General features: G+C 36.9%; 1 protein-coding gene and 1 long non-coding RNA gene across 7 annotated transcripts in view; both read right to left on the reverse strand.

Annotated features, from left to right (window-relative positions):
- The window catches only part of LOC110878288, a 2,897-nt gene extending 1,803 nt beyond the window's left edge, over window positions 1-1,094 (reverse strand). For 3 of the 4 annotated variants that reach the window (XR_002557801.2, XR_004867006.1, XR_004867004.1), the window contains exons 1-4: window positions 906-1,094; window positions 773-813; window positions 293-355; window positions 117-211 (exon numbers count right to left, since the gene is read on the reverse strand). This is a non-coding gene — a long non-coding RNA (uncharacterized LOC110878288). The remainder of the gene's footprint in view (window positions 1-116; window positions 212-292; window positions 356-772; window positions 814-905) is intronic. The other variant, XR_004867005.1, reaches the window with a different exon arrangement.
- Window positions 1,095-30,507: 29,413 nt separating this feature from the next.
- LOC110878289 (phospholipid-transporting ATPase 1) lies at window positions 30,508-47,040 on the reverse strand. 3 transcript variants are annotated; one of them, XM_035977517.1, is made up of 8 exons: window positions 46,653-47,039; window positions 45,060-46,482; window positions 44,659-44,965; window positions 43,557-44,244; window positions 42,469-42,592; window positions 42,072-42,291; window positions 40,552-41,010; window positions 39,754-40,149 (listed from the first exon to the last, which is right to left on the reverse strand). In XM_035977517.1, exons 2-8 carry the CDS (start codon window positions 46,381-46,383, stop codon window positions 39,948-39,950), a joined length of 3,324 nt encoding a protein of 1,107 aa, XP_035833410.1. In that variant the 5' UTR covers window positions 46,384-46,482; window positions 46,653-47,039; the 3' UTR covers window positions 39,754-39,947. The 3 variants fall into 3 exon arrangements, with proteins under 3 accessions (XP_021982259.1, XP_035833410.1, XP_021982258.1); XM_022126567.2 differs by lacking the exon at window positions 39,754-40,149 and adding an exon at window positions 30,508-30,903 and having other exon boundaries at window positions 45,060-46,882; XM_022126566.2 differs by having other exon boundaries at window positions 45,060-47,040.
- Window positions 47,041-72,089: the final 25,049 nt, after the last annotated feature.

Genomic DNA, 72,089 nt, shown 5'->3' on the forward strand with positions numbered 1-72,089 from the left:
CAAAACATGAGATGACATTAATATTCATTTAAAAACATATGACTTGACTTCCTAAAGGTACAAAAATACATGACAAACCTGCTTCACGATTAAAGGTACAAAAATATATGACAAACCTGCTTCACGACCTCATTTTGGAGATGTATGTTTGTGATATTTAGGTGACCTGCATAGCTATTCAAAAAGCAACAGAGAATCCAGAAGCCAAAACCTACATTCATTGTTCACAAATCCATTTCAAAATTTTATAAAGCAAAAAACCACCAACAACAAAACAAATGTCTTCGGATACCTTAAGTGCCTCCAAATCAGATCCGATTGTGGATACTTCACCTTGAAGCAAAGCAATCCGCCCCTGAAAACATCCAATCACTATAACTCAAACGTTTTCAGTCAAATACTGAAACTAAAGCCTGTATCAACGAATCAACGATTAATTCATGGCCAATTCTATTACACTGATTCAAAGTTGCTAGCTACATATAAACATCATCAACATCGATACACTTAATCAATGAGGTAATACCGTCTAGTGATTTATAATAACTTACATACACATAGCGATAGCATAGAAACTAAACTCATATAAAAATCATACGATTCATACGTGAAAAACAAACCTCTAGAGTTTGAATTGAGGATTCATTCATAGTCTAATCAACTATATATATTTGATTATCTATGTATCATCATCTACATGATGTATACCTAGATTTGTCAACGATATCGTATCGTCTAGTGACCTAGAAATTGGATAAAGAAGAAGACGAACCTCAGTAGCGCCCAAATTCTCTATCTCTGGAATCTTATTGCCTGCAAATTGAACAAAATTAAAAGAAGAAATTCAGATATACGAACATGAATATATGTATATTTGAATGCGAATCATAAACTATTAGGTATACAGTGAAAGAGGATTTAAGGATGAAAACCAGAAGATCGAGTTCACGTTCGCGAAGAGCATTGAAGAAGTGAGGGAATTTGGGAAAATTTGGGTTTGTGGGAACCTATGGCGGAGATCTGAGATAGTTAGGGCAAATTTTGAGAGGGAGTTCAGACTTTTGGGAGGGAACTAATAGTTGGGGGAAAATTTGAGAGGGATTTGAATAGGGATGGCAATGGGTTGGGTTCGAGTCGGGTATTAGTAATCTCAAATTCATACATGCTGGTAAAATTGTGTCTCATACCTGACCCAATATCCGTCGGATAATTACCCTCAGGTATCGGTTATGCCCGTAGGTATCGGGTATCCCCATTAACTTGTTAAAAGATATATGTTAGGGTTTCCAAATACATTTCTTTTACTATTACAATTATTATGTATTTTATTTATACAACAACAATTATAAATTAAAAAAGTACATTACATAATATAACTTTTATCATAAATTAATAATAACTTTATAGTACTTATACACTTATATGTATATACTTTACAACATACAAAATAAAAATAATATTATCAAATACATATGCTAAAAGAAAATTTATTTTTTTCACGTTATGAATATACAAAAATAAAAATACTAATAGACAACGGTTAATGGAAAATAAAAATATAAATTAAAAAATCCGGGTATATGATCGGGTATATAGTTCGGTTAAACGGGTATGTGGTTTCGGGTAATCGTGTCGGGTATCACCTAATCCCATACCCGACCCATACCCACGAAAAAATTTAAATCTAATCCCATACCCGGCCCAATACACGTCGGGTATCAGGTATACTCGTCCTATTTGTGTCGGGTTTCGGGTACATCCGTGGGGCTCGGGTATTTTTGTCATCCCTATATTTTAAACTGTTAGCTGGAAAATTTGGTAGTTTAGTGGAGAAAAAACAATGGGTTCCGGGCGGGACACCTAATACGCCCAGAAAGATGTCTTTTTGGGCCCTCATCTAAACCGCCTAGAAATATACGCTTTTTTGGGTGTTATTCTTATAAAATTGGGAGGTTCTTGATTTCCTATAATTACACAAGTATATTTTGGGCGCTTTGCGGTCGTAGATGCCCAAATAAGTTTTCCAAATTGTTCACAAGAAGCTACACAAATTGTTTATATAGAGTAATATAAATATAAATTTTGGTGAAACGTGATTGAAAAATTAATATTGGAGGGAGATGTAAAGAGGAAAAACTAATATTTGGAGGGAAAATATTTCAAGACACATTTTACTAAAGTGTTTTAAGAAGGGTTAAGAGAAGATTTTAGAATTTAGAAGCACTTAGGAAATAATGGCATAGGTAAAGTACCATTAAAAGTTATCAAATATTTTAGTGGCATATGGAAAGTATCATTAAAAATCTAAATTAGTGGCATAAGGACTAAATGCCACTAAAAACGTATGCTAAGCAAATGTGGCACACGTAAAGTGCCACTAAAACCTAAATAAGTGGCATAAAAGCTAAATGCCACTATAAGTGTGTGCCACTAAATGGACTTTTTTTTGTAGTGATTTGTCTTTATAAAAAGAACACTCTCAAATTTTACTATAATAGCAGTCTATGTTGATGATATCAACATCATCGAATCTCATGAAGAGATAGAGAAAGTTGCTCAGTTGTTAAAGAAGGAATTTGAAATGAAAGATCTTCGTATGACAAAATTATGCATCGGACTACAATTTGAGTATCTGTGCAATGACACATTTTTCCATCAATCAAACTACGTCCAGAAGATGTTAGTACATTTCAACATGGATAAAGCACATCCGTTTAGCGTACCTATGGTTGTTCGACCGCTAGATCCACACAAGGATCCTTATCGCCCTCAAGAAGAAGGCGAAGAAGTACTTGGTCCGGAAGTACCTGGTCCGGAAGTACCGTACTTAAGCGCGATTGGTGCCCTTATGTATCTCGCAAATAACACAAGACCTGACATTGCATTTGCAGTTCATGTACTAGCGAGATACAGTTCGAATCCAACACGTAGACACAGGAATGGTGTAAAACATATATTCTGGTATATTTGCGGGACACAAGACTTAGGTCTTTTCTATCAGAAAGATCAAAAGTCCCAGCTTGTTGGGTATGTTGATGTCGGATATCTATCAGACCCTCACAAAGCAAAATCTCAGACAGGTTATGTATTCACATACGGTGGCACAACAATTTCTTGGAAGTCAACTAAGAAAACACTTGCAACAACATCATTAAATTATGTCGAATTAATAGCACTATATGATGCTGGTCGAGAATGTGTGTGGTTGAGATCAATGATTAAATACATACAAGAAGCATGCGGATTAGAATAGATCAAGAAGGAGCCGGCAATTATTTATGAAGACAATGCTGCTTGCATAACTCATATCAGAGAAGGTTACATCAAGGGTGATCGAACAAAGCACATCTCACCAAAGTTCTTCTCAACATATGACTTGCAGAAAGAAGGGGAAATTGATGTTCGCCAGATCAAGTCAAGTGAAATTTAGCTGACCTGTTCACAAAATCTTTACCTAGGAGCAGTTTCGAGCAGTTATCACATAAGATCGGGCTTCGTAGGTTAAAAGACATTAGTTAAATCCAGGGGGAGCATTATACACGCTGTACTCTTTTCCTTGACTAAGTTTTGTCCCATTGGATTTTCTTAGTAAGGTTTTTAACTAGGCAACATAACTGGTCCTGCAGTATCAGTTTATCATATAGGTCCTGAAGTATCGATTTAACATCATCCTGAAGAATGTTGTTAATAGTGTATAATGAACAGTATGTATATCTGAGGGGAGTGTTATGAAACTAGATATACAACCTCCCCCCCCCCCCAATAATTGTTTGGTAGTTCCCCAATAACCGCTTAGAAGTTATTATCCATATGTATTGTTTACATTTGTATACGTGTGAATATATGTGAAGAGGATTGAAGATTCAATACAAAATTTCCATTGTTTTCTATAAAAAATTAATTAAAATACTCTTGATTTTAAACATAAAATTATCCTTAATACTAAGGGCAGTGGGGGTGGTCCGTGATGGCCACCCATCACGCGTGAAACTTCACCTTGCACACCGCCGCCGCCCCTTGTATAACGCGTGATAGGATTAACGCGTTGAATTGATCACGCGTTGAAGTTTGGAAAATTTGAACGTTGGTTGATTCCTTTTTGACCGTTAATTCAACGGTAACTATATTAGAAAAAAAAACCTTTAAACCTTTTATCTATATATATATCTCCATTTTTAACCATTTCACACACACCAAAACATAAACACATTTCACACATTTCACACAATCTACATCTTTCTCAAATGGAGTTCCCTACGGATTCGACGTTTTCGATGTCTAGCGATAACGATACCGAGTTATCTTCCAACAATGAGACGCTAAAATATTTTGTGTCGGTGTATAACGAACTTGATACTAGTTCGTCCCGCCCAAAGAAGAAGATGGTAGATCGTGATCGTATACGTGCCAACGAAGTGAATGAACGATTATTTTGTGGAGAATCCGCTCTACAATGCCGAAACGTTTAGAGATCGGTTTCGTTTACCAAAAGAATTATTTTTAAAGATTGTTGGAGACATCGAAGCAAGCGAGGAATGGTTTCAAGAAGGTTACGATGCGAGGGGCAAACCAAGTTTCACGGCGATACAAAAATGCACGTCCGCCATTCGCCAACTAGCGACAGGTAACCCTCCCGATCAATATGATGAATACCTATCTATGGCATCCAGAACTTCCGGTGAATGTCTGCAATTTTTTTGCAACACGGTCATTAAGTTGTATGGTAAAGAGTTTTTACGTAAACCGACGAGCCACGACATCTCACGTATTTACGCCGCACATGAGGCTAGATGGCATTTTCCAGGGATGCTCGGTAGCATCGATTGTACACATATCGAGTGGAAAAATTGTCCAAGAGAGTTGCGAGGGGCGTATGTTAGGGGTGACATCAAAAGACCAACCATCATACTAGAAGCGGTGGCGTCGAATGATTTATGGATTTGGCATTCATATTTCGGTGTTCTAGGTTCAAACAACGACATCAATGTGTTGCACACGTCGCCGTTGTTTCAAACCGTATCGGATGGTACCACATTTTCCTCTCCTTTCTATGTTAACGGACGATATTATAGACGAGGCTTTTTTCTTGTGGATGGTATCTACCTGTCATGGTCTGTTTTTGTGAAAGCTCCCTCATTTCCTGTCGAGGCTAAAGAAATCGTGTTCAAAACATTGCAAGAATCGGCAAGAAAAGATGTTGAGAGGGATTTTGGTGTTTTAAAGGGTAGATGGGGTATACTACACCGGTCGGTTCGTGTGATGAACACGAAAGCAATACATAGCATAGTATATGCATGTATCATATTGCACAATATGCTAATCAAAGAAGACGGACGTGCAATATCTCCGGATTGGGTGCCGGATCCTCCTACACAAGTTCAAGTTCCACAAAATATCCAACAAGAATTGCGTAATGAAGAAACTCACTTTCGGTTGAGATACGATTTAATCGAACTAGTAGGTTCTTTAGGTTTAGAGTTTCATGAGTCGGACGAGGAGTAGAGTTTTTTAGTATTTTTTTAGTTTGTAGCCTAAAATATTTCTAGTATGTTAAATTAAACTAGTATGTTTTAATTTTAATGAAATTTATAATTTTAGTGTTTTATTATTAATTTCTAATTTTAAAATAAAAATTAAAAAATTTATGAGTGATGGAATTATATCACTAGTGACCACCGCCACTACAAACTGCTTGTGAGTGATAGAATAGTGGCTGATGACATGACAGGAGATGATTGGATGCTTGTGAGTGATAGAATTCTATCACTAGTGACCACCCCACTCCCCAAGCACGTACCTATTAATTAGTTTCCCCATTTTACATAGATCGAACACGTTTTCTCTTTTTTTTTCCTATTTAATAATAATATGATAAATTAGGGTGGGAGTTGGCTACAAACTCTATTTTTCCTACAAAGTGTACAAAGTCATAAAACACCATAATTTCAGCCAAAAAACACACTCAAAACCCATAAATAACAAATTGATTATTACTAAAATGTCATATTTATAGGTTTTGTGTTGTGTTTTGAATGATAAGGCTTTGATTATTGAATGACTAACATTGGTGTGTTTTATGTTGATTATCATGTTGTGTTTTATATTCATAATTCTACGATGGTGTGTTTGAAGTTTTTATGGATTCTTAAGGTTTGGATATTGTATTTAATGATCTTCACTTTGTTATTTTGTGGATTTTGAGTGTGTTTTGTGACTGAAATTGTGGTGTTTTATGACTTTTTATACTTTGTTGAAAAAATGGACTTTGTAGCCGAACCTCACATTGATAAATTAAACGCTTTACCAACAATTGCAGACATTCACTTTAACAAAAATTTGACTTAACCAATTATACAATGCTTCTAACAAAATAGAATTGGAACATTAAGACAAACCAAGAAGAAACAGGCTAAATATAAATAGGATGTTTAGATTAAAAGTTGCTAAAATGAATGGGGAATTGAATAAACATAAAAATGAGATTATTTTATCCAAATCATCTAATTTTTATGTTCTTAGAGCACATCTTTCATTCAGAATTAAAAAGGATGCGTTCCAAATAAGTAACTCAAAAATATATCCACACTCATCATCAATGGACAAATTGATGACAATTGCATTGAACAGAATCTCAAAAATACAAATATCAAAGACACCATAATCATAAGAACTTGACATTTAAAACATAACACCAATCTTACAGGCATACTAATAAAAAACGAACGGATTATATTGTTTCTGATAACATCAAAATTTGGATCAACAAAAGAAAAATGAGATCCAACTCACATAATAAAACAACACATAATATAATAATAATAATAATAATAATAATAATAATAATAATAATAATAATAATAATAATAATAATAATAATAATAAAAATGATAATAATAATAATAATAATCAATCCAAACATAGAATAATAATAATAATAATAATAATAATAATAATAATAATAATAATAATAATAATAATAATAATAATAATAATAATAATATCATATCCGAGATACATTCGAGAAGAACAAAACAAATCAACGATTCGGGTTGGAGGCAACGGAGAGAAAGATGATAACTGCAACCAAGAACACTGGAACAAGAACAATCACCGGAATCGACGGTGGTGCCACTGGTCCCATCCCTAGCGGCAGAAACAACATGCATCCGACCACCAAAAGCATCGCCACGACAGATCCAACGCCCCAGCCGTACTCCATTTTGTTTTCCATATCTTCTTCTCGAATTGGTTTGGACCGGACAGTTAAGTTGGTTTCTTCTGCCCTGAGAGTAATAATTATGTGTATCTCACTTGTTTGTCTGAAAGTGTGCATGTAAGTTGTTTATATACAAGTATGAAGGGGTACGTGCCTGTTCGGAGAGTGTACGACGGTTGCATGGCGGATAATAGTTTTCTCTTTTTTTTTTTTTGAATGGATGTGACGGTTATTAGTTTTTTCTGAATGGTTGTGACGGTTAATAGTTAATTGAGGTTATTTGGTGATGTACGATGTGAGAACAGCGGTTGTGTGTGATTGGCAAAGGACACCTAGGTTGAGGCATGCATGCATGCTACGTTCTCTGGAGAGTTTGATATTAAAATTTGATTTAAATGCTATTTTAGTACTTGCGGTTTGTGCAATTTTGACAGTTTAGTCCAAAAGTTTCATTTTTCGTCTGTAAGTTTAAAAAGGTTTCACCGTTGCCATTTTAGTCCACTGGAATAACTTAATCCATTATTTCTGTTAACGAAAAAGGCAATTCGGTCATTTTATATGGCCAATTGCCCTTCTACTTAACAGAATTACATATAAAATGACCGAATTGCCCTTATCATTAACAAAAAAATGGATGAACAGTCGACTAAAATGGCAAGGTGAAACCTTTTTGGACCCACAGACGAAAAATGAAACTTTTGGACTAAACTAGCAAAATGGCTCAAACCACAGGAACTAAAATGACATTTACTTCTTAAAATTTGGACGTGTAACTTTAATAATGTGTAATTTAAAATCAATAAAGAATGATACTAAAACACTACGCTCGGAAATAATTGTTGCAATAGTTTCATCGCTAGTTAGTTTTGAGATCTGACTGTTATGTGATGGAGATCGATGCGATGATTTGCGACAGTTTTATGACGAAATGATTGCGACAAATGTGTGATGGATTGATTTTGAGATGTTTTTGCGACATTATTGTTATTATGACGGATTTATTGATTACCGGTGGCCTTCTAATTTTTTTAATTTTTCTAAATGTGAGAGTTTATTTAATATTAATAATAAAAGTGGGCTAGCAAGAAGCTAGAGAACACCGGATACAACCAAAATATTTAAAGCATCGGGATGTTTACAATATGGACACCGACCACCAATCACAGCTGGGTCGAGCCCTCGTCGCTAGTTATTGATCGTTCGTTGCCTTTTGCCGTGCTTCAACCTTTAATCTATCTCCATTGCTCGTGTTTTGCTGTCAAACCGGCCACTATAGCACAACATGTGTTCAGTTGTCCCAACCAATGTGTGAGATATTGTATGTAGTGTTTCGTGTTAAACTTGTATGAGATATTGTAGTGTTTGTTAGGAATTGAATTTGAATACATTTGGATATTTAGTTAAATTGGTATGCATGTGTTATGTATAGGAGATATTATCTAAATATTGTGGTGTTTGAATATTTGTTCAAATTGATAAACGAGTTAAGTTATTCTACAAAGTCTTTTAATTGTAAGAAGTATAAGAAAACTTTATAAAGTGACAAGTTTCCAAAAACCTAACCCCACTAAACCACCACCCAAAACCTAAACACCCACCCCCACCCCACCACCACCCAAAAACCTAAACCCCCCATCCCCTCCTCCTGCAAAAAAAAAAAAAAACCTATACCTCACCGGAAAACCCTCCAAAAAACCTAACCCTCACCCCCAAAAACCTTAAAAAAACCTAATGTAGTGGGTTTAGTTTTAGGAGTTTTTATACACTTTTTATTTTTAGAAGTGTTTGTATACGATACTAATCCATGATAAACAGTGAACCATTAGGAATTGGATACAATGCCACAGTCGATGTAATGTGCCATGATTCATCATGTTTGACTAATGTGACCATGTTTTTTTATGTTTGACCTTATGTAACCATTTTTGGCCTAATGTTATATTATTGATCAAGTTTGACCCATTGTACGTCATATGATTTATCATATTTGAAGGGGTTCCATGAAGGGATTAGAGCCGCTCAAGTAAGCCGCGTACGAAAACATATTTGGGTCCATGTCATGAAAGTTAAAGTTTTGTTGCGGTTGGCTGTTATTTGGGTTCCCAGGTCTTGACCAAACACCAAACGGGGGTCGGAATGGATGTATGGTAAATAAGTTTATAAAATTTGAAAGCACTAAAGAGAAAGGTAGATAGAAAGTGAGATTTTTTTATAAAAAGTTAGGTGAAAAGTGAGGTATTTATAGGGTTAAATGGGAATTTAAAAAATATAAATATTTATTATTGTTACCGTTTGACAACGGTCAAAAAATCAAAAGTTGTGCAAATTTGGTGTGATTTAAAACAAGCGCAAGGGCTTTTTTTGCAAAAAAAGTCGAAACACGCCTAGGGTGTGGGGGGTTTGGCGTTTTCGGGCGTGTTTGGGGGGAAAAAACGCCGAAACACGACGACTACGGGTGGTCTAACAAAATAGAATTGGAACATTAAGACAAACCTAAAAAATAGGCTAAATATAAATAGGATGTTTAGACACTACTAGAAAATCCAAATTTTTCTACACCGTTTTTCGTAGGAAATGCGTCACAAATCGCGAGTTCTGACAAGTTTTTGACAAAATGTGTATGTAGGAAAACCCCTCGTAGGAAACTAGTTTGTTACGCATTTCCTACGCAACTTACGACGCATTTCCGACCAAAATATGGTGTCAAAAATTCCTACGCATTTTCTACACATTATTACGATTATTATTAATAATAATATAATTATTACTTTTAGTTTTGTTATGGAATTCCGACACAATTTTCTGGCGCATTTCTAACACTCTCCTTTTTGACGGATTTCCGACCCTCTTCTTTCTGACGCATTTCTAACACTCCTTTCCTACGCATTTCTGACGACAATAAATAAAATTTAATAAAAAATTATAGTTATTTGTTTTGTAACTTCCTACGCATTTGTGACGGAACATATAAAAAAGAAAAAAAATATTTTTTTTCTGTGTTTCCAGTTTTATATATTTAATAACAAATCAAACCTCTAAAATTTATAAAATTATTCAAACTAGTAATACACCCCGTGCTTCGCGGCAGATCTCACATATAAGCTTATCCAGTTAACCCATTCATATCCGATTTTATTTGCAGCATTAAGTTAGCTTCAGGAAAGGTAGATAGTGAACATTTTGTACTTCAAACAATACCACTATGGAAGGATAGGTCAGTCAAGCATTGATCAAGTGTATGTCCAAGTATTTGATGTTATAATTCATACATAGCAAACCATGAAAGCAAATGCATTACTGATATTACAACACAACTTTGAAAACTAATCAAACATGGAGTCAAATCGCTTAAAAAATGAATGTAGTCTTGAATATCAACCTTGAACTTACATCGAGTTGAGTAGAACTTGATTCTTCCTCTAAACCTTGGCGTTACAGTTAGTATTATATGAGCCTTAGTTACTTCCAAAGGTGTCCGTTGCCCTTGTGCCATCATCGTCTTCAACGAATGTCTTGAAGACAGTTAGGAACCAACTCTTTCTTGAACCTACACAAAAACAGTAAATATACCCAAGTTGGTTTAAAATGTTACAACTAATGATATATAATATTTTGTTTGCAACTGTATGTATACAAATATTAACTTACTGAGAATGTGTTGATAATGGAAGAGCTGCATATCCAATTTTGTTTCAAGAATACCTTCAATTCTCAATAATACCCAAAATTCCCCTGCAACAATTTTGCAACCTTTAATCGACTTTGACACATTAAAAAATGTGACCCATAATTGAAATTTGACCTATAAAGTCCCATAAAAATGACATGTCCTGACCTGTTATCCTTCCCAAACGGGTCAAACGGATTAGGTGTTGTCCGGTGTGGATTTTCTCTAAATTATTTTTATTCGGAGAATTAAGAAAATAATAAAGAAGATTTAACTTTATATGATTATAGAAAGGTGGAAACTGAACACAAAGAAAAGTCAATGGCGTTAGTTATTACCTTTCAACAGTCTATTTGTCGATCTTATCTACTGACGATTCTGACAATGATCTGGTCTGTAGCAACAAACGGTCCTAAACAACAAATCAAAATGTTAAAGATATAGTCTTCTTCAGCTGCTCAATCAACTTGATCAAAATCATAATACAAAAATTCTTCACACAACATTCAATCGACTAATAAAAAAAAGTTACATGGCAAGAAAAAAAGGAAATACCTATAACACCCCTTGGTATGGTAGCACAAAGTTGTAGTTTAGTGTATATCGCAGGTGGAGAACAGAGGTTACGACACGCTCTAAACGGCATTAGTTCTAACGGTTGAACAACCTACTAAAAAGTAACTTTATTTAACTTAATCACTTCCTCTTTTACCTAAGTAACAATATTCTATATACTAAAAATACACAATGATATAGCTTTTATGTGCATGAGTGCATCTTAACATAAGCACTAACCCTACAGCAGAGATATTCAACTTGCACTCAAACTCATCTTCTGAACTTACACATACTTATACTTGCACTTTCCGACGATTTTTCCGAGCTTCATATTCTCTAAATGTTAATTCCTAAAATCTCATAAAACTAATATACTAATATACCTGGTATAAGTAACAATGCATTTGTAATGATACAGAGACCTTTGATCTATTTGACGATGTGATACTACTATCCGAAGGTCAGATTGTGTATCAAGGACCAAGAAAAAATGCACTTGAATTCTATGAGAGTTGCGGTTTCATGTGTCCTGAGACAAAAGGCATTGCTGACTTCTTACAAGAGGTACTAGTTAATTACCATCAAAGTTATGGAGCTTACAAATGTCTAAATTTTATATCTTCATTGTAGGTTACATCTAGAAAAGATCAAGAGCAGTATTGGGCAGATAGATGCAAATCATACAGGTACATACCAGTAAGTGAATTTGTTCTGCGATTCAAGAGTTTCCATGTGGGCGAGAAGCTAAAGTATGAGATGAAAATCCCTTATGACAAGAACCAAAGTCACGACGCAGCAGTAGTCTTCAAGAAATAGTTAGTGACCAAAAGGGAGATGCTCAAGGCCACGTGGCCACATATCAAACTAAAATCACAAAAATCAAAATATCTAGATGAAACTGAACACAAAAATGCCTCCATTTGAAAAGAAATATATAAATAACCTTTGAATCAAGTCAAGGAGGAGTGAACCCGGCCGCCACTGTTAGGGTTCAGATCCACCGGTGTCTTGACCGGAGAACAAAGAGAGTCGCTCGAACCCTAAGTGCCGCCATGAACCACTTCGAGACACCTAATTGCTGTTACACAGGTTTCCATCACCGGTGGTTGACCGACTTCGATAGAAGAACACCACCGTCTCTTTGTCGACTGAACCGGCTACACCATTGAACTCTCAACACTACGATTGGGGAGTAATCGGAGGAGACAACCATCCGGAAAAGGGACGTGGATAGAAATCGAGTGGACAGAGAATACCAATTGGGGTGGGCGATGGAGGCAAGGGTTTTCCATTGTGAATTTTGAGAAGAGCGGGAGATATAAAATTTTGGGGGTGATGTTGAGATTTGGGGAGGGAACTAAAAATGAAAAAATAATTATTAAAAACATCAAACATATATAACAAAACTACCCATTAGGGTATACAGTATCATTGCGGTGAACCCTTCAGGGATTTGTTTTCACCGATCGGTTATCGGTTGCCGGCAATAGTTCGGTGAGCGGGGATGGGTTAAATCGGTGTATACTCACCGATGAAAGTTGATGAAACAGGGAAAATTGTTTTGACCGTTGCCCAAATTTTTTGACCGTTACACAAATTTTTGACCGTTGGAATTTTTTTTTATTTAACCCACATTTTTTAATCAGTTTTAACACACCACTCTTTCTAAACATCTCTCTTTCTACACCCACAAACACCATGGATAAACATCGCTCCATTAAGACATGTATTATCTACTATTGATCATTGTGGTTAACTAAGGCTCAATATGGTCTATTACAGGGCCGTTCCAATGTTTTTGGAGACCCTAAGCGAATTACAAAGTGAGGGCCCTAATTTCACCCATAAACTCTACTCCAATCCCGATGGACCCGTCACCATGGACGATTACGGTTACTTATTGTAATACCCCGAACCTTAATGTACTGGTTATAAACATATGAATTATGTAATTTATATTTCATATATTGTTAAACGAGTAAGATGATTGTGTGAAAGGTGAAATATCTTGACAAGCCTTGGCTAATATATGAGACCGTTTAATATTAATAATTAAATATATTATTTTTGACCTTACTCCGTTTTTAATGAAACTTAGGTTAAAATGTAGATAAAAATATGCTCGTTCTAATGACATATTCGTCGTTTTATAAAATATCATATTTTAAAAGTTATACGAGAAAAGCGAGTGAAGCAGCTGAATTAAAATATATAAGCAAGCAAGCTGGCAGGTCAAGCAGGCAGGTAGGCACGTCAATTGAATCCCACGGACCCGGAAGGGTTTTGAGGTGCTTGCTTGCTTGCTTTAAATAAGAGTCTCAGTAGTTTGTTTAGGTACCAGTTTCTTTAATGGAAACGCTCTAATATAGAGAATCCCGAGTATACAATACCCCGTTGGGTGTTGTTAATAGTCTCTTTTGAGCGCGAGTAGGAGCAGGAGTTGGGAAACTCTACATCAACGTGCCGTAGATAGTTTTAAGGTATGCTCTCGTTTACGTTTATGTTTAGTTATTTATTTATTATTCAGTTTTAGTAGTCAATAGGAGTATTATTATTAGTAGTAATATTATTAGTAGTAGTGGTAATGTTAGTATTATTTTTAGGTACTAGGGTTATTGTCAGGGGCGGGTATTGGGTAGCCTAGCCTTAGTTAAGCATAGACTGATCAACCATGCTTAAACAAGGCAACACTAACCAATATCCAACCATGATAATGACTAGCTAGGTGTACCATTACCTAACCTAGGATTATGTAATTGTGTCAGGACCTTGAGACATAACCCAGTCATGCTAGCGGCAGTTAAGCAATTGCTAATCAGGTGAGTAATCATACTTGTCTTTTAAACTGTGATAGTATACTCGTCCATAACTGGTAATAATGAGAATGCTGCAGTATGTATGTGTCAGTAGGGGTATATGGGATCCTATTATGCTTAATGAGGTGTGTCACTCTGGGAAGGGTAATCAGGTGTTGTACCCACAGGAACTTCGTGCTTATAAGGTCCAGCGACACACACTCATACCTATGTGACGGCCGTAGGGGGGCACAGCTAGATGACTAGTATGTCTCTTGTACGGTGGTTTGTGACAAGTCAAATGTGACCTATAAGGTTCAATGAGGCCCAACCTGACTATGATGTGGTCACATACCCATATTGTGTATGCATATAATGTAAACTGTGGTCTGTCTTTATAAAAATTGTATAGTATGAGCTCACCAGTATATATCTGACGTCGTTTTGAGTATACTTATCTCAGGTGAGTCATGAGGAAAGCTATAGGAACTACTTGACAGTTGTGGAGTTTTAGAAGATCAAGGAGTTCTTAGTTGCTAAAAGTTTGTAAATAAATAAAGTGTTGTACTCAGACTATTATAAGTTTTAATAAAAGTTTAGTTTGTTTCCGTTGTAAGTGTATCAATTGTGCACAATCACCCGGGTTACGGGGAGGGTGTTACAATTGGTATCAGAGCCCGAGGTTTTAGCGAATTAGGTATTGCAGGAATGTCTAAGCTTTAACCAGTAGTTCTCTAAAGATTAATAGCACACTCAGACTAGGCAAAATAACATGTTCTCAGGAAAAGTACTTGCATAGTCAATTGAGTGACGCTAGAAGAAGTAAACTATGTTATGCCTTTTTATGTGCTATATATATATATACGTATATATATATATATGTATGTGTATATATCTATGTGATGTATATAGTTGTTATATTATAATGATGTATCATACATACTAGTAACTCTTTATTCTTATATTCATATAGGAAGGAGACAATGTCTGAAGATAGAGATGAACAAGGGTCTAGAAATAATCAGAATAACAGAAGGAGAGAGGAAGGCTCTTATAGGACTCGAACTCCCTCTCACAGTGTCAGGTCCCGGTCTAGTACAAGCATGCGTCTAAATATTGAGGATATCCACAATATAGCTGTGGAAGTGGCTAAGGTAATGAAGAATGCACAAACCGATAATGTTAACCAATCTGGAGAACGACATGAAGAAAGCTCAGCAGCCTCCACGCCAGTACAAAGGGAAGGAATGGGTGAAAGGAAAAACACTATTGCAACCATGCGACTAGAAGGAAAAGGTGAATATTCCAAATTAAAGGAATGTACTTATAAGCACTTCATGTCCTGTAAACCTCAGTCCTTTGACGGAAGAAAGGGAGCACTAGAAGCTCAAGACTGGCTCAACAGAATGGAGTCAGTATTAGACATATGTGAGTGTGATGACCGCAACAAAGTACGGTTCGCCGTACATATGTTTGAAGCTGAAGCCCTTCACTGGTGGAACATTGTGGTCCGAACAGAGGGAAAAGAAAAGATTAAGGAGATTAAGTGGGAGGAGTTTATTCATAAGTTTCTTGCTAAGTATTGTCCTCCCAGTGAGACTGAGCAACTGGAAGTGGAATTCTTTCACTTAAAAATGGGAAATAAAACCTATCGAGAGTATGTTTCTCGTTTCAACGACATATCTTGACTGGTTTCTTATTTAGCATTGACTGAGGAACAACTGATCAATAGGTTTATTTGGGGTCTACCCTCTGAAATGAGGGTGTTTATCAAATCCAAATCCCCCAAGACTTTTGCAGAAACTGTTGAGGCTGGCGCCATCATGGCTGCCGAGATGATTCTGCGGCAGGCTGAATCTCCCGCACCAAAAAGGAAGTGGGAAGAAAGAAAGGGGGACACCCGGAATAACAACTTTAAAAGGCCTAAAACATTTCCTCAATGTCAAAATTGCAAACACTTTCATACGGGGGAATGTCGTTTTCCTTGTCCAAATTGTAAAAAGACGGGTCATGCTCTTCAAGAATGCAAGGAAAAGAAGAAGTGTTTCAAATGTGGAGACCCTAACCACATGAGATCTGAATGTCCCAAACTCAAAAGAAATGATAGGACACAACCAAATCAGCCAAAAGGGCGGGCATTTGTACTCACCACGGAAGAAGCCAAGACCAATACAGACGTTATCACGGGTACGTATCTCGTAAATGATGTATATGCGCGTGTGTTATTTGATACCGGTGCAAATAGAAGTCTAGTGTCGACTACCTTTAGACCTTACTTGAACCAGGCGTCCCAAAACCTAGATCATGCCTTTACAGTAGAAATGGCTGATGGAAGTCAAACAAAGATAGTTGACATAGTTAAGAATTGTAAAATAAGCTTAAACAACCATGTTATCCCTATAGACCTAATGCCTATGGAACTTGGAGAATTTGACATAGTCATTGGAATGGACTGGTTGACACCATATCATGCGGAAGTTATATGTGACAAAAGGATCGTCCGACTCCGATTACCCAATGACAAACAGCTAACTGTATCGGGAGACCGCACTGACAAGACTAAGAACCTCATCACGATAGCACAAGCACATAAATGCCTAAGGAAAGGGTATGTTGCCTTTTTAGCATATGTCGTAAACACTACAGAAAAGAAGAAGGTCGAGGACGTGCCAGTAGTACGAGAATACCCTGAAATGTTTCTCGATGAGCTCCCGGGACTACCATCGGATAGACAGGTTGAGTTTTGCATTGACCTAGTTCCCGGTACATCACCGATTGCTAAGTCGCCGTACAGACTAGCCCCGACAGAAATGCAAGAACTCAAGAAGCAACTACAAGAGTTGCTTGACAAGGGGTTTATCCAACCTAGTTCGTCGCCATGGGGAGCACCCATCTTGTTTGTCAAGAAGAAAGATGGGGCGATGCGCATGTGCATCGATTATAGAGACTTAAATAAAGCCACTATAAAGAATAAATACCCTTTGCCCAGGATCGACGACTTGTTTGATCAATTACAAGGGACAAGCTATTTCTCTAAATTAGACTTGAGGTCTGGATACCACCAAGTGAAAGTTGCACTAGAAGACATACCTAAGACTGCCTTCAGGACTAGGTATGGTCAATATGAATTTTTGGTAATGCCATTTGGATTAACCAACGCACCTGCAGTGTTCATGGACCTCATGAACAAGGTTTGTAAACCTTACCTCGATAAGTTTGTGATCGTTTTTATTGACGATATCCTTATCTACTCTAAGAATGAGGCAGAACATGAACAACACCCGAGAGCAGTCCTTGAATTTCTCAAGAAAGAAAAACTCTATGCAAAGTTCTCTAAGTGTGAATTTTGGATACGTGAGGTGCAATTCCTAGGCCACGTGATAAATGAATGTGGAATACAAGTTGACCCTGCAAAGATCGAGGCCATCAAGAAATGGGAAGTACCGAAGAATCCCACTGAAATCAGAAGATTTCTGGGGTTAGCAGGATATTATAGAAGGTTTATTCAAGACTTCTCAAAGATTGCAAGACCATTAACCACACTAACCCAGAAAGCCTCTAAGTTTAATTGGGGACCTAAACAAGAAGAAGCCTTTAACATGTTAAAGCATAAGTTATGTAGCGCCCCAATGCTGTCACTTCCTGAGGGAATAAAAGATTTTACCGTCTACTGTGATGCATCTCACTATGGTATGGGATGTGTACTCATGCAAAGAGGCAAAGTGATTGCCTACGCCTCTAGACAGTTGAAGATTCATGAATGGAACTACACAACCCATGTTTTGGAACTTGGTGCCATAGTGTTCGCATTTAAAATTTGGAGGCACTATCTTTACGGTACAAAGTGCACTATCTACAGTGACCATAAAAGTTTAAAACATATATTTAAGCAGAAGGAGCTCAATATGCGTCAGAAACGATGGATGGAGTTATTAAGTGATTACGACTGTGAGATCCAATACCATCCAGGTAAGGTAAACATAGTAGCAGATGCTCTAAGTAGAAAAGAGAAACCTCAACCAATAAGAATTCATGCAACCAGAATAGAGGTTAAAACTAGTATCTTAGATCAAGTTAAGAATATACAACAAGAAGCCTTAAAAGAGAATCATATTGTAAAAGAAAGAATGATTGGGAGACTGAAGCTACTGACAATGGGAAATGATAATATCCTTAGGTTCAACAATAGGATATGGGTTCCTAATTTTGGAGGACTGCAGGATACAATCTTAGAGGAAGCTCACAAGTCTAAGTATTCCATTCACCCTGGCAGTGACAAGATGTATAAGGATTTAAGGAGAGATTATTGGTGGCCAAGAATGAAGGGATCTATTGCCCATTATGTGGAAAAGTGCCTTACATGCCTTAAGGTGAAGGCAGAACATCAAAAACCCTCTGGATACTTGCAACAACCAAAGATTCCAGAATGGAAATGGGAGAAAATCACCATGGATTTTATCACGAAGCTCCCAAGGTCAAGTCACGGTTATGATACTATTTGGGTAATAGTGGACAGACTGACCAAGTCTGCACACTTCGTGCCAATTCGTGAGGACTATAAGATGAACAAGCTAGCTCAAATTTACATCAAAGAAATAGTCTCACGACACGGGGTGCCTGTATCGATCATATCAGACAGAGATAGTCGTTTCACATCTAAATTCTGGCAAAGTTTCCAACAAGAGTTGGGAACCAAGCTTAATCTAAGCACTGCGTATCATCCTCAGACGGATGGGCAGAGTGAACGGACTATTCAGACATTAGAAGATATGCTTCGGGCTTGTGTAATTGATTTTGGTGGAAGTTGGGACACTCATCTACCACTCATCGAATTCGCCTACAATAATAGCTATCACGCCAGCATCAAAGTTGCACCTTATGAAGCTTTATACGGAAGAAGGTGCCAAACTCCTATCTATTGGACAGAAGTAGGGGAAAGTCAACTATCAGGACCAGAAATCATTGTGGAGACCACAGAAAAGATCCAGCAAATAAAAGAAAGGATGAAAAGTGCTCAAGATCGACAAAAGAGTTACGCAGATCAGAGGCGTAAACCCCTAGAGTTCCAACTAGGGGATAAAGTAATGCTTAAGGTATCACCTCTGAAAGGAGTGATTCGGTCTGGAAAGAAGGGAAAGTTGAAACCCCGATACATTGGGCCGTTTAAAGTAACAAGCAAAGTAGGACCAGTGGCTTATCGGCTAAAACTTCCTGAACAACTGGCAGGAATACATAATACTTTTCATGTATCAAATTTAAGGAAGTGCCTAGTGGACGAAGCCCAACAAATATCCCTGGAAGACATACAGGTTGACGATAAACTCAAATTCATTGAAGAACCACTACAAATCGAAGATAGGAAGGTTAAAAAGTTACGCAAGAAGGAAATCCCGTTAGTCAAAGTCAAGTGGAACGCACGTCATGGACCCAACTTTACATAGGAATTAGAAAACATAATGAAAGATAAGTACCCTCATCTTTTTAAGTGATGACAAATTTCGAGGACAAAATTTTTGTAATGAGGGAAGGATGTAATACCCCGAACCTTAATGTACTGGTTATAAACATATGAATTATGTAATTTATATTTCATATATTGTTAAACGAGTAAGATGGTTGTGTGAAAGGTGAAATATCTTGACAAGCCTTGGCTAATATATGAGACCGTTTAATATTAATAATTAAATATATTATTTTTGACCTTACTCCGTTTTTAATGAAACTTAGGTTAAAACGTAGATAAAAATATGCTCGTTCTAATGACATATTCGTCGTTTTATAAAATATCATATTTTAAAAGTTATACGAGAAAAACGAGTGAAGCAGCTGAATTAAAATATTTAAGCAAGCAAGCTAGCAGGTCAAGCAGGCAGGTAGTCACGTCAATTGAATCTCACATCCAGAAAGGGTTTTGAGGTGCTTGCTTGCTTGCTTTAAATAAGAGTCTCAGTAGTTTGTTTAGGTACCAGTTTCTTTAATGGGAACGCTCTAGTATAGAGAATCCCGAGTATACGATACCCCGTTGGGTGTTGTTAATAGTCGCTTTTGGAGCGCGAGTAGGAGCAGGAGTAGGGAAACTCTACATCAACGTGCCGTAGATAGTTTTAAGGTATGCTCTCGTTTACGTTTATGTTTAGTTATTTATTATTCAATTTTAGTAGTTAATAGGAGTATTATTATTAGTAGTAATATTATTAGTAGTAGATGTGGTATTTTTAGGTACTAGGGTTATTGTCAGGGGCGGGTATTGGGTAACCTAGCCTTAGTTAAGCATAGACTGATCAACCATGCTTAAACAAGGCAGCACTAACCAATATCCAACCATGATAATGACTAGCTAGGTGTACCATTACCTAACCTAGGAGTATGTAATTGTGTCAGACCTTGAGACATAACCAAGTCGTGCTAGCTGCTGTTAAGCAATTGCTAATCAGGTGAGTCATCATACTTGTCTTTTAAACTGTGATAGTATACTCGTCCATAACTGGTAATAATGAGAATGCTGCAGTATGCATGTGTCAGTAGGGGTATATGGGATCCTATTATACTTAATGAGGTGTGTCACTCTGGGAAGGGTAATAAGGTGTTGTACCCACAGGCACTTCGTGCTTATAAGGTCCAGCGACACACACTCATACCTATGTGACAGCCATAGGGGGGCACAGTTAGAGGACCAGTATGTCTCTTGTACGGTGGTTTGTGACAAGTCAAATGTGACCTATAAGGTTCAATGAGGCCCAACCTGACTATGGTGTGGTCACATGCCCATATTGTGTATGCATATAATGTAAACTGTGGCCTGTCTTTATAAAAATTGTATAATATGAGCTCACCAGTATATATCTGACGTCGTTTTGAGTATACTTATCTCAGGTGAGTCATGAGGAAAGCTATAGGAACTACTTGACAGTTATGGAGTTTTAGAAGATCAAGGAGTTCTTAGTTGCCAAAAGTTTGTAAATAAATAAAGTATTGTACTCAGACTATTATAAGTTTTAATTAAAGTTTAGTTTGTTTCCGTTGTAAGTGTATCAATTGTGCACAATCACCCGGTTTACGGGGAGGGTGTTACACTTATTTTGTCTAATGATAACCGATTGCTTAGAAATTGAAAGAAGGTTGCGATGGGAAGTGGGAACGATGATTACGGTTGTATCTTAGGGGCTTTAGGCCGCTGAATAATGATGATTAGACCGATGGTTGTTGTGTTGTAATAGATGGAAATTAATATGAAATGGGCTTTGAAACTGGGTCATTTTTTGCTAAACACAATTTCCTTTGGGCTCCTTCAATGAAAAACTAGTTTAGTTTTGAAATAAACGTATTTATTTGGGCCTAATACATATACTATATATAAAAACTTGGCGGCCCTTATTTTTTGATGGCCCTAGGCCCGTGCCTAAGTTAACGATATATAACTTTTAATACATTGAAACATAGATAAAAATACGACGTTAGTTCGGCACAGTTTTTGGCGATTTTTGGTACCGGTATTGTCATATGATATTTCGGTGTTACTAATTAACATATGCCGGTTTTTGGCGATTTTTACCAGGAGGATACCGGTATTTTAATGTAAAATTCTGTAACAACCCGCACCTTCGTGCTTGTTACTCTCGCTACACTCGTTACGCCTAGCACCAGAGATTCAGATCATAATGTAACTATATCGCTTACAACGCTATTTCACATATATTCGCATACTTTCACACGCTATATCGCACATCACAACGCATACACTAACGCTAACGACGACATCGCATGAATAGTTAAGTCGCTCCCATCGATCGTCGTGATGCAACGCAATCATGCTAACGACGACATCGCGTGAGTACTTAAGCGGTTCCCATCGATCGTTTTAAAGCGTCGCAACGCTAACGCAGACCCAAACGCAATTACTTATGCTATGACCTGTTATAATAATAATAATAATAATAATAATAATAATAATAATAATAATAATAATAATAATAATAAAAGGTGTTGAAACTATCAAAACGCACACTCACAGGTATGCGCAACTCAATTTATCGCACTTAACACGACGCTACTTTTATCGCTAAAACGCTTAATGTGTCCACAATGCTTAACACAACAAAACACGTCGAACGAAACGAAAGTCGGAAAACCAACTCGCACAAGCCACCCGATCGAATGACCCTTCGATCGAATGGCCATCCGTCCGGATGACCATCCGATCGAAAGGCCATCCGACCCACTAACTCGCACCACCTTTCTCAGTCTTACACTATAAATACCTCACCTGTCACATCACTATACACTGATGTGACAACTCCCTCCGACCAGCACGCTCCCAGCCTCTTTTTTCTCGATTTCTCGCGATTCTTGTAAGTTTTCACTCCAAATCTTATACTTCTATCATCTACACACATTTTCTCATCAATTTCACCATCAAATCACAACTTTTAACCATGAAATCACCTGATTTCGGGCTGTTCAATGATGATGTCATCACGGGTCTGTGTGAACTTCGGAGAATGACTTCATTCCAGAAAGAACGGTCCGAATCTAACAGATTTCTACATGATTTTACACGAATCTAAGCATAATCAAAGTGTTTCAAACTTTTCTTCCAACATTCCTCACTTTTCACTCAAACCGTTAGAATATGGACTCATTCGGGTATTCTACTCATTCTTTGATAGAGAACCGAGTTGAGAATGGATTTCTATCGAAGAGACGACCGATTCACTGGTTGAACATGAAATACCACCAAGAATAGTTATTGATCGAACGGGGTGATTCCCATTCGATCGGATGACTTGGACTTGATGTGGTTCCCGTTGTTTGACACGTTGTCATACCGTCTCGGTTCAACCGCAAAACTTTCTAACTTAACTGATTTTAAGAAATTTTCAGACAAAGAGTTGCTTGATCGAATAGCCATCCGATCGGACGACCATCCGATCGTACGGCTATTCGATCAGGTGACTTGTGATTTCAACACTTAACCAATTCTTTTGCAAAATTCAAGGAATGTTAGTTCCAAACGAATAATCATCCGATCGGATGACCATCCGATCAAATGACTATTCGGACATGAGACTTACTCCTTTGTAACTTCCCACTTGAACGAATTGCCATCCGATCGAACGGCCATCCGTCTGGATGACCATCCGATCGAATGACTTTATTTATACTACAACGAAAACTTCAAAAGTTCAACATTTCACAAACACACTTCTCTAATCAAACCACCATCCGATCCAACATCACACTCGACACACTATTACACGCTATTCAATGCTTACGCTATCGTTCTGTGATCGGGCTAACTCAGACGCACTCTCAACAATCCAATCTAGTTGTGTTTACTTGTTAAACACCTACTGTGAGTATACTTGACCCCCTTTTAACGCTTTAAACACACTTTGGGGTGTAACATATGTTCATAACTAAAACGCACTTATCAAAACTATTATCACATGCGAATTTCTGACATATATATTTACGCGTGATGCTTGATACATATGTGCTAGGACTTTTACTCGCGACGTCCCACCTTAGCTAGCATCGAGTGACTTAGCTGGTAGTATTTGTTTTGTAGTATATATGTTGTGTGTCTCGTTTATGTATGTGGAAATTCACAGCACTTTTATCTACTTTATTTGCCATGTCAAACCTGTATACTCGACAATACTTATTGTATTGACATCGCTTTAACGTATGTTGCAGGATAATCGCAGGCTATCTCGAAATCAAGCTAGGAAGTCTAGAAACTCACAAGAAATCTAGGTTGTCGGATGTGTATTGTTTGAGAGAACATGAAAATCTGTATCATTGTTTATTGATGTATTGTTTATTAGTATGGGATAATGAACACCTTAAATATTGTCACTAAATAGTTGTTATGGATTCTCTTGAGCAATCTGATTCGCCTAGTACCGCGCCCTGATGATTCCGCCATCGGTTGGGGTGTGACAAATTCGGTATACCGTGCCGTGTACCGTACCAAATCGATACCGAACCGAAAGTATCGGTACTGAAAACGCCAAAAAGTGGGTACCGATTCGGTACCCACTAAAAAATTGTTACGAAAAATTCGTGGTACCGGTACCAAGTACCAAACGCTCATCCCCACACATAGGTAGGTACATACGTTTAATAAAATAAGAATTATTATATGGGTTGTTTTCTACATATTTGTGACAAATACTATAAAATCGTCAAAAATGTGTCACAACTTGTGACGGATTTCCGACAGAATATAAATTTTGTCATAAATGCGTAGGAAATAGCTACCAACTTCCTACAGATTTCAGACGAAAAATTTTACATTTCGTCATTCTAAAGTCCAACATCGTTTTTTTCAATCAATCTTTGGTACAACTTTATTATACATGATATACTTTTGTTTTACAAAGTTATACATATTATACTTATAGATACCTACCAATCCATCTTCCATTTTAGAAAGTTATATCTATCATCCTATACGTATATGTATATGCACTTCCGAACCCATTACACAAAATATAATTTGGCAATCTGTATAAGTATATATATATATATATATATATTTAGTGGCAATTTGTATAACCACATATATATTTAGTGGTTTATATACACTGTGATACATACTCATATACATACACATAAACATATACGCAAAATACACCCATACACATCCATACGTATATACATGCATATACATAGAAATCAATCACATGCCATTGAAAGAGACTAAAGATGTTGAGGTCCTGAATCGAGAAACTAATGTAAAACCGTAGCATGCCTCTAAAAGTCCTTAACCTTAATCCTATGTCTCCTCGAACTCCTATCCTCCACCATGTCCTCATAAAGGTGTAAGTCTACCAAATCCTGCCTAATCCGCTGCTCCCAAGTCAATTTCGGCCTGCATATATATAAATACATACATACATACATACATACACACACACACACACACACACACACACACACATACATACATTCATACATACATACATACATACATACATACATACATACATACATACATACATACATACATACATACATACATACATACATACATACATACATACATACATACATACATACATACATACATACATACATACATACAAATGCACACTTAATAACAAATATAATCACATCCACATACACATATAGATACAAACATGCACAGGGCCGGCTCAACCATTTTGGTGGCCTAAGGCGAAGTAAAATATTGTGGCCTTTTTCGCAAAAAAAATGTATGTAATTGAAAGTTAAACTTGAAGGACCCAAGTGTAATTATTTGAAAGATTGTGTTAAAATTTAAAAACAAGAAAAAAAATGGTGAACCAGGGATTCGAACCCGGGTTTCACAAACATCCATACATACACAAAACCACTACACTACCAACCATCAATTTGTTGATAACCCACACCCTAAATATTTTATAAATGGACTGTGGTTTCATCAAATTGTGAAGGCCCTATAGTTTTGGTGGCCTAAGACCCAAGCCTCATTTGGCTTACCCTTGGGCCGACCCTAAACATGCATATACGTACACATACATCATACATACCCACATACACAAATACATATATACATACTCACATTATACTCATATCCATACGTACACATAGTTACGTACATTTAATATTTAAAATATGAATAATTATATAGGTTGTTTCTTACACATTTGTGACAAATCCTTAAATGTCGTAAGAAATGTGTCACAACTTGCAATGGATGTAAGCATTTTGTCATAAATGCGTAGGAAATTGTATTCATACATGGATTGTTTCCTACGCCTTTGTGACAATTATATTAAAAAATAAGCATTTTGTCATAAATGTATAGGAATATGTTTATTTTATAATTATTATATACTAGTTTTAAAATTATTTAACCTTTTGTAGATTATTTGTGACAAATCTGTGATGTAACTGTCAATTAATTAGGATTTTCTTATTTTTTGTCAGAAACTTGTCACAAGTTGTGACGGAATTCCGACGGATGGTTTAAGTTAATTAAAAAAATAAATATTTCGTCATAAATGTGTAGGAAACGATATTATTTTCCCTTATTTTTTTTGGCTTATATAAATATTTATTCGGTAAAAAATAATAATTAACCTTTTGTAGATTATTTTCTACAGATTTGTGACGCAACTGTCAATTAATTAGGGTTTTCTTATTTTTCGTCATAAATGTGTAGGAAACGATATCATTTTCCCTTATTTTTTTGTTTTGTAGGTTATTTCCGATAGATTTGTTACGCAACTGTCAACTAATTAGGGTTTTCTTATTTTTCGTCATAAATGTGTAGGAAAGATATCATTTTCCCTTATTTTTGTTTTGTAGGTTATTTCCGATATATTTGTTACGCAACTGTCAATTAATTAGGGTTTTCTTATTTTTGGTCATGGATGCATCGAAAATTTGTAACAAAATCTTGAATTTTTTTTTGTAGGAAATTCGTCATAAAAGTGTAGTAATCTGTGACCAAAAAAAATGTGTAGGAAATTTCTGTAAAAGTAAGATTATTTTATCTAAATCATCTAATTTTTATGTTCTTAGAGCATTCTCATCCAAACCATCAAAATATGTGAGGGGTAGTTTTTATATTATAAAGGGTATAAAAAATGGTTGTGAGTGTAGGAGAGAGAAAATGTTACTGTTCATCTGTATATTTGGGGGGACACTGTTCACCCAGTATAATTTTTTTAATATATATTGAAAGTGGTTGTGAGTGAAGTAGAGAGAAAAATGTAATGATAATATTATTTAATTGAAAATGAGAGAGAAAAAGTATTTGTTTTTAGTGAAAATATATTGATATAAGAATTGTTTTTTAATGGCATGTATGTACTATGTATAACTTGATGGATTGGATGAGAATGCTCTTAGAGCACAAAAATATATCCACGCTCAGTCGCTCATCATCAATGGACAAATTGATGACAATTGCATTGTACAGAATCTCAAAAATACAAATATCAAAGACACCAAAATCATTAAAACTTGACATTTAAAAACATAACACCAATCTTACAGGCATACTAATAAAAAAACGAACGGATTATATTATTTCTGATAACATCAAAATTTGGATCAACAAAAGCAAAATGAGATTCAACTCACATAATAAAACAACACATAATATGATGATAATAATAATAATAATTAATCCGAACATAGAATCATAATAATATTAATAATAATATCATATCCGAGAACCATTCGAGAAGAACAAAACAAATCAACGATTCGGGTTGGAGGCAACGGAGAGAAAGATGATAACTGCCACCAAAAACATTGGAACCAAAACAATCACCGGAATCGACGGTGGTGCCACTGGTCCCATCCCCAGCGGCAGAAACAACATGCATCCGACCACCAAAAGCATCGCCACGACCGATCCAACGCCCCAGCCGTACTCCATGTTGTTTTCCATATCTTCTTCTCGAATTGGTTTGGATCGGACAGTTAAGTTGGTTTCTTCTGCCCTGAGAGTAATAATTATGTGTATCTCACTTGTTTGTCTGAAAGTGTGCATGTAAGTTGTTTATATACAAGTATGAAGGGGTACGTGCCTGTTCGGAGACTGTACGACGGTTGCATGGCGGTTAATAGTTTCCTCTTTTTTTTTGAATGGGTGTGAAGGTTATTATTATTATTTTTTGAATGGTTGTGACGGTTAATAATTAATTGAGAACAGCGGTTATGTGTGATTTGCAAAGGACACGTAGGTTGAGGCATGCATGCATGATATTAAAATTTGGACGTGTAACTTTAATAATGTGTAATTTAAAATCAATAAAGTATGATACTAAAACACGACGCTCGGAAATAACTGTTGCAATAGTTTCGTCGCTAGTTAGTTTTGAGATCCGACTGTTGTGATGGAGATCGATTCGATCATTTGCAACAGTTTTAAGACGAAATGATTGTGGCAAATGTGTGATGGATTGTTTTTGAGATGTTTTTGCGACATTATTGTTATTATGACAGATTTATTGATTACCGTTCTATTTTTTTTTCTAAATGTGAGAGTTTATTTAATATTAATAATAAAAGTGGGCTAGCAAGAAGCGGGTACAACCGAAAATAATTTAAAGCATCTGGATGTTTACAATATGGACACCGACCACCAATATATCACAGTTGGGTTGAGCCTTGGTCGCTAGTTATTGATTGTTCGTTGCCTTTTGCCGTGCTTCAACCTTTAATCTATCTCCATTGCTCGTGTTTTGCTGCCAAATTAAACTGGCAACTATCATCCACCACCATGTGTTCAGTCGTCCCAACCAATGTGTGAGATATTATAGTGTTTCGTGTTAAACTTGTATGATATATTGTAGTGTTTGTTAGGAATTGAATTTGAATACATTTGGTGATAGGAATCGTATGTTAGTTTTTCACTTAAATAGTATTTTGCAATAGTGGGAGGGGGTATATGTAACTTTTACCTTTTATAAATAAAGAACACTAGTGACTTGGGGAAGGGGAGAACGGAATTGGTAGTTGTTAGGCTCATTGCCATGTGCATGGGAAGGGCATAGCCCTGGGACCACTTGTGGTTGTTATCCTTGTAGATCCTTGTGATCGACTCTTTCAATTTAATACAATTAGCATCATTCGATTTCATCGTCTTTGTTATACACAATTCAAACCCTATCATTTGGATATTTAGTCAAATTGCTATGCATGTGTTATGTATGTAGGAGATATTATCTAAATATTGTGGTGTTTGAATATTTGTTCAAATTCATAAACAGTGAACCATTAGGAATTGGATACAATGCCACAGTCGATGTAATGTGACATGATTCATCATGTTTGACTAATGTGAGTAATGTGACCATGTTTTTTATGTTTGACCTTATGTAACCATTTTTGGCCTAATGTTATATTATTGATCAAGTTTGACCTATTATACGTCATATGATTTATCATATTTGACCTATTTATGATTAATTGACCTATGTTTGACTTTTCTTTATATAAATGACATGATTTTGGATGAGGTACCAACAAGGGTAGCATCGAAGGGAGCAATCCTGAAGGTGGTTGGTGGAGGGAGCAACGTACAACAGCTCTGGCGGGCGCAGTGATCTACACACTAATGACTATGTGGGTGTGGGTCAGATGGAGAGAGATGTTGGTCTGGATGGGATTATGGTAGACGCAACATATATTGTTGGCTTTGAGCACAAACGCTATGGTGTCAAAGTGTGACCCTAATAGTACGGGGTAGGTACCTCGTAATTCTCATGATCAGGTGGAGCTTAGGTTCATAGCATGATGGGTAACTAAGTTTAGGTGGTATGAATTTATTTGAATGTTTTATGTTGTTTATGTAATTTAATGTTGCCTGAATTTTCAGGCTTTTAGACCCCTACTCATACACTAATCTTTGTCATGTCCCGAGTTAAGTTTAGGGGAGAAAAGAAATGATTCTCTCATTTTCTTTTCTCTTCTCTCCGTTTCTTTTCAAATTGGAAAGATTAAATTTAGGCAAAAAAACCCCTTATTTTCTCTTCTCTTCTCTCCTTTAATGAAACTCTGGAACACAACTAAAAATTATTTCTTTCCAAATCCTTTCTTTTCTCTCATTTAATGAAACTCAGGAACACAAAGGGTATTGTTCTGTGGTCTTTTGGCTCAATGGAAGAACGTCCCTAAGATCGAATAGACATCCCTAAGGTTGATCGCCGACCATGTAACAGGTCGTTTGTGCAATTATATAATTTAAAACTGTTTTAATTATTGCATTTCTAGTTTTTATACTTTAACAAAGATAAGGGGCTGTTTGGTAGCCTCTGAATGGTCATTAAGAGGCTACCTCTTAATGGAACCATTAAGAATTTTATCAATGAGAAGGTAGAAGAATGTGACATGTAATGATTTACCATTCAGAGGTTACCTCTTAACTATTCAGACTTGAGGTTACCTCTTATTCATTCAGAGGTTTTAAACCATTAAGAGATAGCATCTGAATGGTCATTAAGAGGCTACCAAACAGCCCCTAAGTGTATGAATAGGGGGAGTATCAGTGGGTAACAACTCAACCTCATCCCTCTTTCCACCACCTTACACTCTCTCCTCCAAAACACCCAAGATATTTGGCTTAGTTCAGTTTGGTCCGTTACCAGTACCGATCTCATCCCTAAACTAAACCATTGGTAAGCTCTAAGGATGAAATGTAAGAAGCTGGAGTGATTAGTCCATTATGGACTCCAGCTTACTTGTTAAAAAGGACGATATAGTTGGTGTCTCAACATGGATAACTTATAAACCTTTGACAACACTCATGGATTATCATACTTTGTGATTTAAAAAATTGAAGCACAAATGATCCCAACAATAAGATACAAATACATACTCAAATGAATACTCTATAATGGACAGAAAACTACACAACACAAGCAAACGGAGAATTGCTCCATCAACTTGAAGAATATATGAAGTTTCGAATACAATATATATGTGACATACAAGAAATGTGTCATCTGTTCATTTCTATTTCTCCACTTCTTGTAATCTCCATTGAATTCCGAAACTTTTCTGCTTCTCTTGCTATTTGAATATCACAGGGCTTACAGTGCTGCATAAACATCTTTACGATGAATCGAGGAATCATGGATGCTATCAGAATCCCAACTAGGCAAACCCAAAACAATCCGCTGCTTGCAAGATAAAAGATCGCCCTGCAAAACTTAGGATAATTTATTTAGTAAAACAGGCAATTTGACTTTTGGAGTTTTGGGTCAAACCCGCCACTTTTCATATATATTTTCTTTTAATATTCAGTAGTTTGTTTCAAATTTTCATTGAGATATAAAACTGGAAAACCATGGTGTTAATTTATGAAACAAATTAGAAGATTATATTCGCATAGGCAAAAGACCAATAGGAGTTAGTTGACCTTTGTGGTCAAATCCATTAATTTCTACTCCAAATTGGGGCAATTTTTTTCAATAAGAGCTTCAAGATTACACTGCATCATACAAATATGACATGTTTGTGTTAGTTTACAAATATAAATATGTAAGTCTTAGTTTAGAAAATCAAAATAGAAACTTATAGTGGTAGAAGACTGAGATTAGCTTCCAGTAACAAGAGCCCTCTTTCCCCTAAAAAAGAGTCAGTTTGACTTTTAAAGGTCAAACCACCTATTCTCAATTTTAATTTTGCTTCATTTTCATCATTTTTAGCAACAATATCCATAATAAAAATCAACATAGTATAGATTATAAGTGATTGCAAGAAAAAATTGATATATATATATACATATATATATATATAGAGAGAGAGAGAGAGGGGCCAGTTAACGTACAATACGACTTAACGTACATCACGTACGACAGATAATTACGCACGTTTATTTGAAAATCACGCACGTTATAAACTAAAAAACCCAAATCACGCATGTTGGAAAACATTAATCACACATGATGAAAACATTAATCATGCACGTTATATACATAATCACGCACGTTGTCGCACGTGATGTACGTTAAGCCGTATTGTATTTTATACCTTTCCTATATATATATATATATACATATATATATGATAAGGATCATTACAGAACACTAATTATTGTGAGAACAAAAAGAACAACTCTAAATCACTAAATTTTGGGATTTATGGTTCATATTTCTTAAATTTTATGTTTCTTACATTCATATGTGTATTATATATACATAAAAAATCATATATTTTTCCCTACACATACTTTACATACATGTAGGTAATTTAGCCTACACATAACCTACATGTGTGTAGATTATTTAAGAATTTTTCATATTTTGTTTTAAATTTTAGTGTGAGAAACAATAAATCTTACATTTATAACATTTTCATTTACTTTTTAGGTTTTTAGGATTGAAAAAATGAGTGATTCATTTTGTTTTGCGTGTTCTCACAATATTTAGTGTTCTGCGTAAAACCTTCCCCTATATATATATATATGTGTGTGTGTGTGTGTGTGTGTGTGTGTGTGTGTGTGTGCGCGTGTGTGCGTGTGTGTGTTGTTTATAACAAGGATCTGAAATGACAATAATACCCTCACATGCAAAGCATGTGAGGGGTGTTTAACTGAGTTTTTAGACGACGTTAGTGGTAAAGGTTGAATCTGTAGCAAAACATGAACGTAAAGGTTGGTTATTGCCTATTTCATAGTTAAAGGTACGAAGTGCAGTTTGGGTATAACATAAAGGTTGTTTTCTGCAATTTTGTCTTGAATAAACGTAAAAATGAAACTATTTTATCTAAATCATCTAATTTTTATGTTTTTAGAGCACATCTTTCATTCAAATTAAAATGGATGTGTTCCAAAGAAGTAACTCAAAAATATATCCACGCTCATCATCAATAGACAAATTGATGACAATTGCATTGTACAGAATTTCAAAAATACAAATATCAAAGACACCATAATCATAAGAACTTGACATTTAAAATATAACACCAATCTTACAGGCATACTAATAAAAAAACGACCGGATTATATTTTTTCTGATAACATCAAAATTTGGATCAACAAAAGCAAAATGAGATTCAACTCACATAACAAAAACAACACATAATATGATGGTAATAATAATAATAATCAATCCGAACATAGAATCATAATATTAATAATAATAATATCATATCCGAGATACATTTGAGAAGAACAAAACAAATCAACGATTCGGGTTGGAGGCAACGGAGAGAAAGATGATAACTGCCACCAAAAACATTGGAACCAAAACAATCACCGGAATCGACGGTGGTGCCACTGGTCCCATCCCCAGCGGCAGAAACAACATGCATCCGACCACCAAAAGCATCGCCACGACAGATCCAACGCCCCAGCCGTACTCCATGTTGTTTTCCATATCTTCTTCTCGAATTGGTTTGGATCGGACAGTTAAGTTGGTTTCTTCTGCCCTGAGAGTAATAATTATGTGTATCTCACTTGTTTGTCTGAAAGTGTGCATGTAAGTTGTTTATATACAAGTATGAAGGGGTACGTGCCTGTTCGGAGAGTGTACGACGGTTGCATGGCGGTTAACAGTTTCCTCTTTTTTTTTGAATGGGTGTGAAGGTTATTATTATTATTTTTTGAATGGTTGTGACGGTTAATAGTGAATTGAGAACAGCGGTTGTGTGTGATTTGCAAAGGACACGTAGGTTGAAGCATGCATGCATGATATTAAAATTGGGACGTGTAACTTTAATAATGTGTAATTTAAAATCAATAAAGAATGATACTAAAACACTACGCTCGGAAATAACTGTTGCAATAGTTTCGTCGCTAGTTAGTTTTGAGATCCGACTGTTGTGATGGAGATGGATTCGATCATTTGCAACATTATTGTTATTATGACGGATTTATTGATTACCGTTCTATTTTTTTTATTTTTCTAAATGTGAGAGTTTATTTAATATTGTTAATGCACTTTAGGTGATAAGTGTATGTCTCCCATTTTATAGGGTCTTTATTGTACATATAGTGAAAGATAGTCCTAGCTTTTTCCTTGGACATTTTGTCCAAGTTTTAGGATGGGCCTTTTGTCTGAGTTTTGTTTAGGACAAAAGGTCTGAGCTTTGTGTAGTTTGTTTGTCCGGGCTTTCTAGTTTGTCTTGAAAGTCCGGGTTTTGCCTTGTATTTATACCTTTATGTGGAATAGACAAGACGGCGATTCTGTGTGAAATTATGTGCACCTAACCCTAATCATTGTGTGTGTTTTGTCTGGCGGCTGCTTTGTGTGAGTGACGTCATTCATCTTCATCAAGAATACTCAGTGTATTCTTGATTTCTCTCACAAATCTTTGCATACTAGTGTTTCATCTGTAGTGGTTAATCATCAGGTGGATTCCGCACACCTGTTGGTGGCTTTAGCTGAGTGAGATCTTGGATTATGAGGCCTTACAAGTGGTATCAGAGCAGTGTGCTCATACTACTGTAGGTGTTTCTTAGTTTGAAGGTTTTTGTGAGAAAAGTTCAATCTTTGATAGGGTTTAGTGAGTGTTTAGTGAGTTTTTGTGTTTTATTCATGATTCTTCATTCATCTCTAGTGATTGATGATGGATTTTGAGTAGTTTGGTGATTTTTAGTGTTGTTCTTCATCTGGGTTTTACAGGGGTTTTGGTTCTTGTTCATACAGAGTTTGAAGGTTGAAAAAGATTCATGAGTTTGATCTTTGGAAGATTTGTCCGTGGTTTAAATTCTGTGTTTGTGTCTCCGGGGTATTGTTGAACCAGTGTGAAGTCACATTGGGGAGATAGTCCGGAGCTTGGTTCTTCTGATTTTTGAGAAACTCTCCTGTTCTGAGTTTCAATCCTGTCCGAATTTTAACTTGTTCTAGCTATTACTTTGTCCGAATTTTAAGCTAGTCTGAGTTTTACTTAGTCTGAGTTTTTAACTTGTTCTAGCTATTACTTTGTCTGAGTTTTTAACTTGTTCTAGCTATTACTTTGTCCGAATTTTAAGCTAGTCTGAGTTTCACTTAGTCTGAGTTTTTAACTTGTTCTAGCTATTACTTTGTCTAAGTTTTTAACTTGTTCTAGCTATTACTTTGTCTGAGTTTTACTTAGTCTGAGGTTTTAACTTGTTCTAGCTATTATCTTTGGTCTGAGTTTTATAGGTCCGAGCTTTAATCTTTATTTATTAATATAAGAGTCCGAATTTCATCCTAGGAGTCCGACTTTTCACTATATTAGGGTCACTGTGTCCGAATTTTATTAGTTATTGTCTGAGTTTTGATTCCTCTCCAATCTTTCCTTGAGTCCGAATTTGTTTTAAGTCCGAATTTTAGTTAGAGTCCGAATTTTTTTGTCTAGTCCGAAATTTAATTAGAGTTTGAATTTTAGTTAGAGTCCGAATTTTTTTGTCTAGTCCGAATTTAGTTAGAGTCCGAATTTTATCTAGTCCGAATTTTATCTAGTCCGATTTTACTTGTTTCCTTTTATTTAGTCCGAGTTTTGTCTCTCTCTTAGTGAGTCTGAGTTTTGTCTTCTTTATTTGAGTCTGACTTTATTTAGGTCCGAGTTCTTTTAACTTTTTTTATTTATTTTATTTAGGTCAGAATTTCAACCGTCCGTATTTTATCTGTTTTATATAATATTATTAGGTCCGAATTTTATTAGCTTTCTTTGTCCGATTTTTAACCTTAGGTAGGTCCGAGTTTTTGGTTCCCTTTATTACTGTCCGAATTTTATAATATTCTTATAGAGAGTCCGATTTTTAACTTTAGTAGTGTCCGAACTCTATCATCTTATAGAGTCCGACTTTTATAGTAGTCCGACTTTTATATGCTTATTTAGGTAGTCCGTCTTTTAACTTGTTTAGATAGGAAGTCCGATTTTTCTTAACCTTTCTTAGTAAGTCTGAGTTTGTGTCCTTTCTTAGTGAGTCCAAGTTTAGTTCTTTTTTATGGAGTCCGAATTTTATAGTATTTTACTCTGTGTCCGAATTTTAACCTTTAAGTGGTCTGAGTTTAAATTCCTAACAGTGTAGTGTCCGAGTTTTTCTGTTTGTGTTTTATTTCAGGTTTTTGTGATCCGGGATTTCACACTCTGATTAAAGCTCAGACGTTTCACTCCGTGTTTTCTCTCCGAGTTTGGATGTCACAGCCCCCGAACCCTAGTTCCCGAGAACGGGCGGCTGCGAGCCAGTTTTGGTGGTATCCTGTTTATTTATCCAATTTGGCAGCGGAAATTTTCATCAGGACCGTAGTTAGGAAATATGTTTATCAGAGTAAACCACCTCATTGTATAATATTAAACACATGGGTAAAGCCCAAGTTTTCAGTACACATAATTTCATAGGAATAAATCCTATTTTATTGAACAAAAGCATCTATTTTATTCTTAGGTAACTTTATTGCCACTTTTTCCAAGCCTTCAGTGCTGTCCAGCTGGCTTCTATTTGGCTTTCACATTTCGTTACCTGAAACGCGTTTTGAAAACATTTTGTCAGTGGGAAATACTGGTGAGTGAATCCCAGTTTAATCAGGTTTAAATAAAATTCACAGTGAACAGTATTGAGGGCGCATCCGCAATTACATTTGTTTACAGGTAATACCAATTAACATCCATGGTACTGTCATCTGACTTATGGTCATGTTACTCCTCTCCCTAGGTGGTAACAAATTTTGTATACAAACCCCCAAATATACCATCATAATTGTACCCTTACAAATACTCAATAACTGTCTTTCACATGAAGAAATATTTAAGGTTTTGTAAAAATAATTAACAAAAAGGTTTACACAAAAGAAGGATCACTCACATTGCTGTCTTAGGGTTTTCAGAAATGATTTCCTAGGAATAATCTATAAATTACACAAATGCACGTGTGTTAGTATAATAACCCATTTTAACATTAGTAATACCCTCCCCGAGACGGCATTCCAACAACTACGTCGGGGGGAACCACGACAGCCGTTACGGAACCCTAGATCAATCGGGCAGCGTATCTAATACGTCTCCAGGGGTTATAATACTTACATCGTAGCAGAACCTCGCTATTTAGGGGGTATAACACCCGGGTATAATAACACCACTACAGAAAATTTGAGAAAGAAAGAAAGAAATGAACGATCGGACTGAAGGCCCGTTGCCTTCTATTTATAGGGCTGATATCGCGTCTCCACGCGGCCCGCGTAAAGAACAGGCCAAGCTTACGCGGCCCTCGTCAACGCTGGGTCAACGCGTAGCTTGGCTGGGTCAGCGTATAGGTCCGCCACGATGATGACACGTGTCATCACCGGGCTGCGCCACCATTTGAGACACTCGCGGCCTGCATTAACTTAAACGGGGTCATACGCGGCCCGCATGAACTAAAGATTTCAGCGGAGTCCAGTTACACCATCATACGGCCCGCGTGAAAGGTTGGGGTGGGTCTATGCGGCCCGCCTCAACTTAATAATTATGGTTTTTAATTTATTTTATATATTATAATCTACTTTGGGCTTGGTTTTCACATACGGGGTGCATATAAAGACATATTGAGACATTTCAAGATATATTAGGGTGTCGAAAAATTTATGAGGGTGTCGGTTTATATTTGGGTTGTTATATTGGACTTAGAAAATCTTTTCAGTAACACATTGTGTGTGTTTTGTCTGGCGGCTGCTTTGTGTGAGTGACGTCATTCATCTTCATCAAGAATACTCAGTGTATTCTTGATTTCTCTCACAAATCTTTGCATACTAGTATTTCATCTGCAGTGGTTAATCATCAGGTGGATTCCGCACACCTGTTGATGGCTTTAGCTGAGTGAGATCTTGGATTAGGAGGCCTTACAAATATTAATAATAAAAGTGGGCTAGCAAGAAGCGGGTACAACCGAAAATAATTTAAAGCATCTGGATGTTTACAATATGGACACCGACCACCAATATATCACAGTTGGGTTGAGCCTTGGTCGCTAGTTATTGATCGTTCGTTGCCTTTTGTCGTGCTTGAACCTTTAATCTATCTCCATTGCTCGTGTTTTGCTGCCAAATTAAACCGGCAACTATCATCCACCACCATGTGTTCAGTCGTCCCAACCAATGTGTGAGATATTATAGTGTTTCGTGTTAAATTTGTATGATATATTGTAGTGTTTGTTAGGAATTGAATTTGAATACATTTGGTGATAGGAATCGTATGTTAGTTTTTCACTTAAATAGTATTTTGCAATAGTGGGAGGGGGTATATGTAACTTTTACCTTATATAAATAAAGAGCACTAGTGACTTGGGGAAGGGGAGAACGGAATTGGTAGTTGTTAGGCTCATTGCCATGTGCATGGGAAGGGCATAGCCCTGGGACCACTTGTGGTTGTTATCCTTGTAGATCCTTGTGATCAACTCTTTCAATTTAATACAATTAGCATCATTCGATTTCATCATCTTTGTTATACACAATTCAAACCCTATCATTTGGATATTTAGTCAAATTGCTATGCATGTGTTATGTATGTAGAAGATATTATCTAAATATTGTGGTGTTTGAATATTTGTTCAAATTCATAAACAGTGAACCATTAGGAATTGGATACAATGCCACAGTCGATGTAATGTGACATGATTCATCATGTTTGACTAATGTGAGTAATGTGACCATGTTTTTTATGTTTGACCTTATGTAACCATTTTTGGCCTAATGTTATATTATTGATCAAGTTTGACCTATTATACGTCATATGATTTATCATATTTGACCTATTTATGATTAATTGACCTATGTTTGACTTTTCTTTATATAAATGACATGATTTTGGATGAGGTACCAACAAGGGTAGCATCGAAGGGAGCAATCCTGGAGGTGGTTGGTGGAGGGAGCAATGTACAACGGCTCTGGCGGGCGCAGTGATCTACACACTAATGACTATGTGGGTGTGGGTCAGATGGAGAGAGATGTTGGTCTGGATGGGATTATGGTTGACGCAACATATATTGTTGGCTTTGAGCACAACGCTATGGTGTCAAAGTGTGACCCTAATAGTACGGGGTAGGTACCTCGTAATTCTCATGATCAGGTGGAGCTTAGGTTCATAGCATGATGGGTAACTAAGTTTAGGTGGTATGAATTTATTTGAATGTTTTATGTTGTTTATGTAATTTAATGTTGCCTGAATTTTCAGGCTTTTAGACCCCTACTCATACACTAATCTTTGTCATGTCCCGAGTTAAGTTTAGGGGAGAAAAGAAATGATTCTCTCATTTTCTTTTCTCTTCTCTCCGTTTCTTTCCAAATTGGAAAGATTAAATTTAGGCAAAAAAACCCCTTATTTTCTCTTCTCTTCTCTCCTTTAATGAAACTCTGGAACACAACTAAAAATTATTTCTTTCCAAATCTTTTCTTTTCTCTCATTTAATGAAACTCAAGAACACAATGTTAGGGTCTTGTTCTGTGGTCTTTTGGCTCAATGGAAGAACGTCCCTAAGATCGAATAGACATCCCTAAGGTTGATCGCCGACCATGTAACAGGTCGTTTGTGCAATTATATAATTTAAAACTGTTTTAATTATTGCATTTCTAGTTTTTATACTTTAACAAAGATAAGGGGCTGTTTGGTAGCCTCTGAATGGTCATTAAGAGGCTACCTCTTAATGGAACCATTAAGAATTTTATCAATGAGAAGGTAGAAGAATGTGACATGTAATGATTTACCATTCAGAGGTTACCTCTTAACTATTCAGACTTGAGGTTACCTCTTATTCATTCAGAGGTTTTAAACCATTAAGAGATAGCATCTGAATGGTCATTAAGAGGCTACCAAACAGCCCCTAAGTGTATGAATAGGGGGAGTATCAGTGGGTAACAACTCAACCTCATCCCTCTTTCCACCACCTTACACTCTCTCCTCCAAAACACCCAAGATATTTGGCTTAGTTCAGTTTGGTCCGTTACCAGTACCGATCTCATCCCTAAACTAAACCATTGGTAAGCTCTAAGGATGAAATGTAAGAAGCTGGAGTGATTAGTCCATTATGGACTCCAGCTTACTTGTTAAAAAGGACGATATAGTTGGTGTCTCAACATGGATAACTTATAAACCTTTGACAACACTCATGGATTATCATACTTTGTGATTTAAAAAATTGAAGCACAAATGATCCCAACAATAAGATACAAATACATACTCAAATGAATACTCTATAATGGACAGAAAACTACACAACACAAGCAAACGGAGAATTGCTCCATCAACTTGAAGAATATATGAAGTTTCGAATACAATATATATGTGACATACAAGAAATGTGTCATCTGTTCATTTCTATTTCTCCACTTCTTGTGATCTCCATTGAATTCCGAAACTTTTCTGCTTCTCTTGCTATTTGAATATCACAAGGCTTACAGTGCTGCATAAACATCTTTACGATGAATCGAGGAATCATGGATGCTATCAGAATCCCAGCTAGGCAAACCCAAAACAATCCGCTGCTTGCAAGATAAAAGATAGCCCTGCAAAACTTAGGATAATTTATTTAGTAAAACAGGCAATTTGATTTTTGGAGTTTTGGGTCAAACCCACCACTTTTCATATATATTTTCTTTTAATATTCAGTAGTTTGTTTCAAATTTTCATTGAGATATAAAACTGGAAAACCATGGTGTTAATTTATGAAACAAATTAGAAGATTATATTCGCATAGGCAAAAGACCAATAGGAATTAGTTGACTTTTGTGGTCAAATCCATTAATGTATGTATGTGCGTGAATTAAAAATGAGCTTGCGGACAACTGACATATTCACTGTGCCTAATGAGAGATGCAGTTTGACCTTTTGAGGTCAAACGCAGACTTTCTACTTCTGAAAAATCCAATATAAATTTAAACGGGAATCGGGTAAGAAACTAAACGTACCAATAACCAGGCAACACTGGAATAGCATCAATGATGACAACACAAATGCAAGTAGCAATAATAGATCCCCAAATTGACGCATGACTGATCCAAGTCCATCTGATAACATCCATAGCTAAGTGAATATTTACCATAAATACCACCGCAAGTGTCCACAAATCTCCTAAGCTTGAGCTATCAATATCACTTTTCCAATATGCCAATACTGGAATAAAAAATGCAATCACACTCTGCCACAATGTGTCCGCCATTGTAACCCAAAATAGTTTTACATTATAGCTTTCTTTTCTCTGTCCGGATCCATAAAGCTGAGGATATGTCATTAGCAATTTTCTACTTAAATCTTTGTCCAGTATCCCAATAACAATTGTCGGTATGGCGGTGTAGATTATTGAATATAATACACTGCTCCATTCTGTGATTGCTGTGGTTAATGTGAAACCCGTGTATAGCACATACCTGGAGCCAGATTTTTTTTTTTAAAAGGACAATTTAGAGAAATTTGAAAGGTAGTTTAATGTTTTTATTTTAGAGATAATTATCAAATAGTTTATGTGATTTAGCGAAAGTAACACATCTGGGTCTAAATTTAAAATAATGCATGTTTGAGACATGCGTTTTCAGTTTGTAACATGTGTGTAGGGGTGTTCATCGAATCAAATATCGGATTTTCGAATTATTCGAATCGAATTGTTCGAATAATTTTTATTTTTCCTTGAATTCGTATTCGATTCGAATTTGATTAAAACCTACCGAATTCGATTCGAATTTGTATTCAAATAAAAAACCGAATTCGTATTCGATAAAAAATTCGAATTCGAATCGAATTCGATTTAATTCAGATTCTTTAAAAACATGTAAAAAACTATCAAAATGAAACATAAATTTTAAAGCAGCCATAAAGCACGATATCACATTAAAAATTCCAAATAAAGTACCACAAGTCTAAAATTCAAAACTAGAATTCGGGAATAACCACTCCACATTACAAGTTAATATTTTTACGGTTAGAAATCTATTGATATATTTGTTACTTAGGTTTTAGTTACGGGCCATGTAGTGGGTTTGGTAATGGGTAATTTTAATACTTGGAAAAAAATTGAAAATAATTTATAGTATAGCTTAATAAAAGTTATATACGTATTATATATAAAAATAATAGATAAAAATGTATAATTTTTATTCGAATTTCGAATCGAATCAAATTTGAAAATTATAAATTCGTATTCAATTTACTTGACTCGAATTGAATCGAATTCGAATTTGAATTCAAATTCTTACAATCGAAACGAATTTTTGATAATCGAATCGAATTTAAACGAATTTCGAATTTTTCGAATTCGAAACAAATTCTGAACACCCCTACATGTGTGCATACAAACGTTATCTTCTGTTAATTCTTTTAAAATGATAGTTCTATTATACTTTTTGAGTAAACTACATATATAGTCCCCATGGTTTATCAAAAGGGTGAAATAGTAATTTTACAAAACTTAACAAACTTGTAACAGAAAACTGACCAGAACAAGACAAGGACGAAGAGTGCATTTCTGTAGAAATTATAGAGGATCATGTAGGCCATGCGTTGGTAATTCCAATGACCATGAACCAACAAAAGTGGAACCAAGAATCTGAACTGGCCCATCGCAAAATCTGATGCCATTACAGCTTGGCGACCCTCTTGGCCACTGATGCCAACTCCTACGTCAGCCATTTGGATCATTGAAACATCATTTGCCCCTGCATCAATCATATGGGTGGCCATTGTTAGAAAACAAAAAGGTTGACTTTCTAAGTCAGACTGATCAACTTCCAATACCAAATTGGTTATGATTCTCATAAGTTTTAGTAAAATACTAGCTTTGATTCTGTAAACATATCTATAACTATATTGATTTCAAAAGATACGGTGCTTACCATCTCCAATGGCAAGGGTCATGTCGTCTGTCCTGTTCTTTATTAGAGCTACAATACCAGCTTTTTGTAGTGGGGCGACTCGACAACACAAGACCACAGCACATTTACTGGCTAACTCGAACAGCTGGATGACGGGAAAAAAAAAAGAAATTCAGAACATGAAATCTAGATATGGAAAAATGAGCATGCGGGAAAAGGGTGAAACCGTATTTTTTTTTTTTTTTTTTTTGTGGTTGACCCAATCGCTTTTGTCCAAAAAAAGTTTAAAGTACTATATATATATAGGTAAAGGATCAAATAAAAACAAAATTAACGTACGAATTGAGGGAAAAAGCAAAAAGTGGCGGTGTCATTTTGGTAATTATCAGCAACTTCAAATTACTGGGGAAAAAGCAAAAAGCGGCGGTGGCAATCTGGTAATTATCAGCAACTTCAAAATTACTCTAGTAGAGTAGAGTAATTTTGAGCATCTGTAGAGTAATTTTGGGAAATGTAGGGTAATTATCAAATTACTCTAGTAGAGTAATTTTGACTTTTGTAGAGTAATTTTGGAAAATGTCTTGTAGAGTAATTTTGTTAGCATTTAGTTATGGGGTTTAGTTTTTAGCTTTTAGTTGGGGGGGGGGGGGGGGGGGGAGGTTAGTGTAATTTTGATAATTACCCTACAATTTTGATAATTACCCTACACGACCAAAATTACTCTACATGAACTTTTACAAAATTACTCTACAGAAGCTCAAAATTACTCTACTAGAGTAATTTTGAAGTTGCTGATAATTACCAAAATGCCACCGCCACTTTTTTTGACTTTCTTTCAATTCGTACGTTTCGTACGTTTATTTATTTTCACAGGAACTTAACTCTATATATATAATAATTATTCCGTCAAATATGATTACAAATGGTATTTATATTTCAGTAATAATCTAATGCTTTAAATAAAATGATTTAGAACCGGTTTGACCACTTGAACCGTTTCCTTTTAAGTTATTTTCTTATCTTCCGTGTTAGATATATAAGGTAACTCGAATCAACCCATTCACAAAATTAAACAAGCAGAAGAAATATGTGGTTTAAAGATTATTCACCTGCTCTTCAAGGTCAGAGTCAAGGATATAAACGAGACTTGTTCCATCAATGATTAGGGCAACAGAACTTGCATCGTCTTCAGAAGCATGCGTAACATTAATAAGCTTTCTAGATATAATCAATGCATCTTCTAAACTCCTTTGACACGTCATTTTAGAGTTGTTATTGATTACAATCTGTGTCATCTTGCTTGTTAAAAGCTTCGAGGAATACCCAATTGAAATGGCAGTTTCTTGTTTATCACCAGTCAAAACCCACACTTTTATGTTGGCTTTCCTCAGAGACTCGATTGCTTCAGGAACACCTTTTTGCAGTCTATCTTCAATGGCAGAAGCACCCAATAAACTCAGATTATTCTCTAAATTGATTGCAACTTTACGAAGTAAGCCTGCCCTACCCATTAAAGCAGTACTTGCAATCTCATACGATGTCTGCCACGTGTCAAATTCTGAAACGCTCAGCGCACGCGCTCCCACAACTAGGGTTCTTAAACCGATGGAAGAATATGAATGAAGATGGGTTTCAGTGGCTCTTACTACATCCAAGTTTAAGGATTCATCTATAACCTTAAACATTGTGGTGTCTGCACCTTTGACAAACACCTTTACTGTGCTGTCCGGGTATCCTAATATAACAGACATCCTTTTTCTGTCGCTATCAAACTCATGCATGCCAAGAACGTTAAATCTGCACTGCCAAATTATAAAAAAATCACAAAAAAAAATTAGAAATATCAAGACTTTCCTAATTATAAGTGTTGACCCCCCCCCCCCTCTCCATATTAGAGGTGGCTTTTATATTTATTAATTAGTCGATTCAAGTAATGTAAAAGTTGTCACCAAAATTGTAGTTCTTAATACATACCTAAATCATTTTATTTATTATTGACATATTAACCTTTTGTGATCATATTTCACACATTAATTGTTGAGAAAAAGTCAACCTTTTTGCACAAAAAGTGGTCCGTGTCAACCCAACTTGTTAGACCCCGCCCATTTTGCCATGTATAATCACTATCAATAGAGTTGAAAGTAGAAACAAAACAACAAAAGCACATGTGACATGTTTATGTAAGAAGTCTAAAAGGAATACACATCATACCTTTGTCTTTCTCCTTGAATATCAATAACAATGTGACCAGATGTTCGCTCAATGAGCATAAATCCGTAAGCAGCAGCAGCATAAACAAGTGCTTGTTCATCAGGAGATTCCCCTTGATAATCGATCAACTTCTCATTGGGATTAGATGTATTAGCAACAATAGGCACAATTGTATTGCAAGCAGCCAATGCCAGGAAGAAATCATATATGTCTTTGCTGGATTTTGTGTCGTTTCGGCTTTTTGATAGTTTAAGAAGATTTGGGTCAACCTGTACCTTCATCTTTGGCTTCCATATCTGCCCATCCACTAAAACCATGAAAACATTTTAATATTTGCGTATAAAATAAACGAAGAGCGTATATTAGCTATGCAATAAACCAAAAGGGAAACTTTATAAGACCTTGAATGCTGTATCCCCCTTCTTCACCGTAAAATTCTGTTTTCTCCCCACTGTAATCTACACCTGAAATGCTTGCAAACTGAAACTCCATCTTGTTTTCAGTTAACGTACCCGTTTTATCAGAGAATACATACTTTATTTGTCCTAAATCCTCGTTTATATTCAATGCACGACACTGAAATCTAGTGTTTGATGTTGCATCATACATCTTGTCATCGCGGATCATAAAGTAAGCTTGACCAACACGCACAAGCTCCATCGATATGTACAATGATATGGGTATCATAATCTGAAACACAATCACTGACATCAGAAATGTAAAGAATATCTCCATCCCCAAACCGTAATAATTGTAGTTCTCTACTTGTCCCTCAGAATAATCTTTCCTTCTATAAAACGGCATTATATCAAGCTCATCTTGATGGCGCTTCAGCCAAACACCAGCACAAGCCGAAACAACTACACACAGAGTAACAAGAAAGAAAGATAACAACATAATTTCCTGATTCATATGAGTTTCAAGACGACTCCTTTTAGATGGCGCCCCTGAGTTATTAAGCATTGCTTTCGTTTCCCTTCCTGCATACACCACCACCCCTACTGCCCAATCAGTATTCTTGATCACACAGCCACGAAGAATAATGTTTGACGGGCCAAGTGAGACACGTTTCCCGTCAATCTCCATATTCCCTTGGAACCCGTATATATTCCTGTTGGGCTTCTCACACTTGATCAACCCACTAATAATATCCTTCTCAGGAACTCTCGAAAGGGTTTCTTGCTTTGCATACCGTGTTTTCAGATTCGACTCCCCATCTAAATTAATAGTCTGGATGTAAGCAACACCTGTCGGATCACTAGTCGAAAGAAGCACAATATCACAAGGAATAGTCTCATCAGCTGAAACCTTAACAACTTCACCAACTTGAATATCCTTACATTTCTTCTGACGAAACCGATCGTTCACAAGAACATACGACATCCGGTTGTTCTCAATCTTATCAGACTTATGCCGTCTCCAATCCTCATACCCATCTTTAACCGCGGTAACAAACAACACACTAGCTAACGGAAAAATAGACGCACCACGCCCAAACACCGCCAGCTGGGGAAGCTGGTTTAAAATAGCAATTATCAAGAAATACAAATAAGCAACTCTATGAAACTGTTCAAACAAATTCCTAGGCAAGAATGTGATCACAGAGTACTTCCCTGTTCGAATCGAATTCCCCGAAAACTCAAAACTTTCATTTGTTTTCACTGGATTGTTTACATACACCAACCTTGCATCATCATCATCGATTTCGATTTCTTTTCGGGACATACTAAACCCTTCTGAGTCAACCCCACTTCGAGATCCATGGCGTACACCCCTTGATCCAAGATTGGAAGAGTGTCGCCAACTGTTCGACTGAATGCTTAACTGAGAAGACGAAGGTTGTAAATCAACATTTCGAATCTGGGTATTAATATTATCTGAGTTCCTACTGGATGTAGATGATGAAGATTTGAAATTGAAATCTGGGCGATTGGAAGTCATGATCTTAAGCAAATCAACATCAATCAAAATGCATATTAAATCTGTAAACTTACACAGCCATTTGCCCACCACCTGTTCGATCTAATGTCTGAATGAAAAAAAAAACCCAAATCTACGCGTAAATAAACAGTAACTGAAGTTGATTAGCCGGAAAACACAACTGGAATGTTTGATCGGTCGAGAAATAACAGCAAGATGAAGAATTTATAAGAAATTAGGGAGGATTTGTGGAGATTTTGGGGGGATTGAAGTGGTATGAAATGACAATGTCAGCAGCAGCAGCAATGAATGAAGAAGAAAGAGGGTTAATTAAGGGCATTAAACAAGTGATTTGTGGTATAATGAATAATAATGGAAATGGAATTATGGTGGTTGTGATTGACTAGAAACTGAATCATGGACGGCAGGTAGGCCGGCACGTTATAACGTTGGTATCGAATTATGCTGGTGGTTGGTTGGTTGCTCACTAAAGTTATAATGTTAATTTAAACTAATAATAATTATTTGATTGTATAAATATAGTGTAAATCAAATTTAAAGTATTATATTATACGGTAAAGAGTATGATACAAATATGGTTATCGTACATTACATACGCTATATTTTGAGCCGTACATGTGTCCTGATTCATTTTCGGTTTAATAAGGTTAGATCAGGCAATTAACCTAATCATCAGAGGGCAAATTCGTCTCTTCATTCATTCTGCGAGAAGTTCGTTACACTGATATCCCGGTAATTATTATTCAAATCAGTTTCAAATTTTCCATAATTCTCAATTGGCAGTTTTCGTTCTTCTGTGTTAGGGTTTCATTCAATTTGTTTATTTCGATGGATCCACAGAGTAGCACTGGACGAACAGATGTTGATTTCGATCGGTGATCATGCTCAATTATCTGCTTATCAGAGAGTTTCGATTGAGGATGTTTTAAATCCGTGACCTGTAAATCCAATTCCAATTTCAAGTACAAGTCATGCAAACGAGTGTTCTAATGGTAATTATGTTTATTCAGATATCTAAATTGTTCGTATGTTATTACTCTAACAATTCGCATTTGATTTTATTTGAAGGTTGAATGTTGATTATACTTTTGTATTGAAAGCAACATGCAGAAATTTCGCATGTTATTACTCTAACAATTCGCATTTGATTTTATTTTTTTATGTATTTTCGCATGTTATTGTATAATAAATCGCATATGTAATTCAGATTAATCAGTATCATCATTTCGCATGCTTTGATCATACATTTCGCATGTGTTTTTTATGACGTTTTATGTTTCTGATTTTGATTCATGTAGATGAAAGGGTTTACACTCCGGAGGTTCAAGCATCAGCTACACCTGTTGTTGGAATGCAAGTTTTCTCTATTGAACAAGCATATGCGTTTTATCAATTATATGCTAAGTTAGCTGGTTTTTCTATTCGGAAAGGTGGTGAAGTATATAGTGGTGGTATAATCAAAACTAAGTATTTTGTTTGTTCTAAAGAGGGACATAAGCCTCTGTGTATTGATGATCATTCGAAGTCAAAAAAGCAATTCAAAACAAGGAACAGGGGGACTATTAGGACTGGATGCAAAGCTCAACTTATGATTTGCACTGTGGATGGTAGATTATATACAGTAAAGAGATTTGTTGATGGGCATAATCATAAGTTTGTATGTCAAAATGATATTCACATGCTGCCAGCTTACAGACAATTGTCAGATGTCCAGGAGGAGATGGTATGGGAACTAGGCACTTTAAACCTTGGTCCTGTCAAAGCTTTCCATATAATGAGGAAACGTTATGGTGGTTTTGAGAACGTTGGTGCCATGGTTGATGATTGCAAAAATTTTAGGAAGCGAATTAATAGCTATATAGGAGAATATGATGCTGATATGGTGATTAATAGGATGACTGACAAAAAACAGTATTTAGCTGAATATTTGTTTGAATATTCTGTTGATGATGGCAAACGGTTAACTGGTTTGTTCTGGGCTGATGGTTTATGCAAGCTTAACTATATGGAATTTGGGGATGTGATATCGTTCGATGCAACTTTCAAGACAAATAGGTAAGTGTTTCAAAGACAAACATGTTTGTTACTGATTTTCGCATGTTTTTTTGCTAATGAGCGTTCAATATCGCATGTGTAGACAACAGAGTGGTGTTGAATATATATCATGCTATATTTCTGGTTTCGCATATGATTTTTAGTAATTCGCATATCATAAACGTGATTTCGCATGTGTTGATCTGGTACAAGATGGTGTTTGTTCCGTTCACTTGCATTGACAACCACTGTCGAAATGTAATAGTCTCAGCTGGGTTGTTGACATCAGAGAGTATTGAATCATATAAATGGCTTATTAATTCATTTTTAAAGTCATTTGGTCGGCAGCCAAATGTTGTAGTGACGGATCAAGACCCTGCTATGAAACAGGCTATTGAGGAGGTTTTCCCTATTAACAGACACAGATTGTGTATGTGGCACATAATGAAAAAAGTGGCAGATAAGGTATAGCATGCAATATTTTTGTGTTTTGTTGGTGTTATTTTTTTTATTATAGTTTTTTGTTATAGGCTGATATAAAAAGCATTTATTGTTATAGGTTGGACACGAGTTGTGCAATAATGATGAGTTTAAAAGGAGGATGTGCGACATTGTTTGGACTGATTCGATTGACCCCGAAGAATTCGAGAGACAGTGGAAGTTGGTGATGACTGAGTTCGGTCTTACTGAAAACAAATGGATTGATGATATGTTTGGGATGAGATCCATGTGGATTCCGGCTTTTTACCGGCACGAGCCAATGTTGGGTCTTATGAGAGCAACTTCAAGATCAGAGAGTGAGAACCATTTTTTTTGTCAGGTTGCTAATTCACAACTCACACTCGTAGAGTTTATGAATCATTTTGATGGTGCAATGGATGTTCAAAGGTTCAATCATAGAAAAAATGATCATATTTCAAGATATACTGAGCCAGCTGATTGGAGTCAAACTACCTTGGAAAAAGATGCTGCTAAGATCTACACCAGGTCTATATTTTTTTATCAGCAATTAGAGATACATGGAACAATTTCTGAATGTTTGCCGATGGACACCAAAGTTGAAGGTCCACGTATCAGAATATTGTTGAAGGACTTTAAAGCACATGGAGATGGTTTATTGGAGGTATTTTACATGTTTTTTTAGACATGCGAATTTGTTACATTACACATGCGATTTTATTTTATTCATTTACATAATTTTTTAGACATGCGAAATTGTTATGTTTCACATGCGATTTTAATTTTATTCAGTTACATGATTGTTTAGACATGCGAAATTGTTATTTTATACATGCGATTTTAAATTTTATAATTTTTTTTTGGTTATTGCTAGGTGTGGTTCAAGAATCTTGAAAATGATGTAACTGTACAGTGTAGCTGTTTGCGTTTTGAGCAGTATGGGCTGCTATGCAAACACATATATTTTCTTTTCAAGATGTTTGGTGTTAAAGAAATTCCAAACAAATATGTTATGAAGATATGGACGAAGGATGTGGTTCCCAATGAGTTAAATGTGAAGTACAATCTAAATATTGGTGGTAAGGATGTGCAACACAAGGCTAAACGGATTGCTCGTGAAATCATCCACACAGGGGAGTATTTGGTTAGTAATTTGATTTCCGACCTTGATAAACTTGTCTTAGTGAGGGATCAAATGATGCAGCTTAAAGAGAGAGTTGATCAGAGTCGCATAACCAAGCAACTTGATCCAAAATTTGACCCATTTTCAAAGTTGATTGGTTATCAACAACCAGTAACTAATGCTCCCCCTACTGTTTGTGTGCCGGCTGGTATAAGAAACAAAGGCCGCGACTCGCATAGAAGGATTAAATCTAAGAAGGAACAAATGATCAGCCGCAAAGGGAAAAGGTCAAGGACATGTAGCGTATACAATGAAAAAGGTGACATTCGGACTTGCGGCGAGCTTAAAGCCAAACAACAAGGTAAATAGGGAAAAAAGAAGATGAAGGGTGTCCAGATTGAAAATGTTGGGAAAGACAAAGACAATGAGGTTGAAGACGACGAAGAGGAAGATGACTTTGAAGATTACAGTAGTGATGATGGATCTGAAGAAGAAGATCAGTTGGAAGAGGTGTCTGAAGATGACGAGGATGAGTAGGTTCTTATAAATGCACATGCGAATTATACTAAACACATGTGATTTTATATTCATCTATTTATATCATTTTATCATGCGATTTCTATAAGCTACAGTGTATAATCATTCGTACATGCGATTTTATTACATGCAATATATGAGGTATCTTTTTGTTTTGTTATGTGACAATGATGGCTATATCATTCATGCGATTTAATATCTTATATAGCAAACATAATATGTGTTCAAAACATGTACCAAAAATATAATATTAGTTATTGTCTAACACAGGCCCAACCACAAAACGATTAAAAAATAGATTTTAGTTACTTGGAGCAAATATTTTGTCTCGTTCAGAAGAGCTGAACTCCATCTTCTCCTTCACAGTGTTCAGAGCATCTGTCAGGAAAGAGAAGGCTAAGTCATCAGCTTGAGATTGCCCTTTTATGTGATCTAAAGCTCTGTCTTTGAAGCTTGATGGTGGTTCTTGAAGTAGCTGTTCCCATACATCTTGATTTTTCTTGATTTGTTCAAGAATTTTTCCCTGCACATCAAGAACCAGATGAGAAGAGGTGACATCAGTGCTTATTTCTGTCAACGTTCTAGTTGACAATAGCTCTATGATAGCAATGTTTTTGATTTTTTCTGATTCTTCAGATGCCCTTTTTTGTTGGTCTGTTTGTTGTGTGTCTTTATTTCGTATTATATATCTTAATATGGAAGGTAGTTATATCTAGGTTTTTTATATTAATATAGTAAATTTATTATATAGGTAGGGTGGTAAAGTTCAGTAGTATTTATTGTAAAATTCATCATTACATGTCAAATTATAGTCACATCGTTAATAAATTAAGTTTTTTTTATATAAAATAATACTATTTTTAGTTTTTAAGATCGGTAGTTTGTTTGTTTTTTTTTTTTTTGCATTTTTATTACAAAGTATTTTTTAAAAGTTTTTTGCAGTGTTTTTATTCAAAATCGCACTTGATTTGAAAGAAATTCGCAAACTGTAAGAAACCAACATATAAATATCCTTTTTTCTGATATCGCACGTGTAAAATTTTTGAAATCGCACACTATATGAAAATTCAAAGAGTTCTTAACTTTTTTTTGAAATCGCATGTGCATTATCATGAATTCGCAAACTATATTAAATCTCATATAATACTTAACTTTTTACTGAAATCGCATGTGCATTATCATGAATTCGCAAACTATATGAAATCTCATATAATACTTAACTTTTTACTGAAATCGCATGTCATGAATTCGAAAACTATATGAAATCGCATTGCATTGTCCATGAATTCACAAACTATATGAAATTTCAAAGAATTCTTTTTTTATTGAAATCGCATTTGCATTGTCCATGATTTCGCACATGATTTCACATTCTGCATCATCTTCTTCGATAGTCAGTCCATCCAGGATTTCTAAATTCATCAGAAGTTCATTTTTCACAGAAGAATTTGGTGAATAGGAATCGATCGATTTGGTGAATAGGAATCGATCGATTTTTGATTAATTGTTATAATTTTGTTTTTGGTTTTGATTTAGGATCTTACGTTATGATTTTTGAGGTTTTGTTTTGCCGTATATCAGGTGTTTTGATCTTAAATTTGACGATTTTAACCTTGCCAGTTTCTTTTTTATTAATCCTAATTTGATAAATTTAATAGAAAAACACGCTGTTTAAGAGAGATGATCCGACGGTTGTGGATGAAGCGTACATAATGTACGATTAGGTTATTTGTATGATAACCGGCCTCTATATTATACTGATGTGTCTTTATATAAAAAATGATTCATTGCAAGTGAATAAAATCAATAAAGTGATTAATTGTATCTCGGTTTCTTTGATGGAGAATTGGAGTTGGTGAATTGGAGTTGGTCGAAAATCTCTCTATAGACGATATAGATAGAAATTTAATGAAGTTCCAATAAAAACATAGGACTAGCCAAAAATTTTCTCTCTTTTTTTTTTTTGAAAAGCAAACTTCATTAAACACCGGCCGAACGAACTATCTTCAAGACGAAGAAAGAAACGCCCAAGCAAGGCCAAAAATTACATCAAGTCAAAGTTACACCAACTATACCAATCAACCGAAACCATTTTAAATCTACTTCTAAACCAAAGAAAACCCAACGTTTTGATATCCCCCACTATCTTGACCACGTTCCGCCTCTTGTTTGAAAACACCATATCATTCCTTGCTTTCCATAGCCTCTAACACGTTATGATAGCAATACCTTGCATCACCTTTTTCTTGACCTTGGAGCCATTATAATACTTGTGAATCTCCACTGCATCTTTCACGGCAAACAAAATCACCGAGAGAGACCGCACCAGCTCGCAATCCCCTGCCAAACCCCCATTGTAATCCCACAAGCTGATATCAAGTGCTCTGCTGTCTCAGATCGCCACATAAGACGCACAACGTATTCCCCACATCAATATTTCTCCTTCTAAGAGCCATTTTGGTCGGAATTCTATCCAAAAGAGCTCTTAACATGAAAATGTTACACTTCTTAGGAATCCATGTACACCAACTAAAAAGCTTCGAGTCACTATTAATTGGCTCATTTATCAACCACTTCTTAACTATCGCCACCGAGAACGACCCATCCGATCCAGAATTCCACTTCCAAGAATCCTCCCGATTAATAAGACACACCTCCGATATAAATCTTTGGCACTGTATCACCTCCGAAACTTCTTGTGAAGAATCTGTATATTTCGACCACTCCCAAGACACCACACCGTTATCTATACGGATACTAAGAAATCATTTGGAGAAAAGAAAGATAAACTCGAGATAAAATAAAGTGTGTGGGGGGGTGAGGGGTGTCACGTGTTACTCCCTCAATGAGTTTGAGGTGTTTTATTGACTTTTTGTTAAGAAAAAAAGTGGGATATGATTAGGAAATGGTATGACTTGGTTTCACAAATATGGATCGTTCTTAAATACACTTTGAAAGAATTTTCTCATTTTCACTTCAAATGACATAAACAAACCCTAATCATACTCCAATGCTCTCGCCTTCTTCACAGGATTTCCATCAAGATTAATGAAAACCTTCGTTCGGTCATCTTTGTCTGTTGAATAAATTGGATCGTTCTTAAAGACACTTTGAAAGCATTTCCTCATTTTCACTTCAAATGACACAAACAAACCCTAATCATACTCTAATGCTCTCGCCTTCTTCACAGGATTTCCATCAAGATTAATGAAAACCTTCGTTAGGTCATCTTTGTCTGTTGAATAAATTGACACATCACGATAATCTTTCTTTTCCTCTTTAATTCGCTTGTGTTTGTTCAATGTTGATTTCATCATTTTTCTTTGTTAAATTCATTATATTCGTCTGTGATAGATCAAATCGAATGTAATATTTATGTCATTTTCACGTACGTTGCGGACCGCTTAATGTTTTAGGGGTTATCAATTTTAATTGAACCCATATGTTATTAAGGTTTTCGAATGTGTTTTATTGGTGTGCTGCTATGATTTTACTTTTGGAACTGATGTAAAGTTTATTTGTACATAAATTTTGTTGTTTGTAGAGTTATAAAATTTAGGGTTGAGAAAGTATTCCTACATTAGAGGAGTGGATTATGTGAAATTTCGGGTTTTCAGTTTTGTCTCTAGATGATTGACGTGTGCGTGACTACACATATTTTTACAATGAAATTACACATGATTTGGTTTTAAATTTATATAAGTGATAATTACTTTTACATCAAAACACATACGAAAGAGGCAAGTGTACACCGTCATATATGTAGTAAAGTATCGGTAAGAACCAAGTATCGATCCAAGGAAATGGACGGAGAAATAATACTAGACCTTTGTAACTAAACTACCGGTAAAAACATAAGTTGTTTGATTTTTAATAAACTAAAGTAAGCATAAACAAATACTTATAAAACATAGTAGATTTCAAATACTAAAATAGATAAATAGCCTTGCTTAATACACAACCAAAGCATGTCAACTAAGTCGGTTTTGGCACTAGAAGCATTCGGTCAATTTTCCATTTTTAAGACAATTAGTATCCCTTTCTGGAATCCTAACATGACAATCATTCGGAAAGCTAAAACGATAAACAAACTTTAACCACCTAAAATTGTTCTTTAACGTGCAATTGATAAATGTCTATGAAAATCTCTTAAAAATAAGTTAGTCATCCGTTAGGAGTTTTCTAACCTCACTTAAACAAGGAAAGCGACACCGATAAACACAATGCAACCACCGAGACAAGCATAAACTAGATTAAATCACAACCGAGTTCATTTTACAAATCTAGAATATAAATCCACCAAGCAAGCAATTTTGGCCGAAACTACTAACTAAGTTAACAATTTATATTAAGAATTCATAACGACACCATTTAACCCGTTAAGGTCCTTACGTGACGGCAAGCTTTCTTGATTAACAATAATTACATTTTATTAAACCACTAACCATTTCTAGTATCATGGTGCCCACATTTTAACCAAGCTAAACTAGTTAACCAAGTTTAAAGTTTACTAATACATGATCAATTATGCTTCATTTTTCAACTATCTCAACTAACCAAGTACCAATCATCCAACACAATTACTTATAATCAAGAAATCAATATCAATAACAAGGTTGCAAACTAATCATCAAAGATTAACATAGAAAATACTTCTAAATGTCATTACAAACAAAGATTAACATACTAATGGCGATAATCAAGCAAGGGATTGTTGTGTTTTTGCCCAAAGGCTACAATAATACATAATAATCAATCTTAATGCTTGAAACATAACAAAATTATGGAAAGACTTAAGAATTCAAACCATAAACAAGCATAAGAATGAGAATCCGGATAGTAATCGAGCTAAACGAGACAATGTGGCTTGAATCCGGGTGAAAGCTAACGCCTCCGGAGCCTGAAAATCGCCTGAATTGTTCTCCAAAATTCCAGAGTTACGAGCAGAATGTTTCTGCAAGTTTTTTTATATCATTTTACGATCATACGGTCGTGCACTTTATGGCACGACCGTTCACTTCTTGAATTATGGGAGTTACTGTTCATGACGTCAGCAGAGTTGACTGGTCTTCAGATCGGCATGGGCGTGCCATGGGTTGCACGGGCTGCGTCTCCGGGGATGGGGTGGCACGAGCAGCTGCATTGGTAGTGCATATCCGGGCTGGTGCTGGTCATCGCATCCGCACGGGGGTGCAATCAGACGCACGCCCGTGCATTACCGAGATTTCGTTGCACTCCTGGTCGCACTGGGTGTGCAACGCCGAGCTGAGCCTTGTTGTCGCATCCGCACGGGGGTGCCACCAACCGCACGGGGGTGCGTTTGCGAGATTTCGTTGCACTCCTGATCGCACTGGCTGTGCAACACTGAGTTGAGCCTTGTTGTCGCATCCGCATGGGGGTGCCACCAATCGCACGGTCGTGCGTTCCCGAGATTTCGTTGCACTCCTGATCGCACTGGCTGTGCAACGCCGAGCTGAGCCTTGTTGTCGCATCCGCATGGGGGTGCCACAAATCACACGGCCGTGCAACTTGCCCAGATCAGATTTTGTTGGTGCACTACATCTGCTGATTACGTCTTGTATCGAGTCATTGTCTTAGAACGTTAGATCTGGGCTCGAAATACGAGAAATAGTGAGATTGTATAGGTTTTAGATAGTTGGGTCGCTCTTAGAGTCAAATTTAGGTTCATGGATCGCTCATTGGACCATTAAGAGTTTGGACCGCTCGAGCAGACATGTTTGGACCGCTCGAACGGCAAACCAGCTTGGACCGCTTTAGTGTCAACAACATGGACCGCTCATTGGACCATGTCCAATAAGCGGTCCCAGCACTCTATATATAGTCCAAAAGGCGATCTCAGTTGTAACGAAGTATAGAAATCGTGCCGAAGCTTTGCCGGTGCGAGATTTGAGCTGTAAACGTTTGAAATCTATAAACAACTAGTTAAAAGTGATTTTCTTGCTGTTTCTACCTTAGTTTCTTGTTATTCCGCACCTGAAACCAAGGAGAAAGCCTCTGAACGACTCGTTCGGGTCAACACACGATCCTACAATTGGTATCAGAGCACAGGAGGAGGTTCTCTACAGAAATCAGCCGGTTTTTGTCACTTTTTCTTACTTCTACATCTTCTTTTTCTGATTCGGGAAGATTTCACGGTCGGAATTCGTTCAAAATCTCAGGGATTGTGCAAAATAGTACCGTGACAAATCCTGGAAAGTTTCGGATTAAAATTTAAAGTTTAACTGGGTGAAATGTGGATTTGATTATGGACCGCTCGATCGGACTACTCTGAAATCGCTTATCCGGACCAAATCAAGGATCGCTCTTCTAGTCGGATCGCTTATTCGTACGTATTTGGATCGCTCATCCGGACGGTTGAACCGCTCATTCGACCGGTTCAGGCTCGCTTATTCGGACGTCTGAACCGCTTATCCGACTGGATCAGACCCGCTTATCCGGACAACTTCTCGAACCGCTTATCTGGACCGATACTGAATCGCTTATTCGGACATTTGGTGGATCGCTTATTTGGATCGCTCATCTGGACAAACTTGGTTCGCTTATTCGTCACAGTGTTTGAAAAACGTGTTATTGAATCATGGATTTCAATCTCGTTAACAGGACTCAAGAAACACTTGATAGAATAATAATATTAAAGAATGATTTTGATTCATTTTCAGGTTTTCCAGGAGAGAGTACAAGAAGTGTCATTGAGAGATACAAACATCTTGTTCGTTCAATGTCTGATTTAAATATTACAAAAGAACCAAAAGAGTGGATTGAAAAATTTATCAGTGCGTTACCGAAAGAAGAATGGGAAGATTATGTCTTGAACTTGAAAAGTTCTAGAGAATTTTCTCAATTGACAATTACTCCACTCATTAAAAGGATTGAAGAACAGATGGAGATCAAAGATAAGAAAAGGAAAGAAAAGATTGTAAAAGTCAAAGAATCTGGAAAGAATGAATCGTCAAGGTCTACTTCAGTATGCTCAAATTGTCACAACTTCAAGACAGTCAATGACAAACTTGTGAAGGATGTAGAAAGTTTGACATCTGAAGTCAAAAAGTTGAAACACGAGAAGCATACTGCTGAAAAACAGATTCTTATAGTTCAGAGTATTTGTGAGAAGCTGAAAGCTGAAAATGTTAAACTGTTGGATAGTGTGAACAGTTTGACATTAGAGAACAAAGGTTTGAAAGAAAATGAAAAGGTTTTTGAAAACAAACAGAAATCATCTGAAAATGAAGATTTCTGGATAAAATTGGAAAACAAAAACCTAAAAGCGAATGAATCAAAATTTCAGGAACAGATAAAAGTTTTGATGAATGAAAAATCTGTTCTTGAAAATTTGAAGATTGAGAATGAGAAAACTATCAAGTCTCATTTTGGGAGAATATCTCAGCTTGAAAGTGAAGCTGAGAATTCGAGGAACAAAATTGATGAACTTGAGAAGAAATTGAAAGGTTTTGTGACTAAATCTGACAGTTTGAGTTTTCCCTGTCCAAAACCACTCAATTCTATGCCGATAAGTGAAAAGATTGAAGATTGTGATGAGAAAACTGATGATGAAAATGAGGAATTTTATTCAGCAGATGAATCTGAGACAAAATCTGATGCTGAAATTAAGAAAAAGGAGAAATTTTTGAAGTTAAAAGAAAAATTTCAGAAAACTGTTTTACACTCGACTGAAAAGGGAGAATGCTCTAAGCAGAAACCTGTGAAGAAGATTGTAAAACAGAAACAAAAGATTAAAAATGGAGAAAAAATCTCATCAGTTCAATCATCCAATCACAATAAAAAATCAAAAGATTTAAAACTTAAAAATTCAAAAATTGCTGGATGCAGGACAGATCATAGTGCTTCAAAGTCAAATTCAGCAAAGGTGAGGAAGGAGTATCACCAAGCCAAACAATGCTTTGATCTGAGCATTTGGACTAAAAATGGTGATAGGTACGATAACAGAATGTGTTATAGTTGTGGATATCATGGACACATTGCTGTTAACTGCCGATATTGGAGATATGAGACCAGGAGGTGCTATAACTGCAACATCAAAGGTCATATTGCCCGAGATTGCCCGAGAAGATCAATGGGAAGATCAAGGGTTAGGTCTCAGAAAGTGGCAGGAATTCCAGTCAAGGTCAAGCCCGAAGAACTAAAAGTTCGAGAACCAAAAGTTCAACAACCGAAAGTTCTAGAGATGAAAGTTAAACTTTCACAGGGGCAGAAAGACCGACTGAGGAAGAAGAGGAAGAAAGCGAGAGAATATCTCGAGAAGATTTTGTCCTTGGGTTCACGGGACAAACAGATTAATAGTTCTGATGAATCGACTCCTTCAGTTGCAAAGACAAGCAAGACGAATTCATCAGATACAAATCTGAGGACAGAACAGAGAGGGAAGAAGAAGGAAAAGGTCGGCGATGAATCTGACAGATCAAAGTCGGACAAGCCACCTGCAGGCAATGATTCTGGTATGGTAAAACCAGAGGAGCCATTGGTTGAGGTAAAAGTTGAGAATTCTAGTTTAGCAATGGATGATGCAAATTTTCCACCATTGTTGAGCAAGAATTCAAAATCACCCAAGGTCAGTCAGGCTTGGGTGAAATTGTTTAAATAGAAAAAACCTGACTTGCCGGAGATCCCAAGATGGTATCGTGGATCATGTATCGGCACATTTCTTGAGAAATTTCACTTTGGTGATTTTTCGCCTCGTACGTGGTAAATCAGGGACATTAATTTGTACTTGATTTTCTACTGATGGTTTATGATCAAACTGGAAATGATAAATCTTTAAAATGTTTGAAGAAAACAAGATGAAGAGATAACCCCGAATCTACAAATGGTTTGAACACAAACTAATTTTTCCAGAAAAACCATTTTGATTGAAACAAACTTAAGTGTTTTGAAATCATTATGGGAAAATAGTTTGGTGTGAGGGGGAGTTCTGATTGTTTTTGCACGAGAATGGTGAATTGAGGTAATTCACATTGTGTTGTCAAGTTTCTTGTATAGTTTGTTTTCAATTTTTTCCTCAGAAAATCAAAATTGAAACATATTTTGATTTTAGGGGGAGTAAGAAAATTTTGAAAATTTTAAAAAATTGAAAAATGAAAATGAGTTTTGTTGCAAAAAGAGGAGATGATAGTACATCGGTGGACTTTCACAGCATGCTAGAGATTTGTAAAGACAAAATTGTTTTTAAACAAGTCTTACTAATGATGTGTCAGTAGGCTTCACACAGTTAGTAAATTGTATTCGAGATATAAACATAAAATCAAAACTTACTTATTTTGTGGGGAACACTACTTGAATATATAGGTAACCCCTGAAATCTCGTCTGAAAGGTTTCTTATTCTGGAATACTAGGTTCTTGTACTCTAATGATGTCTGGGGTATTATTCCGGGACTTCTGCTGAACGGTAGTTCTGACCTAGTCCCTGGCTAATACTTTCTTAATATGCTTGAAACATAGCATAAAGCCCTCAGCTGATTAGACAATAAAATTGATGATCAGTTGTTGTAGCTGAAAAGATCCTCTAAAGGGGACCCACTGCTAAGTCGAAGCTGATATCTCTCTGCTGAACGGAAGTTCTGACCTGAGATCCCTCAGTTCTCGCATTTTTCCCCTAATTTATATACAGATATCATTTGTAGTTATACTTACTTGTAGATCAGAATATTGGGATCTGGATACGGGAGTATATTCAAGAGGTGGGACACTCAATTAAGTTTAAGTGCTAATACATTAAATACGTATCTTGAATCAATTGAAAATTTGTGTAGAGGTTTAAGTGGACAACAATACTGACAATCAGAAGTAAATTTGTTTTTAACATTTGCTGATTAATCAAGATCAACGGTGTTGGTGATATGTCTCAAAAACCGATATGATCCTCTTGCACAATCTCTCAAAAATAGTGTTCATTTCTGTATTGTTCAAAATTCAAAAATCCAAAAATATTGTATTTTTGTTTGATATTTGAAAACTACAAAAAGATTTTCGACAACAGAGTGTGAAGAACTGATATTTGACATTTCAAGTGCTAAACATGTTGAACTTGTGGTTTGAGAGAGAGTGTTAAATTGTGAAGATTTGAAATGCAAATTTGGTTCATTAACTTGATGAATAAGTTGAATGGTAACCTACAGTTTGATCTTCATAATTTTCTTATATGATTTGCTGATTCATTAAGTTGAATTGCAAATTGTATTAGTTTGTAATAGTATGGTTGAGTTTTGCAGGTTTCTGATCCTATTGCTACGAATAGCCAGGAGACACATCAGAACCAGAGGAGAGCTTAAACAGAGAAAGCCAGGAGTTGATTTCAATGGTGATAACGATTTCCAGACAGAGATCTCAGCATTATGTTAGGGGGAGTCTGATGAAAGTTAGAGCCAGAGAATGATCCAGGCATATGATTCCAGGAGGAAATTCCTGAAGAAGATATTATTCCAGGCAGAGTTCCTGAAGATTGATAGAATGACAAAGAAAGAGAAGCCCGAAGACTGATCAAGACTGAAGAACTGAAGATAGCATTGTTGTGACTCGATAGTCGACTCCATCAACATCTGAGGGGGAGTCTGTTGGTGCACTACATCTGCTGATTACGTCTTGTATCGAGTCATTGTCTTAGAACGTTAGATCTGGGCTCGAAATACGAGAAATAGTGAGATTGTATAGGTTTTAGATAGTTGGGTCGCTCTTAGAGTCAAATTTAGGTTCATGGATCGCTCATTGGACCATTAAGAGTTTGGACCGCTCGAGCAGACATGTTTGGACCGCTCGAACGGCAAACCAGCTTGGACCGCTTTAGTGTCAACAACATGGACCGCTCATTGGACCATGTCCAATAAGCGGTCCCAGCACTCTATATATAGTCCAAAAGGCGATCTCAGTTGTAACGAAGTATAGAAATCGTGCCGAAGCTTTGCCGGTGCGAGATTTGAGCTGTAAACGTTTGAAATCTATAAACAACTAGTTAAAAGTGATTTTCTTGCTGTTTCTACCTTAGTTTCTTGTTATTCCGCACCTGAAACCAAGGAGAAAGCCTCTGAACGACTCGTTCGGGTCAACACACGATCCTACAGATTTCTTCACAAAATCTTTGCAGTTCAGCCGTTTTACCCGAGAAATCTTCGTTTTCATCATTTTCTTGTTTGGTATGCTGTTTTAGGCCTGTAAACAAAAGTATACATGATTAAGTATCCGAATGACGGTTTTACGGTCGAAAACGCATAAAATGGGGATAAAATGGGGGACTATAATATGTATAAATTGGTGAATATCAAATCTCCCCACACTTGAACCTTGCTTGTCCTCAAGCAAGCTAAACTAAAATGCAATAAAAGATAGAATCAAACAAGAACGAAAATTTACAAACTATTTATTGAAACAACTACAAACGGTTAGCCAGTTTTTCGAAAGACAACATCAAATGAATCAAACCAAACAAGCATATGTAAATATATGTAGATAACCAAAAGCCGTGACTTCACTTTCGATTGACTTAACATGCTAATCTTCACACAACTCACAATGTTCACATACACTCGGCTTTATTTGTGAAACATACATAAAATGTGTACGTGCAAACACTCAATGCCATGTCAATGAAATGTGTAATATCATAAGCTTGTCATAAGATCTCGTCTCCACCAACTAACATGCGAAAAAGGGTAAATCAAGAGGTCTTTATGGGTTTTAACGGTAGGCTTGGGCGAAGGGTATGAAAATGGATATTTAAAGTGGCGAAATGGTTAAAACTCGGTAGTAGCGTTTAACTAGCAACAAACAATACAACTATACATACAAATGCCTTAAAAAGGCGACTTTTGCAAAATCGAGCTCATCAACGACATTTCAACATTTTAGCATTCAAAATTGCTCGATTTTTGTCTACTTCACCCTATTTTAGGGTGTTTTATTTTCTGTTTTTTTTTTTTGCAAACTAATGGATTTATACAATGAATAATAAACTATAACAAGTGCTAGTTAAACGATTATTTTGACCGAGTTTCAACACTAAAAGGTTTAAAACATAAAAAGGCTAAATTTGGCTAAGTGGGCAATTATGTTGGGTAAACAAAGGTAAACGGGAAGGCTCGACATGGTTAATCCTAAAGGTAATGTAAGGTTTACGGGAAACACAACACAAAGAACAAGGCTAACAACAAAGGGGTAATCTAAGTGCCTCTATCACTTCTACACAATTCCGCAAGTTCATGGTCTTAACAAGTATGCTAGTGACAAGTTCTAAATTACACATGACATCCGGCTCACTCCTACTCCAAAATGAACAAATATATAACAATTTCAAGGCTCGAATATGCTCACATAACGGAAGGAATGGGTAAAAGTGTGAAAACTATCATGCAAGTCTTTCTTTATTTGTCACGCTTTCCGGTTTACTTTTTCAAAATTTATTTTGCTTGTCGAGTTTTTATCATGTCCGATGCTTTCTAAAACACAACCAGCCGGTTTATTTACTAAAATATGTACAAAATACAGATATTTTTGAATCATTTTTCTGCTGAAAACTTTTTTTTAAAGGACAAACAAAGTTAACAAATTAAACCCCTCCCCACACTTGAACTTCGCATTGTCCCCAATGCGAAACCCGAAATATAGAGAAAAAGGAGAATAATACTCCCCTCAAGATGATTGTGATGCAACGAGACTTCCAAGCTGTATCTGTGATGTGCTCCGGTTGAAGACTTGATAGCCAAAATCTGTAAGTATGTCACATGGTACAGCAAAACAGAACAGAAACAAATAAACCTAACAAACCATAATTTACATAAATAGAAGTACTAAAATCCAAACATGACAAGACAAATAAACTAAAGTGTCTGAAAATAAAGAGTACATAACCGGGGGTGTTGAAATAACAACCAAAATGAACACCCGAAATATAAAGTACTGAAATGCTACTACCACCACCAGCTACTCATCATCACCGTCAGCACCACCTCCTGGTTGACTCGCAGCTGCTCCTGGTTCAGCTGTGTCACACCCCGATTTCCACGTGTATCACCGGTGGGCCCGGTGGGGGATTACCGTGACGTAGTTGGCAACAATATAGTCAAACCACACAATTATATAAATGCACAGCGGAAGCTTAAAGATAAATATATACTTCAACCTCTGGTTGTAATATCAAATGTATTACAGAAGTCGAATGTATCCACAGCGGATCAAAATAATAAAATATTGTTCATTCAGATACGGCATCGAGTTTGCGAGACTATTCGTGATGCTTAGGAAGCTAATACCAGCCAATTTCGTATAGTACCTGCACTTAATCTTTTTGGGGAAAATACGTCAGTTTACGCTGGTAAATACATTCAACTGACACATTTGAAAATGTTTATTAAAATTTATTTGAATGCACAAGGCACAAACTCTTTTATAACTTGGGAAATTTATTAAAATCTTGTGAACGTATTACATGTTCTTTTATGCGTTCAGTAGCCCGGATCGTGCCGGGTTAAAGATTAATAGACACACCACATTGCGTAAAACCGTAGTATAGAAACCAACGGCTACGTCTTTTAATTAAGTGTCGACAATATATACCGGGTGTACGCCTACACCGGGATGTCGAGGTCGTGGCCATTTCGTAAAATGATGCCAAGGATATCCGGGACAACGGTCACTAACCCCCCAAAGGCTTTTAAGAAACAAAACTGTTTAAATGAGCCGATCATAATATTTAATTAACCACCTAAGCGATGGAAGATATGATGCTCAATCAAGCGGTAAATATTATACCGTATCCCAAGCCCATATAGGGGAAATAAGTTAAAAGTATTTACCTTTGCAAGTATATTCCTTAATTTGATTAAATCACCGATAGCTTTTACTGGGCTCCTAATCTGGAACGAAGGTTTTAATTAACCTCTTAGAATCCTAACGGGTCTTTATATTGGCCGTAGCCTAGACCGGTTGGTTCCGGAATATAGATATGGTTTAATCGCGTGAAAGGCGAAAACCGAGAATGGAATGTGATTCTGCCCCAAACAAGTTCAGGGACTTGTTTTATATGGGTTCAATGTTCACACTCTGTATTTTGGGGTCAAAATAATATGGTTTGACCCGTATCGGCTAATTTATGAAAACTAGTTTCATAAGCCGAACCGTGCGCGCAATAGGCGAAACGGTTAACCATGAGAGTCTTACGCTTATTTCCTAAGTCAATATGCCTTAAAGAGGTTGTGGTATCAGTAGGATACCTTCCGTGATGCCCGTAACGAGTTTAAGTTAATATTATGCCCCGTAGGGGCTTTTCGGTCATTTTAAAGACTTTTAAAAGGGCTTTTCGAGTTCTACAGGAAATCTGAGTTTCCCGATCAGTTTGTAAAGTCTAAAATACTTTATTTATTATTTAAAATCAGTAGCAACTGGAATCGGGTCAAAAGACCTTGTAGAACTCAAGTTTTGGCCGAAAAGGGCATATTCGGTATTTACCGAACCGTAGCCATAACCGCAGCTTATGAGCAAGGTAAAAATTATTAAAAATCTTTAAAATTCCAAAAATATTATTTTATAACAGTGGGTAAAAGTTTTGGTGACGAAATCTTGGTTTAGATGGGCGTTATGCTAATTGCGCCGTTTATTACAAAAGTTTACTTTAATTGCGCTATTTAGCATAACTCTCATTCTAGACCTCGGATTGACGTGAAACTTTAAGGACATGCTTATAATTTAATAAGCAAGGTTATGGTCCGTTCACGTGTCCGAAATACCCGTTTTATTTTATAAAGGCCGTTACGGTCAACTTTTAGGCGATTAACGGAAATGCGTAAAAGACTCGGACAATTCATGAACCGGTCACAGAGGCTTATACCACCATGTAACCTGGTCCTAAGAGAGTCCTAAGGCATATCTATACCTCACTAAAACGGGTCAGAACTGAAGTCAAAGCAAAAGTCAAACTTTTGCGACATTCGGCTCCGAACCGGGTCAATGTAGCAAATGGTCGATTCAAACGAGCGTAAACAAGTTTATATACTTAATATCATGTTTTATGAGTGCCAAAACAGGTTTCATAGCATATACATTACAGATTATGTATAAAACGGCAAAATAGCTTTCTGTTGACTTTTTAAGTGCACGTTTGACTCGACATTTGACATAGTTAGAGTGGTGATCAGAGGGAACCCTTTTAGAGGTTTATTACCCACATTAATACCACTCATAACTACCTTTGATTCGTCATAAGACTGAACCATCTCGGATTTATTTTAAAGTCAAACCGTATTTACGACGGTTTGGTTTCTAGTGATTTTCTAAGCATAAATTGAACTACAAAGGATCTAATGAACTTACAGAAGTTAAGACTTGCTTAGAGAGCAATGAAGAACACTTGAGAGCCTTTAGAATGACCAGAGAAGTGTTGTTGTGTTGTGATGAAAGTTATGAACACAAGTATGCTATTTATAGCCAAAGTCAAGGTCCAAGATCATCACACAACACCCTACAACTGATCATGGATGGTTGGCATGTGTCCTAGAGGGTTATGGGTCGAGTAGGGGGCGCCCATGCCTCTTTTATTGGCGTTTTGATCATTCACAAGCTCAAAAGGCAAGAAAATACGATCTTTCTGCATCTGGGCGTCCAATGCGGCCCGCATGGAAGTTTTCCATGCATTTGAACGCGGGTCGCCTGAGATTCAAACTTCAGGCGCGTAAAGGAGGTGGCTCGCGGCCCGCCTTCACTTAACCCAAGACACAACGCGGGTCGCGAGAGGCTTGATTTTCAGGTTTTTAAAATCTTTTATAATCATTGCGAAATCCTGGTATTTAATAACGAAATCTTTCGTAATTATTAACCTGACCTTTCGGGTTTGAAGGGGTAACTTTGCGGTTTGGCCCTCGGTTAATTACAACTAAGGACCTCGTGTTATTTACCTGCTTAGTTAAGTCCCTGGTTAGTTTATTTAATTATTCGGAAAGCCTTAACTTTCACTGTTGACGCTTTTAATCCTTCTCATACGAATTCGATCATAACTTTCTCGTTTTAAAACGGAACTTCGCGGAATTTATACAGTATATTCTAGTGAGCGTATAATACTGTTACAAAGCCTCGGGAGCGTTAAAGGGTCACTCAGAGGTATAATTAAACATGTTGACACAGTTAACCCCTGTAGCTTGTAATCTCTCACTTTCTTTCGCGTTTCGCTTCCGTACGATCCATGATTCATTCGTTTGAAGGTACAAGCACCATTTAGGGTTACCATACAGTATATTTACCCTTGTGTGACAATTATAACCCTCGAATTTACATATATTCAAGGTTTGTCAATATTAGTCCTTTATTTAATATCAATGCCACGTGTAATCAAATGACACGTGTTAACACATCATTGGACACAAAATTTCGAGGTGTTACATCCTCACCCCCTTAAAATAAATCTCGACCCGAGATTTACTCAAATAAATAGGGGTACTTTTCTTTCATTGTGGCTTCGACTTCCCACGTATATTCGGGACCTCTACGAGCATCCCATTTGACTTTTACAATCGGTACGTGCTTTCTTCGAAGCTTCTTCACCTGTCGATCTTCAATCGACAAAGGTTTTTCTACAAACTTTAAGCTCTCATCTATATGCACATCTGTGTGTGTAATCACCAATGATTCATCGGCGAAGCACTTTTTGAGATTGCAGATGTGGAACACATTGTGAATTCCATTGAGCTCTTCAGGCAAGTTCAACTTATAGGCAACTGAACCGACACGTTCAATGACCTCAAAAGGTCCTATGTACCTCAGACTCAGCTAGCCCTTCTTGCCGAAACGCATCACCCCTTTCCAGGGCGACACTTTAAGCAACACCTTCTCACCTACATCAAAGTGAAGGTCCTTACGCTTCGGATCAGCGTAGCTTTTCTGCCTATCGCGGGCAGCCTTGAGACGTTCCCGAATCTGGACAATCTTGTCCGTTGTCTGGAAAACTATCTCTGGTCCTGATAATTGGACCTCTCCTACTTCCGCCCAACAAACACGCGATCTACATTTCCTACCGTATAATGCCTCGAAAGGCGCAGCCTTTATGCTGGTATGGTAGCTATTATTGTAGGAGAATTCGATTAGGGGTAGGTTCTTATCCCAGTTACCACCTAAATCGATTGCACACGCGCGTAGCATGTCTTCTAACGTTTGAATGGTACGCTCACTCTGACCGTCCGTCTGTGGATGGTAAGCCGTACTGAAGTTCAAACGCGTGCCCAAAGATTGCTGGAAACTCTTCCAGAAATGAGACGTGTATCTAGTATCCCTGTCGGAGATAATAGACACAGGTATGCCGTGTAAGGCTACAATCTTATCAACATAAAGTTGGGCTAACATATCGGAGCTATACGTCTCCTTGATGGGTAGAAAATGAGCTGATTTAGTCAGCCTATCGACTATAACCCATATTGTATCGTTTCCTTTCCTGGTTTTGGGTAACTTGGTTATGAAGTCCATAGTTACACATTCCCACTTCCACTCGGGAAGCTCAGGCTGTTGTAGCAAGCCAGACGGCTTTTGGTGCTCGGCTTTGACTTGAGCACAAGTCAAGCACTTTGCTACATGGGCGGCCACAGACTTTTTCAAGCCTATCCACCAATAGCTTGCCTTTAAATCTTGATACATCTTGTCTGCACCAGGATGGACAGAATATTTGGAACTATGGGCCTCCTGGAGGATAACATCTCGTAGTCCTCCATAAATCGGAACCCATATACGTCCGTTCAGTCTAAGGATTCCATCCTTGCTAAGAGTCAACTGCTCCTCAGTTACTCCTAACTTTTCATTAGGGTAATTAGCTTCCAACACAGCCTCTCGCTGTGCAGCTAATATCCTCTCAATCAAGTTGTTCTTGAATTCAATGCTCTTGGCATTGATTCGAATAGGTTTTACCCTTTCTTTCCTGCTCAAGGCATCAGCGACTACATTCGCCTTGCCGGGATGGTACCTGATCTCGCAATCATAGTCATTCAAGGTTTCCATCCAACGACGCTGCCTCATGTTCAACTCTTTCTGATTGAACAGGTGCTGGAGGCTTTTGTGATCAGAATAAATCACAAATTTAATACCATAAAGGTAATGCCTCCACAATTTCAGTGCAAATACAACGGCACCCAACTCCAAATCATGGGTGGTGTAATTCTTTTCGTGCACCTTTAATTGCCTTGAAGCATAGGCAATCACCTTGCCCTTCTGCATAAGCACACACCCCATGCCTGTGTGTGATGCATCGCAGTAAACTACGAATTCATCTGTACCTTCAGGTAGTGTCAACACAGGTGCGTTGCTTAGCTTCTGCTTCAGAACTTCGAAGGACTCTTGCTGCTTTGGGCCCCAAATAAATTTTTCTTTCTTCTTGGTTAAGGAGGTCAGGGGCGCAGCAATCCTTGAAAAATTCTCAATAAATCTCCTGTAGTATCCTGCTAATCCCAGGAAACTACGAATTTCGGTAGGCGTCTTTGGCTCTTGCCAGTTCATGACTGCTTCTACCTTAGCGGGATCCACCTGGATACCACGCTCACTTACAACGTGACCTAAAAACTGAACCTCTCGTAGCCAGAATTCACATTTCGAGAATTTGGCGTAGAGTTTCTCACGTTGTAGTAATTCGAGAATGCAACGGAGGTGCTTCTCGTGGTCAGCTTGGCTTTTGGAATATATAAGAATATCGTCGATGAAGACGATGACAAATTTGTCCAAATACGGCTTGCAGACGCGATTCATGAGATCCATGAACGCAGCCGGTGCATTTGTGAGCCCAAAAGGCATCACTAGGAACTCGTAATGACCATAGCGAGTCCTAAATGCTGTCTTATGTACATCTTCATCTCTGACCCTTAGCTGATGATAACCCGACCTTAAGTCGATCTTCGAGAAATAGCTTGCTCCTTGCAGCTGATCGAACAGATCGTCGATCCTTGGCAAAGGATATCTATTCTTTATGGTAACTTTGTTCAGATCTCGGTAATCGATACACAACCGCATCGATCCGTCCTTCTTCTTTACAAATAGGACAGGTGCTCCCCAGGGAGACGAACTAGGTCTGATAAAACCTTTTGCCAACAGTTCATCCAACTGGGTTCTTAGTTCATTTCCGTCGGAGCTAGTCTGTAAGGTGCTCTTGCTATAGGAGCTGCTCCAGGTATGATATCTATTCTGAATTCCACTTGTCTATCTGGTGGCAACCCAGGTAGTTCTTCAGGAAAAACCTCGGGATATTCAGAAATGACAGGAAGATCCTCGATCTTCGGCTTAGGTTCTTCAATTATTACCTGAGCCATGTAAATTACACACAGCCTCTGTTCAAACACCTAGAAGCTTTGAGCATAGATACGTCCTCGGGAAATCCGTACTGCGTATCTCCTCGAATGGTAAGCGATTCACCACTCGGAGTCTTTAATACTATGTGCCTCTTGCCGCAAATGATTTGGGCCTGATTACGGGATAACCAGTCCATGCCTAGAACAATGTCGAAACCCGCTAGTTTGAAGGGAAGGAGAGATAGAGGAAAAGAATGGTTCTTAATGGACATTTCACATCCCTCTAGAACAGTGGAGACGGTTTCTACCGTGCCGTCTGCTAACTCTACCTCGTATTTCACATCTAGGGTTTTGATAGGCATATTTAATAGTTGGCAAAACTTTTGGTCTACAAAGGATTTATCGGCGCCTGAATCGAAAAGTACTCTTGCAAATATATTATTTACGAGAAAAGTACCTGTAAGCACATTGTCGTTCAGCACAGCCTCCTTTGCATCCATGCGGAAGACTCTAGCATTTGTCTTCTTGGTCTCCTCCGGTTTCCTGGCATTCTTAGGGCAGTTGCTCTTGATATGCCCCTTTTCATTGCAACCATAGCATGTTGCATCCTTGATTTTCTTACAATCCACAGTCTTATGATCCTTGGACTTGCATAGTCCACAGGAAGAAGTCTTTGGCTGAGACTGCGAATTCGACCCAAACCTACATTTCCCAGAGTGGGGTTTCTTGCAGATTTTGCAGTTGGGTCTTTCACCGGTTTGCCCATCTTTCTTCGTCTCCGACCCTCTTTTGCCATCTCCGTTTCCACGGTGCTTCTTTCCTGACCTTCGTGAGGTATCATCCTCACGTTTCCTCTTCTCAGCCTCCTTGCTCCTTAGCGTCCTCAGACGGACAGCATCTAAGGTGAGAGACAAGGAGAGGTCAGTAACTGACCTGAAGGTCGTCGGCCGAGAGGCCTTTACGCTAGCCTTTATCGCAGGCTCCAAGCCCCCAATGAAACGGGCGATTCTTCTAGACTCTGGTGTCACAAGGTACGGAACCAGGCGAGACATCGTATTGAAGCTCGTCAAATAAGCCTGGCAGTCCAGGTTCGTCATCACCAGTGACACAAAGTCAGCCTCGATCTTCTCAACCTCATGTTGAGGGCAGTAGTTTTCCTTAATGAGAGCAATAAATTCCTCCCATGTCATCTTGTATAAGGCAGACTTACCTGACGCCTGCACCAATGCCCTCCACCATGCCAGGGCCTCGCCCTTAAATGACTGGGACACAAACTTCACCACATCCTTCTCGGCGCACCCACTGATGTCCACAATAGTGTCCATCTCATCCAGCCAGGTGATACAATCAACAGCACCCTTTTCCCCTGTGAATTCCCGGGGCTTACAAGACACGAAGTACTTGTAGGTGCAACCCTTGGCACCGGACGCATCAGTATATTCTCGTTCACGATGAATACTATTCTCAGTGGACGAGTGATTATCGTCATCTTTCTTGGGTTTGGAGAGTGGTTTGGATTGTGACTTTGGTTTGGAGGGTGGTTTTGATACGGTTCTGCCTTGGGACTCAGTATATTGACGATCCAGAGCTGCCTGAACAGCATTGTCAATTAGAGCCTTTAACTGTGCGCCTGTCAGATGCACTGGCGCATTGTCGTAGTCATCTTCATTTGTATGGCTGTTCTCTCCATTGGGATCCGCCATTGTAACTTGAATCTGTTACAGAAGATAACAAAATTTTATTTAGGAGATTATTATATAATTGTCTTTCATGACAATTTGTCAACCATGGTAACAGAGACCATATTTGGTTAACTTATTACTCATTAAATCTTAGGATTCGAATATATCCTATTTTAGCTATATCAATAATATTGGCGGCATAAAGCCTAATCACGAGGATGTTTTATAATATTAGCCGAGATTTCAGAGAATCAAAGGCATAGAGGTTTGAACCGTAGTTCTCTTACCCCTTTCTGGCAGGGAGTCATAGACCACCACTGTCTTTTGTCTTTATAAGACAATTATTACGGCCCATAGGCACTACACCTCTAATGGATGTTTTA

This window comes from Helianthus annuus, chromosome 9 (assembly GCF_002127325.2).
Source record: "Helianthus annuus cultivar XRQ/B chromosome 9, HanXRQr2.0-SUNRISE, whole genome shotgun sequence".
In the NCBI taxonomy this organism is placed as follows: Eukaryota; Viridiplantae; Streptophyta; class Magnoliopsida; order Asterales; family Asteraceae; genus Helianthus; species Helianthus annuus.

Bases quoted from the DNA above. Each gene is read 5' to 3' on its own strand.
- LOC110878289 (XM_022126567.2), bottom strand. From the start codon at position 46,599: ATGACTTCCAATCGCCCAGATTTCAATTTCAAATCTTCATCATCTACA. The intron at 44,245-44,658 runs GTATGATGTGTA...TTGGCAGTGCAG, and splicing joins ATTCAAGGAGAAAGACAAAG to ATTTAACGTTCTTGGCATGC. The intron at 41,011-42,071 runs GTCAGTTTTCTG...ATCTGGCTCCAG, and splicing joins TTCGTCCTTGTCTTGTTCTG to GTATGTGCTATACACGGGTT.